Source organism: Acipenser ruthenus, chromosome 57, assembly GCF_902713425.1.
Source record: "Acipenser ruthenus chromosome 57, fAciRut3.2 maternal haplotype, whole genome shotgun sequence".
NCBI lineage: Eukaryota > Metazoa > Chordata > Actinopteri > Acipenseriformes > Acipenseridae > Acipenser > Acipenser ruthenus.
The window spans coordinates 2,398,757-2,470,845 of NC_081245.1; the positions used below are offsets into that span (position 1 = coordinate 2,398,757).

Sequence of the window (72,089 nt, forward strand, 5' to 3'; positions counted from 1 at the left end):
GTCTTTGTGACACAATCCAACAACAATTCAATGATGAAAACAAAGCTTTATTATTTGCTTAAATAATAATACTTGCTATACGCAGCAATGTGTAAAGCCAGTCAAAACTGTGGGGTTCAGACCCGAAACAATAACAGTAATCACACGAACAAGACACAACAAACACAAACACGTCCAGAGTTACAAGTCCAGAGTGAGTGCTATTATTGTAAGTGGTGAATTATAAGTTTAAATGTGCACAATGGTGAAGTGGAGTTCGGGTTTGTTTGCTGGCATTTAGCTACAGATCCTGGAGTTTAGCATTCTATAAATGACAAATGTGACAGTTTAATAGAGAGACAAAACAAAACACAAAAACTCACAGTTTCTTTTTACAACAGTATGGCCTTTACAGGTCTCTCCGTAACCATAACAAAGGAACAGATTGCTTTGCCACATCCCTGATATACCTTCAGAAGGGAGACCACATCAAAACAAGGGCAACAACTCAGGTAAGACAACTATTAAATGTATTTATCTTAATGCTAGAAGTCTCAGAAACAAAATGTTAGAAATTGAAGCTACTGCACTAACAAGTAACTATGATGTGATAGGTGTTACAGAAACTTGGTTGTCTGAGAGTAATGGAGACGAATATAATATTAGAGGGTACACACTGTATAGGAAAGACAGCCAGGACAGGTGGCAGAGGGGTAGCGCTATACATAAGAAATAGTCTTGAAGCCCAGGTGTTAAATCTGGACAAAGAAAACAATGGCGAATCAATAAGGGTCAGAATAATGTACAAAAATTCAAAGGGCATAATAATAGGAGCGTGCCATAGATCGCCAAATTCAGACGCTGAGCAAAATAATCTGTTATACAATAACATTAGAAATGCCTGTAGCAAAGGAGGCCATACTAATGGGGGATTTCAACTTCCCCCGTATAAAATGGGAGAACCCGGTGGGGAGCACGACAGACGAAATTGAAATGGTGGAAATGACAAATGACTGCTTCCTAACGGAATTTGTCAAGGTACCGACTAGAGGGGAGAATTGCCTTGATTTAGTCTTTTCAAATAACAAAGGCAGAATACCTAAAACAGAGGTCAGAGAGACATTGGCAAACCCAGAGCACAACATGATCTCATTTAAAGTGATTTTTAAAACCCCAAAAGTAATGACTAAAGCTAAGGTATACAATTTTAGAAAAGCAAACTATGAAGGTATGAAACAGAGACTAACAGAAGTAGATTGGAGTAAAATAGAGAAAAGATCCACAGAAAAATGATGACTGTTTTTTTTAAAAATGTAATACTAGAGGCGCAAAACAATTACATCCCAAAAGTGAGAAATCTAAATCTAAAACAAAATGGCCAAAATGGTTTAATAGATCAATTAAAAAAAAAAAATTCAGCGAAAAAAGGCACTTTTCAGAGCGTTTAAAAGGGACCAAAAACAAAGTACACAGAAAGAGTACTTGGAACTGTAAACACAAGTCAAAAAGGAAGTTAGGAAGGCCAAGAGAGAGATACAAATTAATATTGCTAAGGGATCTAAAACCAATTCCAAAATGTTTTCCAATATTATAACATCAAGAGAACATTCAAAGAGGAAGCTTAAATGTCTAAGAGACACAAATGGCAAAATCATAGATGAAGAAAAAAATAGCAAATATATTAAATGATTACTTTTCACAGGTTTTTACAAAGGAGGACACGGACAACATGCCCCACATGTCGACCTGTTCCTATCCAGTTTTAAATAACTTTAGCATAACAGAGGCAGAAGTGTTAAGGGACTAGGAGCTCTTAAAATAAACAAATCCCCCCGGCCAGATGAGATCCTCCCAATAGTACTCAAAGAAATGAAAGAAGTTATTAACAAACTGCTAACCAAGATCATGCACAGACTCTTGACGCAGGGGTTGTACCGACAGACTGGAAAATTGCAAACGTAATATCGATCCACAAAAAGGGAGACAAAACCGAACAAGGTAACTACAGACCAATAAGCCTGACTTCTATTGTATGGAAACTTATGGAAACTATAATAAGATCTAAAATTGAAAATTACCTATATGGTAACAATATCCTGGGAGACAGTCAGCATAGTTTTAGGAAAGGGAGATTGTCTCTTTCCAACCTACTTGACTTTTTTTCAGGATGCAACATTGACAATGGATAATTGCAAAGCATACAACATGGTTTATTTAGATTTCCAGAAAGCTTTTGACAAAGTCCCGAATAAAAGATTAATTCTCGAACTGAACGCAGTAGGGATTCAAGGAAATGCATGCACATGGATTAGGGAGTGGTTAACATGTAGAAAACAGAAAGTACTGATTAAAGGAGAAGCCTCAAAATGGAGAGAGGTAACCAGCGGTGTACCACAGGGATCAGTATTAGGTCCTCTGCTATTCCTAATCTATATATATAGTGTACTCTGAAATTAAAGCATAGAATAAATAAACAATTGGAGATAAAAAAAGAAATCATGGAATCGTTTTGTTTAACAAAATTCAATCTAAATTTTTGACTCATCAAAGTAGCCACCTTTTGCAGATATAACAGCCGGACACACTCGTGGCATTCTTTCTACAATGGAAATCAAATATTGTTCGGAAAGTTCTTCCCAACACTGTTGCAGAGGTTCCCACAAATGTGTTGCACTTGCTTTGCTTTCACCCTTCTGTCCAGTTCATCCCAAACCAGCTCGATGGGGTTTAAGTCTGGAGACTGTGCTGGCCATTCCATGATTTGAAGCCTACCGTCTTGTTCTTCTAAGGTAGTTCTGACATAGCCTGGAGGTATGTTTTGGGTCATTATCTTGCTGTAGGATGAACCCCTGACCAACTAGGCGTATACCAGAGGGTATTGCATGGCGCTGCAAAATGCTGTGGTAGCAGTTTTGGTTCAGGGTGCCACTCACTCTGTGCAAGTCGCCGACTCTGGATCCAGCAAAAGAGCCCCAGACCATCACACTTCCTCCTCCATGTTTGACAGTTGGTGTCACACACCGAGGAACCATCCTTTCGCCTACTCGACGGCGTACCAAAACCCTGCGTGATGAACCGAAGATTTCAAATTTTGATTCATCGGTCCATAAAACCTTCTTCCAGTCTTCAGTAGTCCACTGGCGGTGCTTCATGGCCCAGGCAAGCCTCTTTTTCTTATTTTGCCATCTTAGCAATGGCTTTCTTACTGCCACTCGACCTGTCAAACCTGCAGCTCGAAGTCTTCTCTTCACAGTTGAAACTGAGACTTGCTTACTTCAACCAGTGTTAAGCTGTGCTTGAAGCTGTTGTCCTGTGAGCCGCCTATCACGCAAGCTGTTGACTCTCAGAAATTTGTCTTCTGATTCTGTTGTGGCTTTGGGTCTGCCAGACCTCTTCCTGTCAGAGTTTCCTACAGTTTCCAAGTGCCTTTTGATGGTGTAGGAAACTGTACTCACTGACACCTTGGCTTTCTTTGCAATTTCTCTAAAGGAAAGACCTACACTTTTAAGGGTTATAATGGTCTGTCTGTCTTCCTTTGTTAATTGCCTTTTTCTCGCCATTATGAGAGCAATATACTACTTCCTGCAGTACAATACTGTCCAAATAATGCTTAAGAGGGTGTAGTAACACAGTCTGTTCCAACACTGCTTTTATACAGACAGAGGGTTTGTAAGTAATCAACAAAAGTTGGGACACCTGTAGGAATTGTTAGCATCAACTTTCAAGGCTTAATTTACTTCCATTGCTGCAGAACAGCTGTAAGTTGTTAACCCATTACTTGTTCCCTGAAAAAGGCCTTTTTGTATAACTCTGAAATGTTCATTATTTTTCAGTTTTTTGGTAACCTAAACTTTTTTTTTTAACCTCTGGCAGTTTACCGCTTACCTTTGTACCATTTCAGGTTATTCACTGGACTTGAACTGCTTAAATTTCAATAAAAACTGGAAAAATGGGGGTGTTCTAAAACTTTTGACCGGTAGTGTATATATTGTAGCGTGTGCTGGGTGTGACAATTATATCACACCAGAGTTTTATCACAACAATGTTTCCACTGGAGGACGCCAAAACTGGTGAAAACGATGTTATTTAAGTTTCTCAAACCACAGAATTACCAAGTTCAATGCAGGATGCTGGTTTCCCTCAAGTTCTCTCTAAGCTTCGTAAAATGGTCGAAGGAAATCAACCCTAAACTGCAACACATCCAGGGCGATGTTTTCCAGTCTGTAGTTTTCTCCACGCTGGTGTTTTCGGTCTGTACAAATAAAGTTATGTACGACTGACTTGGCCCTGCTGCAGGGCGAGTACGTCCTTTTTCAGTGTGCCGCTGCAAAGATGAATTCCCCGTCTTTCTGCTTCATATTTAAGTAAAAGTTTGCAACATTTGCACTGTACAAATCCACTTAAACTTTTACTATCACGGAAAACAACAACGTCAATGTTTCCAAACAGAAGATTTACCCTTTCCAGCAACAGAACTTTCCACTGCTAAACATTCTCTAGTAGAAAGCTTTCTTTTTATATCAACAGCCTCCATATTTAATAATGCAGAATCACTTTTTGGCTGTATTTTTTACATCATAAACACAAGAATGCCGAGACGCCTCTCACTGCACGCTTCACGTTTTATGCTTTACTCGCGTGGGATCCATGATAAGTCAGAAGTGAGTTTAGGAGGCATTTGCGAGAGAAAATGTAATAATGCATTTATTAATAAAACACTGAGCCGACCCGAGCCTAAGTGCTTCACACAGAATATACACCCGACCCAACCCGAACCCGACACATATAGTCGGGTGCCGTCGGGTTCGGGTTGGGTAGCCAGGCTTTAGTTACAACTTAGTTTCCCTGTACTGCTCCTTCTGCCAATTCATCAGCGCAATTGTTGCCTATAATTGTAACCTCTTTCCCCCTCAGGAGACCTGCTGCATGCTGAACATTGATTCTGTTAACCCTCAGCTTTCAAATCTCTTTTCATATATTTTGCATTGTGCTATAGGTTTGCCCATATGGTCAGAGTAACCATTCTCTTTCCAGGCTAGAGAGTGAATATTGAATGCTTAGGCGCAATAGCCGGAGTCTGTCACTAGTAACCTGGTCTCGCTGAACGTCCCCAGTATTTGAGCCATCTGAAGTCCCTTCAAGAGGGCTTTTGCTTCTGCTATTTGAACAGATCGACCTGACACCACTTCAGAGTGGTGTTGAGTTTCTTCATAAATTCCATTATTATTTTTCCAACTGAGATTCCTATACCGCCTATTGGGTTGCCTTTTATGACAGGAACCATCGGAAAATATCAGCCAGTCAGGTACAAACATCAGTTGTCCTGCTGTTGTGTTGCTGTTGTGTATCTTTCCTCCCATCCTTCAGACGGGGGAAGATTTATTTCTGAGATTAGAGGCTAGCCCAGTGATGGTGGTAAAGACTATTTTTTGGATCAGCTAGCAAAGTGACCTATCTATACCACCTTCGTTGCAGCACTTTCATGTTTACCAGTGATCCCTTTGTTAGGGTAGCTAGTCCTGGGGTATCACTGAAAACTTCAATAGGGTTGTCCTGGGCTAGGTTGAACAGATATGGGATTACTTTTATTTAAGGCAGTGAGTATTCTCTCCTCATAACAAAACTGCTTTTCTGTACTTATGAAATTAAAACATGCATTTTAATAGGCATTTCATCTCCTTTATTCTTCACTAACACACCTGCAGTTTGTTCTCCTATATGGAAGTACGCCACTAAAGTTTCACCACTCACTCAAGTGGCAATGTCCTGCACTTCCTGTATTTACATCTTAAGCTGATTAAATTCATCTTCCTCTATGCAGGAAAATATTTCCTGGGAAATACTCTGATACAATGGAGCTGTTAATACTGAGTACCCTGGTACTGTATTCCTTGTATAGTTAAATAACCCCATTACTGCTTGGAGCTGTTTCACATTTTCAGGTGATGAGATACTGCTATTTTTTCTTTGTAATGCTGTACTGAAATTCATACCCTGGTATTTAATTTAATTAAATTATTTATTTATTTTATTTGACATAATCTTCTACCTCCTCAGTCATAATCTTGACTGCTACTGCTTCTAATGGGTTAAAAATTGGAGGTTTGCTGTATCTTATGTTCTGTATAATCCTAGGTCTGTTCCCTATGCATGTCAGCTCTCTGGGCTCTCCAGGACCCTGCCTCAGATTATACTTGTGAGTTGGTGGAGCCTGTGAGCTCCCTCTCTCCTTGCTGGTTACCGCCCCTCTGGGTGGACTGAACATTCCCTACTTGCAGCTGCTTCAGTTGACTTACTCCTTGCTTGCTTAACTTCTTTTTCTTTCTTTCTTTGGACCTATTAAAAAAGTTAACAGCTCTTTTAAGGGGGCGCTCCCTTTTATTTGTAATCGGTTCCTCTTTTCTCTCCTGACTAACATTTTGCAGGCTTCTGCCAGCCTGTGTTTCTAACTCCTCTCCCTAGGGTCCTGGAAAGCCTCCTCACGTAATGAGTCCTCACTATCACTCATTGTAATATGTCCCATTTAACTATCCTGTCTAATGCTGCAGGATAATCTACCCAAGATGTTAGTAGCCGATTCTTCTAACTTTTTCTTAATGAGCTCATCTATTGTAGGCTCTCTTTCTGCCATAAAGTAGTCCTGTCATTAATATTTACAGTAGCCTGTTCAATGTCCTCTTTATTTTGCTAGACTTTAATTTACGGGAAAGTTTTGTGCACGAGTTAAGGTTACTGCATCATAAGGCGTGGCATAGCCTTGGTTTTCCCAGATTTAAAATAACAATTTAAAATTAAAATTGAATAAAAATTGTGGTTGATTTAATTAATAATGATTTTCTTGATATCTGCAAGCCCCACGGTCAGTGCCAAATGTCAGATTCGCACATACTCTTTTTATTTATATATCCTCTGAGCACACTCTTAAACTCAGGGGAGACGTTCAGGAGGACATAAAGATGTTTCGGACTCCTGTAAGTGGATCGTTCATGCACTGGACTTGCAACGTATCCAGATGACTTTTAATAATCAAGAAGCTCACACAGACTCATTCGATTTGAAGTTTTAACGAATCAGAGTAGTATCTGTACTTCTTCAGTTTATTAAATGCTTAAAAATGGATTGAGTAGTTAAAGACTACGTCGAATCCCAGCTGACAGGCAATCTGGGAAGTCCAGTGCCTTAACAGGTATAATAGCATTAATACTTCAATATGTTTATGGCTTTAAAATGTTTTGCCCTTAAGCTATGCATGCATAAAGCTATAAACACCCACCGCTAAATCCTACCACATCCAATATATATCACTCTCCACAACTAAATCCTATACCTTATAGCAATGCATCAATATAAAAGAGATATAGATTCAGAATAGGTCAGAGGGAACTATACCAGAGGAAAGTGATTTAATTCATAATTGTGTGTATTAATAACACAGAAACATCTTTTAATAATTTGGTAGGGATTGGATCAAGGGCACAAGTAGTAGGTGTCATATGCAGAACTAATGCTGTCAGGGCTTGTAAGGTAATCGGAGAAGAAGCCACCAGCTTCGCTCTATGAGGTCTAATGAGTTAATGTAAGAAAGAATGGTCTATAATAGAAGGAGTCTGTAAAATCTGACCTCGAATGTCAGATAATTTATTTTGGACAAACTTTAAGAAGTCATTGCAGTTAAAAGAGGATCCAATTGCGAGGGCAGAAGTATTAGACGGTGGATTTACTAATTTATCTATCGAACTAAAAAGAAACCTAGGATTATTTTTATTTGTTTCAATCAGATTGGAATAGTATGAAGATCTAGCCTGGGACAGAGCCTTCCTATATTTAGCATGATGGCTTTTCCATGCAGAGTAATGAACATGCAGATTAGAACCCTTCCATCTGCATCCCAGTTTACGACCCTCACATTTCAGCTTACGAGTCGTGTCATTAAACCATGCTGTGCTGCTTAGGTAAAACACCCTCTGAGTTTTAAGTGGTGCTACAGAATCTGAAATGTTAGTCATGGAGGTGATGTATGTGCTAACCAACTCATCTAATGATACAGACTGGCGATAAATTGAATGCCTCACAGAACTTTACAGCGCTTGATTAATTAACTATCCTGGTTTTGATTATACGATCCTGGATCTTTGTAGTGTAAGGTAATTTTACCTCAAAAAGAATTGCAAGATGATCAGAAATAGTAAGGTCTGTAGTTATAATATTTTGAACGATCAGGCCACGAGAAATGACTAAATCTAAAGTATGGCCACGATTATGAGTTGGACCCGGAACATGCTGGACAAAATTCCAATAATCCCAAAAATTCGGAACATTTAGAATCTGATTTAATATCGATATGGATATTAAAATCACCCAATAGAAGAATCCTATCATAGTTGACAGACAATAGTGATAAAAACTCACTAAATTCAATAACAAATGATAAGTTTGACTTAGGCGGCCTATATATAATTACAATAAGAACAGGTCATTCATTATTTAGTGTTAAAGCTAACAGTTCAAAAGATGAATATCCCTCAACAGTTCTCTGTTTAATTATATATTCACTGCAGATGATGGTGGCAAGTCCACCTCCCAGCCCTCCCCGTGCTTTATGAATAAAATAATAATTTGGAGGAGAAGCCTCAATCAAGGAACACTGTCCTCAGCTCCAAGCCACGTTTCAGTTAAAGCTAAAATATCCAGGTTAAAGTCCTTAATAAAATCATTAATTAAAGGCGTTTTATTAGAGAGAGATCTAACATTAAATAAAGCCAGGTGTGACAGGGCTAGGAGCCCTGCACATGAAAAAGGGGGCAGAGCAAAGCCCTGCTGTTTATATGTAATATTTGTTTATTTTAACAGGTGATTGTTATTGTATGATTAAAAATGCCTGAAGCCCCATCCACACAAAAACCTTGTGCAGAAGGTCACCTGTATAAAAGCCTGCAGCTATCTGCGCTCTGTGTGAAGTGTTCAGGAGAGAGAACGAGAACTAAAAAAAAAGAAACAAGGATCAGTGAAGGCAACTGCCCAGCCTGATTTTAGGTCTGCTTTATTTTTTGTGTTTACCTGTTTTATTTGCTCTGTGAACAGTGTTTTTTGTTAAAATATTTAATTTATTTTTGTGTTTGAAAACTAGAAAGAAGAGTTTGGGGGTCTGTAGCAGGCTGGTGGAAAGCCCTGCTGTTTAAATGTATTATTTGTTTGTTTTTAGAACAGGGTTTCCCCCTCCGCCCCTGTGTTATTTTGTATTTTTGCATTATGATTTATGATGTATTTATGTGACGGCGTAGCTGTGCGTTTGTTTTGTTTATTTTAAAACATGTTCTGGCAGAGGCGAGATTGGTTCTTGTCCTCTGCCAGGAATATATAAGCCTGCAGCTCTCTGCACTCCGGGTGGGTGTTTGGAGGAGGAACAGGAGAGCGAGAGGAGAGAAACGAAACTAAAACAAAAATAATCTAGGAACAGTGAAGGCGATTTGCCCAGCCTGACCTGGATCATTTATTTATTGTTTGTGTTTGTGATTATTTTGTTTAAACTTTTATTTTGCTCTGTGAGCAAGTCTGTTTTGTTTAAATATTTATTTTATATTTGTATTTAAAATAAACGGCTCACAGTGTCTTTTTAACTGCGTTATCTTGTGTGTTTTGCTTCCTGACTCTGGCCTGACGTCACCACACCATGTGGTAGCAGTGTGGGATCGCAGCGCCTCCTGGACTCAGGCAGAGTAGGATGCTGCAGTTTTTTTCATTTTTTTTGTTTGTTTTTTGTTATTACTTGTGGAGGAGAAAGGAGGATGGGATGAAGAAAGAGCTGCCAGAAGCAGCAACAACAGTAGGGGAGAGGTGAGATGAGATGGTGGTCACGGGACCCCACCCAACTGGGACCCCCATATTGGGACACGGAACAGGAACAGTGTAGGGCTGAAGGGCCCCCCCTGTGTGTCATCTGCATGGAGTTTGGCCATGACCAGGAGGACTGCCCCTATGAAGACCCCTGCTTCTGGAAGGCCTATTCAATGGGGACGGTGTCCTGTACGTCCGGGTGGTTTTAGCTGCTGGAGCAGCAGACCTCATCACCTCCACAGGCCAAGACATAGGAGAAGGTGAGGAAAAGGAAGCAGGGAGGGGACACAGACCTGGAGTGGGAGGAGCCCGGATGTCCTACGCCCAAGTGGGAGGACCCCGAACGTCCTGCGCCTGAGTGGGAGGAGCCTGAACGTCCACAGCCCAAGAGTGGGGAGTCGGTGCGTCCACAACCCAAGAGGGAAAGGCCAAACATCCACAGCTCAGGTATCTGCCAGCAGAGGGAGAATACCTGCTGGTTCCACCTCCACCGCCCTGGGAGGACTGCTTGTTGCTCCCACCTCCGCCAGCAGAGGGCGAGAACCTGCTGATTCCGCCTCCACCTCCGTGGGAGGACTGTGTGTCCTCCCCCACCTCCGCCAGCAGAGGAAGAGTGACTGCTGGTTCCGCCTCCACTTCCATGGGATGACTATTTGCCGCTCCCAGCTTCAGCAGCAGAGGAAGAGTGCCTGCTGGACCCACCACCACCACCCGAGACAGAGGAGCAGGAGCAGCCTCTCTCCTCACGACAGGTTGGACCGGGACGGGAGGCTGGTAGTCCGCAGCCCCCTTTGCATAGGCTGCTGAGCCGAGCAAGCTGGAAAACCGCCGGGTCGCAGCGGCTGAGAAGAGGGCCAACCTCAGCACCACCACTGGTCCTGGCTCCCCTTCTGCAGTCACCTCCTGAGGGTCTGCTGCTGCCGTCGCCTACTGAGGGTCCGCTGCCGCCATCGCCTCCTGAGGGGCCGCTGCTGCCTGTCATGCATTGCCTGGGGATGCCAGTTCGCCATCGCCTGGGGATGCCAGTTCGCCATCGCCCGGGCATGATTGCCTTGCATCGCCCAAGGATGCCTGCCTTGCACCGCCCAGGGATGCCTGCCTTGCACCGCCCAGGGATGCCTGCCTTGCACCGCCCAAGGATGCCTGCCTTGCTCCGCTCAGGGATGCCACATCTGGATCGCCTGGGGCTGCCTGCTGCTCCGCTACGCCTGGGGCTGCCTGCTGCTCCGCTACGCCTGGGGCTGCCTGTTGCTCCGCTATGCCTGGGGCTGCCTGCTGCTTCGCTTCGTCTGGGGCTGCCTGCTGCTTCGCTTCGCCTGGGGTTGCTGAAGGTCCCGCTTCACCTGGGGTTGCTAAAGGTTCCGCTTCACCTGGGATAGCTGTGTCTTTTGCTTCTCCTATGGTCGCTGAGGGTCTTGCTTTGCCTGGGGTCGCTGAGGGTCCTGCTTCGCCTGTGGTCACTGATGGTCCTGTGAGGCAGCAGCAAGTGTTGTGGCTGGAGCCCCACGGAGGGATGCTGCCGGTCACAAAGAATGTGGGGGGAGGTGAGGAGACCAGCTCCCCCAGCTGCCCCAGCCGCACTTTCGCGGCAGGAGATAGTGTGGCTGAAGCCCCGGAAGAGGGAGCTGCTAGCCACGAAGAAGTGGGGGGTGGAGGACATCTCACCATGGCTACCCCCAGAAACGCCTTGCTTCCCCCTCTTCTGGGACTTTGAGAATAAGGGGGGAGGTGGCCATTGGGGCCAAGGGGGGGATATAAGAACATAAGAAAGTTTACAAACGAGAGGAGGCCGTTCAACCCATCTTGCTCGTTTTGATTGTCAGTACCTTATTGATCCCAGAATCTCATCAAGCAGCTTCTTGAAGGATCCCAGGGTGTCAGCATCAACAACATTACTGGGGAGTTGGTTCCAGACCCTCACAATTCTCTGTGTAAAAAAGTGCCTCCTATTTTCTGTTCTGAATGCCCCTTTATCTAATCTCCATTTGTGACCCCTGGTCCTTGTTTCTTTTTTCAGGTCAAAAAAGTCCCCTGGGTTGACATTGTCTATACCTTTTAGGATTTTGAATGTTTGAATCAGATCGCCACGTAGTCTTCTTTGTTCAAGACTGAATAGATTAAATTCTTTTAGCCTGTCTGCATACGACATGCCTTTTAAACCCGGGATAATTCTGGTTGCTCTTCTTTGCACTCTTTCTAGAACAGCAATGTCCTTTTTGTAACGAGGTGACCAGAACTGAACACAATATTCTAGGTGAGGTCTTACTAATGCATTGTAAAGTTTTAACATTACTTCCCTTTATTTAAATTCAACACTTCTCACAATATATCCGAGCATCTTGTTGGCCTTTCTTTTTTTTTTTTAGCTCCCCCACATTGTCTAGATGAAGACATTTCAACATTAACTCCTAGGTCTTTTTCATAGATCCCTTCTTCAATTTCAGTATCTCCCATATGATATTTATAATGCACATTTTTATTGCCTGCGTGCAATACTTTACACTTTTCTCTGTTAAATGTCATTTGCCATGTGTCTGCCCAGTTCTGAATGCTGTCTATATCATTTTGAATGACCTTTACTGCTGCAACAGTGTTTGCCACTCCTCCTATTTTTGTGTTGTTTGCAAATTTAACAAGTTTGCTTACTATACCAGAATCTAAATCATTAATGTTCCAGTCTGTCGCAGGGCAGTAGAAAGCCCTGCTGTTTCAATGTATTATTTGTTTATTTTTAGAATGGGGTTTTCCCCTCCACCCGTTTTATTTTGTATTTTTGCGTTATGATTTATTATGTAATAATGTGACGGCGTAGCCGTGCGTTTGTTTTGTTTATTTTAAGACGTGTTCTGTTTATTTTAAGACGTGTTCTGGCAGAGGCGAGATTGGTGCTCGTCCTTTGCCAGGAATTATTAATAAACTTGTGCAGATTGTGGCCGAGGGGTAATAGAATAATTACTAGCCATTAAACCCCTTGGCCACGATATATAAGCCTGCAGCTCTCTGCACTTCGGGGAGGAGGAGGATCGGGAGAGCGAGAGGAGAGAAACGAAACTCAAACAAAAATAATCTAGGAACAGTGAAGCTGATTTGCCCAGCCTGACCTGGATCATTTATTTATTGTTTGTGTTTGTGATTATTTTGTTTAAACTTTTATTTTGCTCTGTGAGCAAGTCTGTTTTGTTTAAATATTTATTTTATTTTTGTATTTAAAATAAACGGCGTGCAGCATCTTTTTGAACTGCAGTACCTTGTGTGTTTTGCTTCCTGACTCTGGCCTGACGTCACCACAACGCCATCCCTGTCACAAGATCATATTAGGAAAGTTACTAAAGTATCTTTTTACCATTTGATCAATATAGTCAAAATTAGACTAATTATTTCCGTATCTGATGCGGAGAGACTAATGCATGACTTTGTTTCATCTAGAATTGATTATTGTAATGCACTTTTCTTCTGGTGTCCCAAACGTGTGGCAGAATACCGCCGGTAGAATTCTGACTAAAACCAGAAAAGTTGAACATATTACCTCTTTACACTGGCTCCCTGTGCAGTATATAATTGATTTTAAGATTTTGCTGTTAACTTACAAGGCCCTGAATGGATTAGCACCTAGTAATTTCCAGGAGTTACTGACCCTGTGTCTTCCAAACCGCACTCTGAGATCACAGGATGCAAGGCTGCTGGTTATTGTTAGGATCAACAAAAGCAACACGGGAGGTAAGGCTTTTTCTTGTAGAGCTCCTAAACCACAGCACCGATTTTCAGAAAACTTGCACAAAATAATTCTCAATCACATGGACACGGAGCATTTGAAATGGCATTCCGATCCGTTTTGAAATGGCAGAGAAAACATACCCCTTAAAATCGAGAATAAACAAGGCTCTGCCAGCTGAGTCCCAGAGCTGGTCTATGATTGGAGAAGATGAATCCATAATACAAAGCAAAGACACAATCTCATAATCGGGGTTACGAAACCAAACAAACGAACGCTAAAGGGCGTGGAAAAAAGGGGGAATATATATGGTTTGATAAATAAAACAAGTTTCCAAATAATTTTTTATGTGCAGAATAAAGACTAGCAGACAGAAACACACAAAGCCTTAGAATAGATGCTCACATGCCATTTTATTCACAAAACTACTAGTGTTGGACAATAATTACACTCTGTTATCAATTATCAGCTGTAAATTATCACGATAATCATGACCATCGGTATAATAAATGAAATATATACAATTTCATGTAACAAGTCTTATTATTGCTAACTTGTTTACAAAAAAGCTAAAATATCACATCCAAATTTATGTTTGTCTGGTTGCTTTTCAAACGTCAAAATATAGGATACACAATAAAACAGAAAACAGTGTTTGAAAAAATGCTTTCCAGTTCATACAAGTTCTAAATTGTGGTTAAAAATATCAGCTGTTGAACAGTTTCAGCAGAAAAAAAATAAATAAAAATGGGGATATGTTATAAATAACATATTATAAAAAAGGATAGATTTCCTCAGTCGTTCGAGGGGTGTTATCTTAGCAGCACTGTAGATCAATCTTCCTCTGTTTTCTTGTCTTTTTTCTATCTGTCTTTCTGAAACCTGTTTCTTGGACATTGCAGAGGTGCCTGTGAGGGGCAGTCCTGTAGCATACAATCTGAATGTCTCATTATTATTACTGAGGAAAATATACATACACGGGTTCATTTTGAACACAGTAATAAAAACAGTTATTTGCCATATTGATGTATATTTATATACATCATAATATATTGGTTAAATAATACATTTACACTGGACACCCACAGAGAAATAGGCTGGTGTGAAAGCCTCCTCCACAAGATGTACCGTTTCCTGAAACTTGCTGTGAAAGGACATTTACGCCTCACACAGACAGTTCAGTGATGCTTACTGCTTCAATGCAGAGCTGCTTTTACCCACAACTGTATCCTATTGGGTAACGGATGATAATATGATTATCGATAATAATGTCTCAACGCAATAAAATAATCAATGCAAAAACATGATCGATAACATCACAATAATCAATTACTGTTTCAACACTATAAACTACCAGCGCTATTACAGGAACTAGTTCACTGTGAAATTCATATTTTATGAATCTCTCTACATTTCAGCTTGAGTCTTCTGCTGCTCTTCTACTCTGCTGCTTCTTTAACCTTTTGAAAAATAAATAAATGTATCATTAAATACTGAGGAAAAACACAAACACAGATTTACTGTTGAACTAGTAATTAAAAAACAGAAACATGCTAGAGCATTACACAGGACACACTGCTTGACACAGATATTCCTGTTTATATATAGTTAATCAATGTAATGAAAAACATGAGCTTACATGTTGGATGTGAACATAGCTAACATATCATGTCCTGGTTTACAGTGCCTACAAGTCCGTGCACATGCTCCCAAGGCCAGTCAGCTTTGATTAGACAGTGTAAAGTTCCCAAAATGATAAATGTCTAGTATGTGATTGAGCAGGTCTGTTTTAGTAGCCTTTAGGGGCCTCATTAACATATAAGAACATAAGAAAGTTTACAAACGAGACGAGGCCATTCAGCCCATCTTGCTCGTTTGGTTGTTAGTAGCTTATTGATCCCAGAATCTCATCAAGCAGCTTCTTGAAGGATCCCAGGGTGTCAGCTTCAACAACATTACTGGGGAGTTGGTTCCAGACCCTCACAATTCTCTGTGTAAAAAAGTGCCTCCTATTTTCTGTTCTGAATGCCCCTTTATCTAATCTCCATTTGTGACCCCTGGTCCATGTTTCTTTTTTTAGGTCGAAAAAGTCCCCTGCATACGACATGCCTTTTAAACCCGGGATAATTCTGGTTGCTCTTCTTTGCACTCTTTCTAGAGCACAATATTGTAGATGAGGTCTTACTAATGCATTGTAAATGTTTAACATTACATCCCTTGATTTAAATTCAACACTTTTCACAATATATCTGAGCATCTTGTTGGCTTTTTTTTTTTATAGCTTTCCCACATTGTCTAGATGAAATCTACTTTATATAGTGTGTAACACTACACTCAAGAATATAGTTCTGAGATGTAAACTGTGTTTCAGGTACTCCTTGGAGTAATAAGTAATTGTTTAGATATCTCATATCAAAAAACATGGTGGCATAGTGAGCCTGTAGTCCAGAAACTGTGTGTGTGTGACATCCCTACCACTGAGATTTCATCTTTTAACTTACCTTTCCCATATCACGGCTTTTAGTCCTCAGCTTGTTGACCTGGGATTCAGCGATATCAGCGCGCTCCTCGGTCTCCTCAAGCTCGTGCTGCACCTTCCTGAACCTAGACAGGTGGGTGTTGGCTTGTTCCTCCTGAAAGGCAAATACAATGAACAGGAACATTTGGTTTACTTGTGATGACCAGTGCCTATCAAATACACCAGGGGTTGCATTAAAATGAAAAGTAATGTGTTGCTGTCAGATCTTGCGAATGTGTATATCCACACTGACACTTTTAATTGTGTCAGTTACTTTGCATTTGTTTTCTGTTTATAACACATTCTCAGGAGTGCACTGGAGCATTTGGAAAAATAACTTAATTAGAAGAATATGCACTAGTCAGTAGAAATGAAAACAGAGTGTATCCATTTGAATTCAGTTTCTTAAAATCAAATTAACTAGTAGGTAAAGCTGCCATTTTAAATGTTGAATATGTTTTGACATGCAAATAAATAAAGTGCTAAGAGAAGGGAATCACGCCTATCATAAAACTTTAAAGACTGTTTTGAAACTTTAAGAATGCTTTGTTAAAAAATGCTTTTAAGTTAAACATTATTAAACTAATCAACTTTAAAACAGTTGAAAAGGGTTTCAGAACTGCAAACCTGATTTAGCTAATCAAATAGGAGTTTAATCCTTTGCAAACTGTGAAGATTTCTACACTTTTCATGGTCCGCCTGCCATGACTTAGGGCTTGTATCATTGCAAATATCCACTAAAGTACAATATTATACCTTTCTAAAATGCTAAAGGTCTGAAGAGTATGATGAAGTATACTCTACGATAACTTAGTTTGAATAAAAAAATTTAAAAATATACTGAACAATTTTCCTTGTCCTCATAAATGCAATTAGTGATCTCCTACCTAAAAACTGTAATATTACGAGCGGAAGCCACAACCTTCAGGAACTAGAATCAGAATGAATTGAATAAATACCATGCATGTTTATTTATTTTCATTTAGGTGTCCAATTATTATTTTACCCCCGATTTCCTCCCAATGTGGAACGCCCAATTGCTTTCCCCCTCACTGCAGCAATTCCCCACAAGGTTCAGCAGCATCCTCCAAACCCAAGACAGAGTCAGCTTCCTTTTTCACCCAGGAACTTGAGAGTGGATGTCAACGACCTACCGACCTCTGGAGGACAAAGGCCAGCCATGCAGCTCACTGGGCGCCTGGCAAGCAGGGTTCGCTATGGCGCTATGAGGAGAAACAGTCCCTGACGGTTTTGCCACCCTAATCCATGGACGCTCCAGAGACAATGCGACGCTCCCTTCGGAGTTCCCAGCAAAGACCGTCCTACTTCGCACAGCCAGGAAGTGAAGCTGCACTGTGTGACTCACCCTGCACGCCATGCGGCTGCACTTCTTACAAGGTTAGCCATCTACCATGCATGGTTTTGATTTTACACCAAATTGTTTGATGGATCATTTTCTTTATGAGAATCAGTGTAAAGAAGTGTGTTGTTCGAGGGATTGTCTTCTCCTGTTATCCCATTGACACCTTCAAATCAATAGTACAAAAGTTACTATTGAAATCAGGACTTAAAGGATGTGTTGCAGTACCATTACCTCTGTTAAGAAAGGGGAACAAGACTAAAAGGCTAAAATATGCACAAGAACACAGAAGGGATTGGACGAGGGAACAATGGGCAAAGGTGCTTTGGACTTTGATGGATGGACAATGACACCTGTGCCTTCTGCCAGTTCTGTTGTTAATTCAACACTTGTCTTCTTTCTAGTCCTTAAAGATATTATCTTCAAGTGTTGCTCATCTTTGTTAGACAGCTTTTTGGGTCTTCCAGTCCTGGGTTTGTCAATTACAGATGATGTTTATCTGTACTTGTTGATTATGCTTTGGATACCACACTTTGAAAATCGAATGAAACGAGCTATTTAACTCAATATTTTTCCTTCTTTATGCAAGTCAAGGTTGTTCTAATAGTAGAAAACACTAGTGGAGCCTTTGAGTAAATTGTTGATGCTCATAATACATCAGAGTAGAAAAATGCAACACGTCTAAGACTTTTGCACAGCAGTGTATATATTTTGGGTTAGTAAGCCTTGAGCCTTCTAGGTTATTGTGACAGGGAGACCCTGTCGCTGGTTCTTGAGTGCATATAGGCCTTTTTGGAAGCTCTGAGACACGCAACAGGAGATGCGTCGCTAGGCAACTAATTGAGCAGGTAGGCTCTCCCGGTGCGGAGTTGATCAGGAGGTCTTGATTGGCTGGGGGGGCTACTGCACGGCCATAGCCATACAGATGGGCACTGAGCAAAATCTTGCTGTGTTGGAGAGAACTACTACACAAAACCCTTCCACTGCAAGACACTGCTCGTGAAGGCATTGCCCAGCCGAGGCCTTTTGAAAAAGCCGTTTGAAGAAGCCGGAGTCACCGTGAGGATGCCGGGACTCCGGGAGCTCAGAAATAGGTCAGTTTAAGGGATGTTGATCCCAAACTGTATAGAGAGGGTTTGTGTAGTGTAGTGGGTTCCTGAAGTGGGACGGTTCTTTCAGTGAGGCAAGTGCTCGCCTTGTGTGGCAAACTTTTATTTTTAGCTTTGTTTTCTTTAAATTTATTTTCACTTTTAAAATTTAAATTACTCTGCGTGTGTGAAAGATACGCGGTTGTCTGTTCATGACTTTTCCTAAATGCATGTACTAAATACCCTGACGGCATCTGAAAGTCAGAATCACAAAAATAAAAGTTATAAGCACTTTTACCTAGAACCGCCAAAAGTTGTTATTGTGACGGCTTATTACACTAAATGCTTTTATTGTTAATATAACCTACAATACTATTTTTATATGTATACAAGCCAGTTTGTTACTTCTACCTCCACTGAGTTTACAGCAGTATGTATTTGAATAGAACATTGCTCTTGAAGTCTTGATATGTGTTGTCCTAATATCTATTGTAATCCTATCAATTCCTTGGAGAACTGCCGTCTGGCTGTCTACATGAGCATATATAGTCTGCAGTCTTATAACATTACTATTACAAGAATTTTTTGAGAAATCTTGATATTTTTGCATTTTGATTTGAGAGCAACTACAGATATATTTACCTTGTAATCAGAAATTTGGTACAACTTAATTGAAAACAGCACTGCGTGCTTCAAGCTAAACATAAAACATTACATGGACACGCAGCTGTTTCTGACAAAAGCACGGTGTCACTGGACACAATACATATCAAACAAACCTGTCAAATTTGGGATCAGGTTTTGGCTGGCAGCGGATCCTACCCCTACCTGTGCAAAGATGAAACTCGCCCAGCTGGTCAGAGACTGGGTGACAATGTGGTTTAGGCTGATTTAACCATACTTAGGAAAAGGGATAAATGTTACCAATGACAATTTTTTTTTTATTTCACTGTAATTAGCAAAACAGCCTGGTTGGAACAGTAAACAAAGCGAGAAGACAGTTTCCAACATCTGCGCTAAACTTAATACTCAGTGAAAGCAATCACTGATGTCCAGTTGCTGTATTTTTAATATGTACTGGACATGGCAGCCATCAATTCCTTCATTTTGTACAAGGAATGCACCGGGGAAAATATCAGTAGGAGAGATTTCATCTTGATGCTAGTCATGGAGCTTTGGCAGAAATATTTCAATAAGAAAACTGCAAAGCGGCAGGGAAGTGCAGTTCAACCTGGATACAGTGCGCACCAAGTGACACACACAACAGAATACAAAGCCAGGTAACTAAATGCAATAAAAATACAACTTCTGATATCTATGCCCAAGGTGAAAGAGCAGTATGTGGTAAATGCACACAAGAAGTTGATAAGCGTTACATCTGTGTGGATTGTGCTAATATGGGGGCTACTTTGAAGTATGTTTTTATGTTACTTTTATGTTATTTTTTCATTTAATATGGTGTTTCTGCTATGCAAATATTACATATGATGTTCATGAATACATCTTTTGAGTTGTATCTGATAGTTTATCTTTCATTTTCATATCGAAGTGGTTTAAAATGTACCCGTCAACATGACTGCTGCGGCGGTTCTAGGTAGTAGAATAAACAATGAGGTTCTAGTGTTAAATGTGACACTAGGGCTACCACTGCTGGTACCCTAGTGGCAGCACCTGTGTTGTAATTAAATCTGCACACCTGTGCGGCATGTCAACACCCAATGCTCTGTATCTGTCTCAGTATTATTCGCTGACAACCCACGTATGTAACATTGCCCTGTTACAGTTGTGTAGAGATATTTAGTATGCTTTCAGTAATTTGTGCACTTCGAAGCTATGGAATTCGAAAATCGAAACCATAGCTACTGAAATGCTGCACCTCATAAAAAAAGTCTCTTTTGGCATGGGGTGTATGAAATGCATTTTGATTGGAGAGTTATCCCTGAAGTTTCTCCCATAGACAGTTCACTAGAGTAAATACCTTGTTAATTTATTTTTGGTTTATGAACATTTCGGGCGATTTATTAATTCAGGTAAGCTTTGTAGTTTAGATCAGCGATTCTCCAGCCAGAAAAAAAGAAAAACATTCCATAACAAAACATCACACAGCTTTATAGAGCTAACGCATTGCATTTTGGTGGATTGTCTGAAGTCTGACAAAGTAATTTATGCTAAGTAGGGTTAAGTAGTAATTCAAGAAAACAACAATGTCCTAAATAAGGGGAATAACAAAACCAAAAAAAGTGTCACTTACAGCTTCCTCAGCCTGCCTCTTGTAAGCCTTCACTTTCAGTTGCAGCTTATCAACCAGATCCTGGAGTCTGGCCACATTCTTCTTGTCTTCTTCAGCCTGTAGACAATAAAATAAAGATTTATTTATTTATTTATTTATTTATTAATTTATGTATGTATGTGTTTATTTATTTTCATTTGATTATTATTATTATTATTATTATTATTATTATTATTATTATTATTATTATTATTATCAGGAATAATGTACCCCCAACTGTGCATTATAGTATATTATATATTATATATTATAGTAGGGCTTCTGATTTTTGGTTTTAACCGATAAAAGATGATCAAACATCCCGTATACAGTTGCACTGATAATTTCTGTAACAATGCCCTAACATATGTCACATAGTCAGCAGTCATTACTACAGTTGTTTTGGTTTTAATCACAAAGGGCAGTGACTTTTCAAAACTTGTAAATGATATCTACTGTATTGGGCTGTTTCAGAGAAATTTTGAATCCTCAGCAACCCACTGAACTGCCCAGTGGTGGTGACTACCTATGTTGTCTGAAGTGAACACACCTACTGTACCAGTTAAGCAGCGTGTGCTGGAAAGCCTGGTCAGAACATGGGTGAAGTAAGAGCGCTGTGTTGGTCTTACCTGACAATGTCTTTTTCGGCTTTATCAGCTCTTACTGTCACTTAAAAAGTAGTTTTTTTGTTTGTAATTTCCATTGTTATTTTTTTTACTTCGATTGCAGAGTTAAAATATCTGTATACATATGCAATGGTATTTTCCATTGTAGGTTTCTCTGTGTAAGTTTTAGGTTTGCAAACCATCTTGTATTTGCAGCATCCTCTATTGTTAAAGCAAATATTTCCAAATATGATCACATTTTAAATATATTATACACTTATATAAGTGGAGTAGTGGTTAGGGCTCTGGACTCTTGACCAGAGAGTCGTGGGTTCAATCCCAGGTGGGGGACACTGCTGTTGTACCCTTGAGCAAGGTACTTTACCCAGATTGCTCCAGTAAAAACCCAACTGTATAAATGGGTAATTGTATGTAAAAATAATGTGATATCTTGTAAGTCGCCGTGAATAAGGGCATCTGCTAATAAATAAATAATAATAATAAATAGACTTCTCACTAATTGACAGTGTATTTGAATTTTCTGTTTACTTATGTGCAGTCTGTGCAATGATGTGGAATAATAATAATAAAACACAAAGTTGAAGAGAACAATACTTTACAGATGCATCAAATAACTGCTGTAAAACTTGATTTGCAATGTTAGTATAAAAAATATATAATTGATTGGATTATTCCATTGGTCATGTTAAGCTTTGTATGTAAGATGAACTAAACCACACATACCAGGAAATAAAGTTAACATGCCAAACAGTACACAGTGTAAATAATGGTAGAAGTGGAATAGACGACAAGCTTGCCATAAACATTTTCTTTTCACATTTAATAATGCGCTTATTTTACAGCCACGTGTACTCAACAGGTTTTTTTTATTTTGCATACTGCTGTATAATTGAAATAAGTTGCATTCACATGTGCCTCCGTGCTGTCAATTTCAGTTTCAGCAGTTGTACTACTATGTGGCACTACATAATTTGCATCGCCAGCATTTTATTACCTAATGTTTGATTAAACTTTTTAAAAAAAAATTCTCATGATCGCTGTTTAACTGTAAACAGCAGCTAATGCGTTTGTGACCCGTGGTCTATAGCATGCTCCTATTATTATGCCCTTTGAATTGTTGTCCATTAGTCTTGTAACCTGAGTAGCAGGCATAGCTGTGGTCTATGTGCGACAGAAAGGCCTGCTGAATAAAAGCCCATTTGAAAAGAAAGCATCTGTCATTTTGTGCTCTACTTACACAGTGCTCTACTTATTGTACAGGGCAATCTTACTATACACTTGTGCCACCACCGTGTGTAATAAGACTGTAAAACACTGATGTTTCTAGGAAACCTATCGTTCACCATTAATAATAATAATAATAATAATAATAATAATAATAATAATAATAATAATAATAATAATAATAATAATAATAATAATAAATGTCTAAACCTGATAATGCAATGCTGAGACTTCATTAGAACTTTCAGAAGCTGGTGTATTACCTGGTAGGAGAGCTCCTTGGCCCTTCTTTCATATTTCCGGACTCCTTTAACTGACTCAGCACTACGTCTTTGCTCAGCTTCAAGCTCATTTTCCAGCTCGCGCACCTGGAAATTATTGTAAATATTAAACCCAGTTCAGTTTCTTGTACAAGGGAATTATTAGTCTGCATGTTCAGCTCACCCTGGTCTCCAGTTTCTGGAGCTGTTTCTTTCCACCCTTCATGGCCAGCTGCTCAGCCTCATCCAGACGGTGGGTCAGGTCCTTCACTGTCTGCTCCATGTTCTTCTTCATTCTCTCCAGGTGAGAGCTGGTGTCCTGTTCCTTCTTGAGCTCCTCTGCCATCATGGCAGCCTGATATTTGAATAAAATATATGAATGGAATGAAATGATTTAGAACTGTAGCAGCAGTAGTGGGGGATTGTAAGGGATTCAGCCACTGGAGCTAAACGCAATCGCTTGATGGTGGAGCTCTGACCCTAAACACTATATTAGTTAGTAAAAGTGGCCACAGCCAGAATCAGAAATGTATACCTTACACTGGTGTGTTGAATAGATGGTCATAATCAGTGAGGTAGACAAAGAATTAAGTAAATTCTGGCTAAGCTAGAAGTCAAGCAGGCAGACAGACATACGGACAGACACTGTGACTCACATCAGTAATAGATTTCTTGGCTTTTTCTTCTGCATTTCTTGCTTCTTGGATGGCATCCTCTACCTCACCTTGCAGCTGGGAAATGTCATTCTCAAGCTTCTTCTTGGTGTTGATGAGACTGGTATTCTGTCAAGGTATAGGTTGTAAGTTGAAGAAAACTGATAAATATAAAAAGAACAAGAATTTAGAAACTAGGTGGGAAACAAAATCTTCCAACCTGGGAGTGCAGCAGCTGCACACGCTCACTGGCATCAAGGAGCTCCTGTTCAGCCACTTTGCGGCCTCTCTCTGTCTGTTCCAGGACAGCCCTCATCTCTTCAATTTCAGCCTGCATCAGGGTGTTCCTGCGTTCCACCATGGCGAGCTGTTCCTTCATGTCTTCCTGTCCTCGGAGAGCATCGTCAAGGTGCAGTTGGGCATCCTGGACAAAACACAGAAATCAGTAAAATCATTAGGGACATTTTTAAGACAATGGAAGTGTACTTTAATAGCTGCAATGACAGAAACAGTCCGCACCTTGAGTTGACCTTGGACGTTCCTCAGTTGTTTCTGAGCTTCAGCTGCTTGGCGGTTGGCGTGACTCAGCTGAATTTCCATTTCATTCAGGTCTCCCTCCATCTTCTTTTTCACTCTTAGAGCTTCATTGCGGCTCCTGACTTCAGAGTCAAGAGTGCTCTGCATAGAGTCGATCACTCTCTGACTGTTTCTCTTCAGCTGTTCAAGCTCCTCGTCTTTCTCAGCGATCTTTCTGTCAACCTCAGACTTCACCTGGTTCAGCTCAAGCTGGACGCGAAGAATCTTTGACTCCTCATGCTCCAACGAGGCCTATAAAAAACATGTATTATAAAAGTTGTTAAAAACATACATTGATTCAACTAGTGCTATGCCTGAATTTGCTATGCCTGTTTTGCACTATCGTACCTAAAAACATGACAGCATGCTGAAGTCATCACCAATTATACAAGGTAAACAACATTTAATTTAAAATAATTGTACTTACACGATACTGCTCCTATAGTAATTGATTGCATGGATATCTTTTTTAAATGTTTCTGTCAGTTATTTGAAATATATTTGCTGAGAACAGTAGCACATGCAAACGGATAACGTGATAATAGTGAGCATATATATATATATATATATATATATATATATATATATATATTGAAAATGACAATAATGATAATAATAATAATAATAATAATAATAATAATAATAATAATAATAATAATAATAATAATAATAATAAACCTTTATTTATATAGCGCAATTCATATACAATACAATTCAAAGCGCTTTACATACAGAAAAAAATATATACAAAAATAAACAGTAAGAAAAGAGTACAGTTATTAAATAGCCCCAACGAGCTATTATTTTACACAGCTCTGTAAAATGCATATTGTTGTAGCTGCTAGCTGATCATGCAAGGTATACTGGTAGTGTTTTATTATGGGATACTTGCTTTGTGAGCAGTCTAATATGACCATTCTAATTTAATACTGTTTACTCAGGAAACAACCTATTTGTGTCTGTGCTTTAACGTGTAGTCTTCATGCAGACCTGTGGACCTGTTTATAAAACATGTAGCAAATTGTCCTCCATAAGGAACTAATAGGGGTCAGAGACACATAAGAACATAAGAAAGTTTACAAACGAGAGGAGGCCATTTGACCTATCTTGCTAGTTTGGTTGTTAGTAGCTTATTGATCCCAGAATCTCATCAAGCAGCTTCTTGAAGGATCCCAGGGTGTCAGCTTCAACAACATTACTGGGGAGTTGGTTCCAGACCCTCACAATTCTCTGTGTAAAAAAGTGCCTCCTATTTTCTGTTCAGAATGCCCCTTTATCTAATCTCCATTTGTGACTGATTTGTCATGTAAACATGACCTTTCTGTGGCCCTAACTGAAGAGCTAGAGCTGTGGAAACTGGGATATGTATTTCTTCTTCGAGTTTAATCAGAGATTACATCTTGCCTAGGACTACAACCCCACAATGCAATGCAGGTATGACACATTTCTGAGGAAAAGGTGAAATCAAAATGATTTCATATCAAACGAATAAACAAAGGTAAAACAAATAATAACTTGGAAAATATGAATAGGTTTGATCATGACAGGTTCTATATTAAATCACACTGACTGTTACTGATTTATACCCAATAATTGTAAACGATTGGCAGCCGAGAGACTGCATTGTACTGCACCATGTGATCTATTATTTTATATCTGGGATGACAGCCATTGTTGTTTTGGTTACCAGGTGATCATAAAATACTGGTACAGTTTTGAGTTGGGAGCACTCAAATTGCCATTTTTGGTTACCAGGTGATCATGAAATACCTTTTTGAAGCACTTGAAAATTGCCATTTTTGATAGACAAATCAAAATTGTAGACCTCATGTGGACATGCAGACCCGAATCCCTGCTTATAAAACAGATTGTCTGCCATATGTTTGGAAAGTACAGTAACTCAGAAGTGTCAGAGACACCTTCCTAAATGGCTCTTTTAATGAACACTATTTCAGTTCTTTGACTGAAGTCATACAGCCCATTCCTACATTTGTGTATGTTAAACTCAACACTATTGATCTTGTTCTTTTGCCTTATAAATTATAGAGAGAATGAAAATGAGAGAGATATGCATAAAATGGAGATGAGAAGGTGTGTGTTTCTAAAGAATTACCTCTGCTTCCTCCAAGGCAGTTTGGATTTCTGACTTTTCAGTTTCAATCTGCTTCTTTGACTTCTCCAGCTCATGAATAACCTTCCCACCCTCACCAATCTGTTCAGTCAGATCAGAGATCTCCTCTACAAGATAAAGAAGATGAAGAATGTTGTTAATATCAGAATCCAAGATTTAACTGGGTGGTTTTAATATATAATATCAGATTGATTGCAGGTTCTGAGCACATCAGAGCACTGTAAAACATGTGTCGACTATAACGCTGCTGGCTCCTACAGCCGGGAATGACACACTACAGTTTTTAGTGCAGGATACTGAGTAACAAATTGGTTAAAAATGGTAAATGGTATTCAGATGTCAAAACATGTTATTTGCACTGTTTGATATCAAACTCAGGACTCGTGTGGTTTATAGAGAATTACATGACGTCAAAGCCTATGCAGGTGTTGCTGATATGAAATGTCACGCTATAAACCAAATTCAGTTAACAGTGTTTATAGTTAGGAGCGTATTCAGCATTTCATCAAGCACAAACAAATCCTATTGAATTCAAAGGGAGATTTATTTAATTGACTTGAGGGTTATTGTGTAGAGGGTCATTGTGTTGACATGATAAGAAGTTGTACTATTCTCAAGCTGCTGTTAGGAAACTGCCCTGAAGTTTAAGAAAATAGTGTAGTCTAAAGGTTAGTTTCTTACATCTTCTGTAATTGACAAATATCACAGATTTTACTTAAAACAGCAGCAGTTAATATTGTTGTCTCTACATGTTGTCTCATCATCCAATATTCTCACACAATTAGTACCATACAAGATTCCAGGCTTCTCGAAAGTGTGAAGTTCACCAAACCTCATCGCATCACCAACAAATCTAAAAAAGAACAGCTTCGCATTCAAAATTATCATATTTCTTTACAGTCATTATACAACAAATATTCTTACATAGTTAAATACTTTTCATTTACTGGAAACAAACTAAACAGGCTGCCAGGTTCCTATATGTGACCAATAGCGTGTCAGTAAAGCAAACCTTTGCTGTATCATTGTATGTGTATGTATGTAAGTGCTAAAAAATATTGACATTATTCCTTCAGAAATGGGGATTTTCACAGGGAAGTACGTATTACACAGCATTCGATAAATCCCCCTGGAATCCTATACTGTGCGATGACCACGATAAAATACAGCCTCACACATAATGCCCCCTGCCTCATCTACCTATCCAGGGACCAGTCTGCGAGGCAGTTTGTGCCAAGGCCATTTGTTTCTTCTTTTTCATTGAGGGGTGTCCCTGGTTTTACTTGCTGGGGCAGGTAGATGTAATGCAAGATATGTTTTAGTAAGTAACGTCAAGGTAAATACCCTGCGGCATGCAACGCAAGGGGGCTTACGCTGTAAATTCTTGTTCTCCCGTTTAAGGGTTTCAAGTTGGTCCAAAGCTTCTTCATAGGAGTTCTTCATCTTGAAAAGCTCAGTGCTGAGAGAGCGAGCCTCTTTCTGTGCAGCCTCCAGCTCTGTCTGGCCTTCTTCAAATTTCTGCTTCCAGTCCGCTAGAACCTGAATGAATATGTGTCATAAATATACATCAGTAGATTTCTATTAATATTCCTAGTAGCTGATTGATCTCAGAACTTTCTCAAGTTTGGTCTTAAAGGATCCATGTAATTCTGCCTCAACAACATGACTAGGTAGTCCATGCCATCCCCTCACCACTCTCTGTCTGAAGAAATGTCTCCTTCTCTTTTATGTAGGAATTTCATAATTATATATATATTAGAGAACAATTTAAGAAAATTGAGAAGATGTTTGGAGAGTTTGAGCCAGGAATGCAATAGGGGCCTTTTTATGAAGCAAAGCAATGTGTTTGTGGTGCTTTGGTTGTATTGCCTATACATAAGAACATAAGAACATAAGAAAGTTTACAAACGAGAGGAGGCCATTCAGCCCATCTTGCTCGTTTGGTTGTTAGTAGCTTATTGATCCCAGAATCTCGTCAAGCAGCTTCTTGAAGGATCCCAAGGTGTCAGCTTCAACAACATTACTGGGGAGTTGGTTCCAGACCCTCACAATTCTCTGTGTAAAAAAGTGCCTCCTATTTTCTGTTCTGAATGCCCCTTTATCTAATCTCCATTTGTGACCCCTGGTCCTTGTTTCTTTTTTCAGGTCAAAGAAGTCCCCTGGGTTGACACTGTCTATAGCTTTTAGGATTTTGAATGTTTGAATCAGATCGCAGCGTAGTCTTCTTTGTTAAAGACTGAATATATTCAATTATTTTAGCCTGTCTGCATACGACATGCCTTTTAAACCTGGGATAATTCTGGTTGCTCTTCTTTGCACTCTTTCTAGAGCAGCAATGTCCTTTTTGTAACGAGGTGACCAGAACTGAACACAATATTCTAGGTGAGGTCTTACTAATGCATTGTAGAGTTTTAACATTACTTCCCTTGATTTAAATTCAACACTTCTCACAATATATCCGAGCATCTTGTTGGCCTTTTTTATAGCTTCCCCACATTGTCTAGAAGAAGACATTTCGGAGTCAACATAAACGCCTAGGTCTTTTTCATAGTTCCCTTCTTCAATTTCACTATCTCCCATATGATATTTATAATGCACATTTTTATTGCCAGCATGCAATACTTTACACTTTTCTCTATTAAATGTCATTTGCCATGTGTCTGCCCATTTCTGAATGCTGTCTAGATCATTTTGAATGAACTTTGCTGCTTCAACAGTGTTTGCCACGCCTCCTATTTTTGTGTCATCTGCAAATTTAACAAGTTTGTTTACTATACTAGAATCTATATCATTAATGTAGATTAGGAATAGCAGAGGACCTAATACTGATCCCTGTGGTACACCACTGGTTACCTCACTCCATTTCGAGGTTTCTACTCTAATCAGTACTTTCTGTTTTCTACCTGTTAACCACTCCCTAATCCATGTGCATGCATTTCCTTGAATCCCTACTGCGTTCAGTTTGAGAATTAATCTTTTATGCAGGACTTTGTCAAAAGCTTTCTGGAAATCTAAATAGACCATGTTGTATGCTTTGCAGTTATCCATTTTCAATGTTGCATCCACAAAAAAGTCAAGCAGGTTAGTTAGACACAATCTCCCTTTCCTAAAACCATGCTGGCTGTCTCCCAGGATATTGTTACCATATAAGTAATTTTCCATTTTGGATCTTATTATAGTTTCCATAAGTTTACATATAATAGAAGTCAGGCTTATTGGTCTGTAGTTACCTGGCTCGGTTTTGTCTCCCTTTTTGTGGATCGGTATTACGTTTGCTATTTTCCAGTCTGTCGGTACAACCCCTGTGTCAAGAGACTGTTGCATGATCTTGGTTAGCGGTTTGTAAATAACTTCTTTCATTTCTTTGAGTACTACTGGGAGGATCTCATCTGGCCCAGGGGATTTGTTTATTTTAAGAGCTCTTAGTCCCTTTAACACTTCTGCCTCTGTTATGCTAAAGTTATTTAAAATTGGATAGGAACAGGTTGACATGTCGGGCATGTTGTCCATGTCCTCCTTTGTAAAAACCTGTGAAGAGTAATCATTTAATATATTTGCTATTTTTTTTTTCTTCATCTATGATTTTGCCATTTGTGTCTCTTAGACATTTAACCTCCTCTTTGAATGTTCTCTTGCTGTTATAATATTGGAAAAACATTTTGGAATTGTTTTTAGCCCCCTTAGCAATTTTAATTTCTCTGTCTCTCTTGGCTTTCCTAACTTCCTTTTTGACTTGTGTTTGCAGTTCCAAGTACTCTTTCTGTGTACTTTGTTTTTGGTCCCTTTTAAATGCTCTGTAAAGTGCCTTTTTTCGTTGAATATTTTTTAAATTGATCTATTAAACCATTTTGGCCATTTTGTTTTAGATTTAGATTTGTCTACTTTTGGGATGTAATTGTTTTGCGCCTCTAGTACTACATTTTTAAAAAACAGCCATCCTTTTTCTGTGGATGTTTTCTCTATTTTACTCCAATCTACTTCTGTTAGTCTCTGTTTCATACCTTCGTAGTTTGCTTTTCTAAAATTGTAAACCTTAGCTTTAGTCATTACTTTTGGGGTTTTAAAAAATATTTCAAATGAGACCATGTTGTGGTCTGAGTTTGCCAATGGCTCTCTGGTTGCGGTTCTCCAGGTACACAGCTTTTTTTTTTTTTTTAGTTTGTCATCATTCTTAACAACCTAAAACAATCAAGAAGTTCATGCTCCTTCTAAAACAGCATGTTAGCCAGTGAAACAAACAGGTACACAATTATACTAAATGGAAAACTATTCAATCACACCTGCAGATTGAAGTGATTAGTGTGAGAGTCTTTTTTAATACATGTACAAGGGGATCATTTCTGGAATTAAGAGAGAACCCATTGTCTGTTTTACTGGGCATTAATGATCATTCGTGCCTGTAAAACACATTGATCTACTCATCAACGTATGTTTGAGACCAATCTGTCTTTGTAATAAACATCTTTTGGGTACCTTGTCGAAGTTTCTCTGCTTCTTGTCGAGAGCAGAGGCTTGTGCATTTGCTCTTTCTACATCAACCATGAGATCTTCAACTTCACCCTGGAGTCTCAGTTTTGTTTTTTCCAGAGAGGCACACTTTGAGTTCACAGCCTCAATGTGTTCCTCAGCATCTTGAAGACGTTGTGCTAGCTTTTTCCTGGGAAAAGTTTTCAAGTAAAGAAAGGGTTAAAAGAATGAAAGAATTTAAATGAATATAAAGTTGTAAGTTAACTATGATTATTTACTTTGCTTCTTCAAGCTCCTCTGTGCGCTGGATAGCATCAGTTTCGTATTTTGATCTCCACTGAGCCACCTCACTGTTAGCCTTTGACATTGCACGCTGCAGCTCAGCCTTGGCTTCCTGCTCCTCCTCATATTGCTCACGAAGCAGGTCACAGTCATGGCGGGCAGATTGCACACCATGAGCCAGGGCAGTCTTGGCCTAGAATGACAAAAATGTTACAAATGCAATTTAAAAACAGTGCAAGACAAACACACTATATATATATAAAGGAAGGAGACATGTATTACTTTTGTTTCTTCCTCCATGTGCCTCTTGAGCTCCTCAATTTGCTGAGTGAAAGCCTGTTTTCCTCTTGTGAGCTGAGAAATTAAAGATTCTTTCTCATCCAGTTGGCGAGAGAATTCACCTGAAGTAAAAATATTCATAGCTATTTAAAAACAGTCCTTCCTTTACAACATGTAGAATAACATCATGCAGTAACTGCAGTAAAAGCATACCATTCTCTGTCAGGAGACGGGCTCTTTGAGCACTGATGTCATTGATCTGACGGATATTCTCATCATTCTTCGTCTTAATTTCACTATATTGGTCCTCCAGAGAACGACACATCTTTTCCAGGTTTGCCTTTAATTAAAAGTTGAAAAAGATTAGTGTACAATAACTCAATTTTTTATTGTATATTAGAGCACAAACTTGTGCTGTTTACCTTGGATTTGGCTACAGATTCCATGTTGCTGGAGAGGTCATCAAGTTCCATTTTATATTCACTTTTTTCTTTCTCAAGCTTCTGTTTCACACGCTGGAGGTTGTCAATCTGTTCTCCCAGTTCCGCCACGCTGTCGGCTTGCTTTTTGCGAAGAGCAGCGGCAGTAGCTTCATGCTGCAGAGTGGACTCCTCTAGGTCTCGTCTGAGCTTCTGAAACTCAGCTTCACGTTTCTTGTTCATTTCAATCTGAGCTGCAGTTGCACCACCAGCTTCCTCAAGCCTTTCACTGATCTCTTCAAGTTCCCTGGAAAGATCAGCTCTCTGCTTTTCAATCTTTGCCCGAGACGCTCGTTCGGCCTCGATTTCTTCTTCAAGTTCTTCAATGCGTGCCTAGAACATGGAATATTGAGCAGATGGATTAAACATTTCTAATAATTTCTCATCTGTTAATTAAAAGATTTTGATCTTCACACAATACCTGAAGCTCCTTAATCTTCTTTTGAAGTTGAGCACCCAAAGCTTGTTCATCTTCAATTTTGCTCAGCAGTTGACTTGTTTCAAAGTCCTTCCTTTAAAGTAAAATATATATATATATATATATAAGAACAAAAGAACATAAGAACATAAGAAAGTTTACAAACGAGAGGAAGCCATTCGGCCCATCTTGCTCGTTTGGTTGTTAGTAGCTTATTGATCCCAGAATCTCATCAAGCAGCTTCTTGAAGGATCCCAGGGTGTCAGCTTCAACAACATTACTGGGGAGTTGGTTCCAGACCCTCACAATTCTCTGTGTAAAAAAGAGCCTCCTTTTTTCTGTTCTGAATGCTCCTTTATCAATTTACATTTATGATCCCTGTTCCTTGTTTCTTTTTCAGGTTGAAAAAGTCCCCTGGGTCAACATTGTCAATACCTTTTAGAATTTGGAATGCTTGAACCAGATCACCACGTAGTCTTCTTTGTTCAAGACTGAATTGATTCAATTATTTCAGACTGTCTGCATGTGACAAGCAATATCCTTTTTGTAACAAGGTGACCAGAACATTACTTTCCTTGATTTAAATTCAACACTTTTCACTATATATAATTGTTTTTTATTTATATTTTTTTACATGGTTGTTCTTTTGTTGAAATGTCCAAAGTTTCTTTAGGATATACATTTTACAGAATACAATCTTACTTTTTTATCTTCTCATCTGATTGTTGCTTGTCGTTTTCCAGATCCATTATGGATTCCTGGGCTAGTTTCAGATCACCCTCAAGCTTTCTCTTGGCTCTCTCAAGGTCCATACGGAGTTTCTTTTCTTGCTCCAATGAACCTTCAAGCTAAATAAAAGGAACAGCAAATTATATTATATTAATATATTTGATTAAGTGAAACCCCTTGAGAGTCTGCATCGTCGGCTTCACTCACATCATCCACTTGTTGTTCCAGCTTAGACTTTGCTTTGGTCAGAGTGTTGACTTTGTCCTCCTCTGCTTGCAGGTCATCAAGGGTCTGTTGGTGTGCCTCTTGGAGGGCTTTTTTCTCCTTGGTTAATTTTGCAATGCTTTCATCCTGAGCAGCCATTTCTTCAGTAAGGTTTTTAACCTATATGAAAGGTTTAGAAACCAAACAAATGGATGTATTTGCTGTCCAGTTTTTTCAATAAATAATTACATGTCATGTGTTAAAATCCTAACCTTATTTTCCGTGGCATGCTTCTCCTTCTCAACTTTGGCCAATGTAAGCTCTAGGTCATCAATGTCTTTCTTGAGCTCACTGCACTCATCTTCCAGTTTTCTTTTCTTGGCAGTCAGCTCAGAATTCATTTCCTCCTCATCTTCCAATCTCTCAGTAATCTCTTTAACTTTAGCCTCAAGCTGGATTTTGCTTTTGATAAGCCCTTCACATCTTTCTTCAGCATCAGAGCGACTGTCACTTTCCTATTAAGACATTATAAAAGTATTGTTATCAACAAATGTAGATTTGAATGCATAACCTATTTTGTGCAGCACATGTGCACGATACTGACAATACCTGAAAGGATAAGTACCAGTGAATGTATTTGTGGTGCTCTCATCCCCAGCAATCTCGTGAGATACCATAGTTAAAATGGGACCATTCCCGACTTCCAAAAATGAATCTCCAGTTCTGTGCTTTAAATTACGAACCACTACATGGCACTAATAATGGGATCATGTTGATGCAAACACTGCCACCCATATAATAGTAGGCAACTGTAACATAAGACACTTTATTAAATCCACAGAGAGCATCTTTGATAGAGATCGAGATTCACTGTCTTAACAGTTGAATTTTGTTTTCTAATTTATGTTTTCTCACCCCTTCACTGGCTTTGTTCCTGTCAATAACCAATGGCTGCTGCCCCTACTGACTTTCATGCATTCAGCCAGTAACTTGCTTTCAGTCAGGACAATCTTGGGTTAAATAACCACCTTTATTATACTACAAAATGTTATAGATTTCCAAAAACATTGAAACCAAGCAATGGGTGAATAAAATACAAATAAAAATAATTGGAGCACAGCCTCATCCCTTGGATCATCCCGGTGCTGCCTGCTAAAAAAACAAACAATAAAATAATAAATCTATGAGATGTGTTCATCCCAGTGAACAAAAATGTTTAGGCAGAGGAGCATTGTAAACTTCCCCCCTCAGGACGAGGCTGGGAGTGAGGTGGTGGTGGTTGGGCAGGAGGTGGTAATTCGAAAGCACGGCAAGACTGAGTTTGTGTAATAGGTATATACCCAGCAGTGTGGAGTAGTGGTTAGGGCTCTGGACTCTTGACTGGAGGGTCGTGGGTTCAATCCCAGTTGGGGGACACTGCTGCTGTACCCTTGAGCAATGTACTCCAGTAAAAACCCAACTGTATAAATGGGTAACTGTATGTAAAAATAATGTATATCTTGTAACAATTGTAAGTCTCCCTGGATAAGGGCGTCTGCTAAGAAATAAATAATTTATAGGTTAATTGGAACTTGCTGGTAATAGGCTTGTAGATTAACCAATGAATGCACCAGGCACTTGTACTATAGATTTCCTGCCTGAAACCTTGCAAGCTTTCTTTGACTCAGGAAGTGCAAACAGATAACCTGAGAATAAGGCTTAGAAACGGAGAGCTTCCAGTTTCATGTTTTAAATAGAAAATACCTGTGTGCTAATACCTGTGTTCCTTTCAAAACTGCACATTTGCGGCCTATGTTGCTAATGGAAGTGCTTGAATTACTTTAAGAGAAAGTATATAAAATAGTTAATAAAGTTCAATTATAACCTGACTTAATACTTTTTATGGGTCTCCACAATCTTCAAATAGCAGACTCCTGTCCATAAATTGTACTTATTTAATCCGTAAGAAGACACTTTAAATCTGGTACATCATTCATTTCTCTAGGCTGTGACTAAATTAAACATTGAAAGTAACATCATGTATGTGGACTAAAAAGCCATAGTACAAAACAGACTCGTACCGACTGGACTTGAAGCAGCAGGTCATTCTTTTCCTGCATCACAGAATTCATTTTCTCCTCAAGCTCCTTTCGCTTTGCTTCTGCTTTGGTCAGATTTTCTTTGCACTTTTCAAATTCTTGCTTCATGTTGGCCATTTCCTTTTCAGATTCGGCACTCTTCAGGAGTGGCTTGATCTTGAAGTAGAGCTTCATCCACGGCCAGTGTTTCACATTCATGAATGAACGAATGTTGTACTGGATGGTGAAAATGGACTCCCTATAATACAAGAACAAGGTAATAACTTCAGTTCTAGACTACTTCTATAATTATTTTATGTAAGTGCACATGCTGACTAAATACTACATGCAATATGAATAATACAATGCACCATATGGCTACTTCATAAGCTGGGCTGTTGTGAACAAGACCATTACCAAATTAAAAAAAGAAACTAGTGTGGGGGACCGTTAGTTAATCTGATTTTTGATTCTATTAAGAACAAGGGGTGCTGTAGTCATGACTATATATTAATACCTGGTAAGCTCTGCTTCCAGTCATATTACATAGTTACATTGATCTGGGGGGTTATTTTTTATTATCTCTTGAAGTAGTGTGGGATTCAGAACTGTTCTAAATGTTTACAATTTGCTCATAACTCAAATATATCAAGTAGTTCAGATGTTTTTGCAGTTCCTCTGTATTTCTTCATTCACCTCCTTTCCATCATCTTTTGGAATTCCGTTCTCATTAGAAACCCACGACAGAGAGCCTGAGTACTAGTGATGAGTTTGGCCAATTTTTCATCTCGCATCTCCTCAAGTACACCCAGCAGACCAGCTTTAAAGAACACCTGTATTCAAGAGATTCACAGTAAAATATGGTTTTGTCTTAGCACGGCACCACATTCAATGGTAAGTTAACTTGATCATATAATAAACAAAGACTGTCTAAATGATTGACTTTCATAAGTGTAATGTGGCTTACATTGGCCTTTAAATGAATTGTTGCTATATGTGACAGGGCGGAAGTCCTGCACATGTAAATAGCAAGGATACATTTCATTGAAGGCACAGCCCAGCCTGCAAAGTAGGGATTTGTTTTGTTTAAACCTTTTATTTTGGTCCTTGTTCATGTGTTTTTGTTTGTTTTATTAATAACGTGCACATCAGTGATTTCACTGCAGCTTCCTGAGTCTGAGTCTCAGAGGGCGCTATCCCATTCTGACACCAAGTGTGACTGGACAGCATCACGGCCAAGCCTGTTAAAAGACAGCAAGCAGACTCAGAGGCAGAGACTTGCACTTCAAAGTGCTAGTGCACACTTTAATTAACAAAACAAACAAAAACTTTGTACCCTCCTGCAAACACAGGATTTGGAATCCCTTTGGTACCATGTGGCTGGGACATGATTGATGATCAATTATCAAATCAAGACACTGCCAAATTCCACATCTGTATTTGGCAGGGATGGAATTAACCCTGTCCCTGCCAACCTTAAATACAAAATACACACTCTTTATTTATAGACACAAACACACGCTTCAACCCTGTCACACTGTACATTAACATTTTCAAGGTGATGCTATATGTAAAGACATTATGTGTACTAACCTTAGTGTGCCCAAATTTATACTCCTCGTGATTTACATCAATTGATCCCAAAAGCTTCTCTGATGCTTTCTTGTTGTCCATGAACTGACCCTCAGGTATAACACTTGCATTTAACACTTTGTATCTATGTCAAAAATAGAACATGTCATTATACACTTTTAATAGCTGCACAGAGAAATGTAAAAGAGGGAACACTCAATGGTGTTTATACCTTTGCTTGAAGTCACCATACAAGATTCTGCTTGGGAATCCCTTTCTGCAAATTCTGATACCTTCTAGCACACCATTGCATCTCAGCTGGTGGATGACCAAGAAGTTTTCCATTAAACCTAAAATTACAATAAAGGGGCATTCAGAACAGAAAATAGGAGGCACTTTTTTACACAGAGAATTGTGAGGGCCTGGAACCAACTCCCCAGTAATGTTGTTGAAGCTGACACCCTGGGATCCTTCAAGAAGCTGCTTGATGTGATTCTGGGATTAATAAGCTACCAACAACCAAACGAGCAGGATGGGCCGAATGGCTTCCTCTCGTTTGTAAACTTTCTTATGTTCTACTTATGTTCTTATGATCATAGTATAATTACCTGGAGTCTTTGACTCATTGGGAATTAGGCAACGCACAAAGTGTGGATGGGTACTTCTTAAGTTGGACATCAGTTTGTTCAAGTTCTCCTGTAGAGTGACATATATATAATACATTTAGCATTTCTTATTGACAAACTAGCAGACTTTTTTTAAATGGCGGGAGGAACAGACATAAACTGACAAGACTGCAGAAGAGAAAGCAAAAACACATACCCTGAAAAGAGCTGACACTGTTTGAAAGGAGCCTCCCTTCTTCTTCTTTCCACCCCCCTTTGCAGCAGCCTCATCTTTAAATACAAAGAATAAACTTCAGACTGATATGATACAATTGATTCTAAAATCATCTTTAATACTCCAAAATTGAGTCCCTGTATCTGTTCCTATTTTTTTTGGGGGGGGGGTGCTTGAACTGAACAAGTGTCTACCTGAAAAGTTAGTTTTTTTCCAAGATGTGTTGAAACAAGTTTAGATATTAAGAAAAACAATATTTTCTGTTTGTAGCATTCAGCCACTGTCAAAAAGGAAAACCACTCAAAGCCCTAAAAATGAACATTGAGTATAATAAGTGTTACTGTAATGAAATTAGTCACACATAATGTGATTTCAAAAGTGAATGAAGGTATGGCATTTTTCCAGCACCTGCAGCTGCAAAAGTGGCATAAAGGTGGGCCAGGAGTTTCACGGATGATTTCTGGTACAGCCCCACTACAGTGTCGTTCAGTGGGTCCTTGTTCTTCTCCAGCCAGCCGTTGATGTTGTAGTCTACAATTCCAGCATAGTGCACCAGGGAGAAGTGGGCCTCAGGTTTGCCTTTGACTGGTTTAGGTTTCTGGAAGGCGTTGCTCTTGCCAAGGTGCTGGTCATACAGCTTGTTCTTGAAAGAAGTGTCTGAGGCCTTGGGGAACATGCACTCCTCTTCAAGGATGGAGAATATTCCCATAGGCTAGTGGAAATTAAGATTCAAGTGTTAGAAGGAGAATAGCGAGAGACCAAGGATGGTGCAAAGATGATTATTTTTTATATACCTTTTCAATAAGCTCAATGCAAGCAGCCAAGTCCATACCAAAGTCAATGAACTCCCAAATAATTCCTTCTTTCTTGTACTCTTCTTGTTCCAGTACAAACATGGTATGATTGAAAAACTGTTGCAGTTTTTCATTGGTGAAGTTGATGCACAGCTGCTCCAAGCTATTGAACTAAATACATGTATAAAATATATGAATAGCATCAGTAACAATAATAAAACATGTGATAGGTAGTAAAGAATATATAAGCAGTATGATAAATTAAACTTACATCAAAGATCTCAAACCCTGCAATATCTAGGACTCCAATGTAGAATTGTCTTGTCTGCTTTGTAGCCAGCATCTCGTTGATACGGATAACCATCCACAAGAACAATTTCTCATAGACAGATTTAGACAGAGCGCCAACAGCATTATTGACCTAATAAAAGATAAAAGATTAATTGTTAAATGAAAATACTATGAAGTTGAATTCTGTGCAATGTGCATGGAGGTTGAGAGCAAACACATTACCTGGGGGACAGTCTGCCCCTTGGTCACATACTCATTCCCCACTTTCACTCTCGGGAAGCACAAGGCTTTCAGCAAGTCTGCTGAGTTCAGTCCCAACAGATAACTGACTTTATCAGCCACTGAAACAAAACACAAAATCATATTAATGGCATCTGGTAATCTTAGATGTTTAAATAGGATATCTACATCTGTGTTTCGTAACTGTTAGCCCATGTGTTTCTCAAACTATTTTTAACTGTAAGCTGAACGTTTTGTGGTGTATTATTAATAATAATTAGTCATAGAGTGTGTGAACTATGCATCAGCTGCAGAGTCACTACAACAACATCTCACCTGAAAGACAGAGCACAAGGAGGTTAAGTGACTTGCTCATGGTCACAGTGAAGTACACGAATAAAGCAATTGCGATATCTTTAACTCTCGGGAAGCACAAGGCTTTCAGCAAGTCTGCTGAGTTCAGTCCCATTAGATAACTGACTTCATCAGCCACTGAAACCAAACACAAGGGGTCTGATTTTCGAAAGGGTTTCATTTTCGGTGGAAACGGCAAAATCTGCTGAATTTTTCCACAGGTTAATCCGTAAAATAATATCTGCCTATTTTCTAACATGTTCATCTGTTTTATCCGCCGGAAGATCACATTTCCTGCATAATTTGAACATTTAAGTTGATATGAATTATTTTCAGATATTTCAGGATTTTTTCTGTCTACACAGATGAAGACAGGCTTTAGTCTAATACGCCCTGAAATAAATAATTTCTTTAATCATGTAAACCTTTTGTGTACATCCAATTATATATATACAGACGTGCTCAAATTTGTTGGTACCCTTACAGCTCATTGAAATAATGCTTCATTCCTCCTGAAAAGTGATGAAATTAAAAGCAATTTTATCATGTATACTTGCATGCCTTTGGTATGTCATAGAATAAAGCAAAGAAGCTGTGAAAAGAGATGAATTATTGCTTATTCTACAAAGATATTCTAAAATGGCCTGGACACATTTGTTGGTACCCCTTAGAAAAGAGAATAAATAATTGGATTATAGTGATATTTCAAACTAATTAGTTTCTTTAATTAGTATCACACATGTCTCCAATCTTATAATCAGTCGTTCAGCCTATTTAAATGGAGAAAAGTAGTCACTGTGGTGTTTAGTATCATTGTGTGCACCACACTGAACATGGACCAGAGAAAGCAAAGGAGAGAGTTGTCTGAGGAGATCAGAAAGAAAATAATAGACAAGCATGGTAAAGGTAAAGGCTACAAGACCATCTCCAAGCAGCTTGATGTTCCTGTGACAACAGTTGCAAATATTATTAAGAAGTTTAAGGTCCATGGAACTGTAGTCAACCTCCCTGGGCGCGGCCGCAAGAGGAAAATTGACCCCAGATTGAACAGAAGGATAGTGCGAATGGTAGAAAAAGAACCAAGGATAACTGCCAAAGAGATACAAGCTGAACTCCAAGGTGAAGGTACGTCAGTTTCTGAACTCACCATCCGTCGCTTTTTGAGCAAAAGTGGGCTCCATGGAAGAAGACCCAGGAGGACTCCACTTTTGAAAGAAAAACATAAAAAAGCCAGACTGGAATTTGCTAAAATGCATATTGACAAGCCACAATCCTTCTGGGATAATGTCCTTTGGACAGATGAGTCAAAACTTGAGCTTTTTGGCAAGTCACATCAGCTGTATGTTCACAGACGAAAAAATGAAGCTTTCAAAGAAAAGAACACCATACCTACAGTGAAACATGGAGGAGGCTCGGTTATGTTTTGGGGCTGCTTTGCTGCGCCTGGCACAGGGTGCCTTGAATCTGTGCAGGGCACAATGAAATCTCAAGACTATCAAGGCATTCTGGAGCGAAACGTACTGCCCAGTGTCAGAAAGCTCTATCTCAGTCGCAGGTCATGGGTCCTCCAACAGGATAATGACCCAAAACACACAGCTAAAAGCACCCAAGAATGGATAAGAACAAAACATTGGACTATTCTGAAGTGGCCTTCTATGAGTCCTGATCTGAATCCTATCAATCATCTATGGAAAGAGCTGAAACTTGCAGTCTGGAGAAGGCACCCATCAAACCTGAGACAGCTGGAGCAGTTTGCTCAGGAAGAGTGGGCCAAACTACCTGTTAACAGGTGCAGAAGTCTCATTGAGAGCTACAGAAAACGTTTGATTGCAGTGATTGCCTCTAAAGGTTGTGCAACAAAATATTAGGTTAGCGGTCCCATCATTTTTGTCCATGCCATTTTCATTTGTTTTATTATTTACAATATTATGTTGAATAAAAAATCAAAAGCAAAGTCTGATTTCTATTAAATATGGAATAAACAATGGTGGATGCCAATTACTTTTGTCAGTTTCAAGTTATTTCAGAGAAAATTGTGCATTCTTCGTTTTTTGTGGAGGGGTACCAACAAATTTGAGCACGTCTGTATATATATATATATATACAGTGCCTTGCAAAAGTATTCAGACCCCTGACCAATTCTCTCATATTACTGAATTACAAATGGTACATTGAAATTTTGTTATGTTTGATATTTTATTTTAAAACACTGAAACTCAAAATCAATTATTGTAAGGTGACATTGGTTTTATGTTGGGAAATATTTTTAAGAAAAATAAAAAACTGAAATATCTTGCTTGCATAAGTATTCAACCCCTGTGCTGTGGAAGCTCCCAGTTTACACCAATGAAAGAAATTGCCCTAACGAGGACACAATTACCTTACCATTGGCCTCCACCTGTGAACCATTAAAGTTGCTGTCATATTTTCTGGATAAAAACCCCACTGTTGAAGGATCATTGGTCAGGCTGTGAATCTGAAGGAATAAATGAAGACCAAAGAGCATTCTACAGAAGTTAGAGATAAAGTAATACAAATGCATAGATTAGGGAAATCGTACAAAATAATATCCAAGTGTTTGGATATCCCAGTGAGCACAGTTGGATCAGTAATCAGGAAGTGGAAGCTGCATCACACCACCCAGGCACTGCCAAGAAAAGGCCGTCCCTCAAAACTCAACGCTCAAACAAGAAGGAGACTTGTGAGAGAAGCCACAGAGAGGCTAACAATCACTTTGAAGGAGCTACAGAGTTCAGTGGCTGGGAGTGGAGTAATGGTGCACCAGTCAACCATATCAACAGCTCTGCATAACACTGGCCTGTATGGGAGGGTGGCAAGAAAGAAGCTGTTACTCAAAAAGTACCATCTGAAAGCACGTCTGGAGTTTGCCAGAAAGCATGAGAGTGACCCAGCTGCGATGCGGGAAAAGGTTTTGTGGTCAGATGAGACCAAGATAGAGCTTTTTGGCCAAAACTCAATGCGCTATGTGTGGCGCAAACCTAACACTGCCCATGCCTCAAGACACACCATCCCTACAGTGAAGTATGGTGGTGGCAGCAACATGCTGTGGGGATGCTTCTCATCAGCAGAGACTGGGCATCTTGTTAAAATTGAAGGAAGAATGAATGGAGCAAAATACAGGGAAATACTGCAAGAAAACCTGCTTCAGTCCGCTAAAAAGCTGAAGCTTGGGAGGAAATTCACCTTTCAGCAGGACAAGGATTCCAAGCACAAGGCCAAAGCAACATTGGAGTGGCTCAAGAACAAAAAGGTGAATGTCCTACAGTGGCCCAGTCAAAGTCCTGATCTCAATCCCATTGAGAATCTGTGGCACTACTTGAAAATTGCGGTCCACAAGCGTCGTCCAACCAACCTGAACAACCTGGAGCAAATCTGCCAAGAAGAATGGGCCAAAATCACTCCGACACTGTGTGCAAAGCTGGTACATACTTACCCCAAAAGACTTAAAGCTGTTATTGCAGCGAAAGGTGGCTCTACCAAATATTAATGTGTGGGGGTTGAATACTTATGCAAGCAAGATATTTCAGTTTTTTATTTTTCTTAAAAATATTTCCCAACATAAAACCAATGTCAACTTACAATAATTGATTTGGAGTTTCAGTGTTTTAAAATAAAATATCAAACAAAACGAAATTTCAATGTACCATTTGTAATTCAGTAATATGAGAGAATTGGTCAGGGGTCTGAATACTTTTGCAAGGCACTGTATATATATAAAGCAACATTGGAGTGGCTCAAGAACAAAAAGGTGAATGTCCTACAGTGGCCCAGTCAAAGTCCTGATCTCAATCCCATTGAGAATCTGTGGCAGCTGGCTCTTTGAGCATATATATATATATATATATATATATATATATATATATATATATATATATATATATATATATATTTATTTTTTTTTAAGTTATCCCAAGCCGAAATATGAACCCATTGGGTTCAGGCCAACCCCATCGCCTTGAGGACCGTTCACTGACAATTTTAGAAAACCGAAATCTTATTCGGCTTGTGCAGACAATTTACTTTACCCAAAGCCGACCTGAATAAGAACACATACCAAAACAACATCTGACCACCCCTTTGTGTCAAAGTGAGACTAGTTTGAATTATTTTCCAGGGTAGCCCCAAATGTGTCAAACTATACTTTGGAAAAAAAATTAAAAAGACATACACTTTTAAATAAAATCATCAAACCATCTGATTTATTTATATATTTCAGAAGTACTAAAGTGTGCTAAATAATTTTTAATTGTTAAGTCAATATTGCACAGGCATACTATAAGAACATTCCAAAATCGTAACTGTGCACTAAAAAAAAGGAACAGTGCTAAAAAAATGGTACAGCAAGTAGCGCATATGCATCAAAATACTGAATACTGTATTAAACTGAAGACGCGGTCCCTGAAGAGAAATGAAAGCTAACTTATTTTAATTTAAGGCTTGTATTGTAGTTATTGTATGTTCATTCACAACTTTAAACACTCAATTATAAATCATACTTAAACTAAAAACACCTGTTTACAATTCTACTCAAATACCATGTTTATATTAGGTGGATGGTTTGGTCACTTTATTAAAAAGCATATGTCTGCAACCTATTTATTACTGCATTAACACAATGCTGAAGTTGGCTTGCATCCCAGATTCTTATAACATTCCAGTTTCTTATTCGAATCCCAGCTTCTTATTTGCTAATTTGCACAAATGTAACTAAAATTGAATAAGTAACAGAGGTATTTCAGTAGATAAATCACCTTGGGCTGCTCACACAGGGCAACCCCTCGATGTCTCCCATAACTATTTATCTGGGCCCAACACGGAATTGTGGTACAAGAACAGCGGGCAGACATGGCATGCACAGCAACATTGACATCGGGTTTAGAGCAACATTGCAAAGTATGTATCCAGAACTGGAAACCCTGTGCGTGATCCGTACATATTCTTCCCTGTCTAACATGGAATCTGCTTTCCTTTGTTATCTTGTCTAATAATCCACTTTTAAGTTTTGTGCTTTACCATTTTTATTGCAGCACACACAGACCTGAACAGGGAAAAGTAAATTTAACAAACCATTCTGTTGTAACGTCACCTGTCCATGTTTACTACTTTATTCTGCACCGTACAGAAAGCACGTTTTCCTTGTTGAAGTTTTTATTTGTACTTTTCAAAGACAAACCCAATGTATATCTGAAGTGCAGAGCAATGTGTGCACTGTATCATTGTTGAACCTCAGTCTCTACCCCTAAATAACATTTTAGTTCTGTAGTATATTTATAGACCTTATAGTTTCCTCCAGAATGGTTTGTTAAATTGACTTGTTCTTGTTTAGGTTTTATTTCAGCTTGGGATCGTAATACACACACACACACACACACACAAACAAACACACACACACACACACACTCTCTCTCTCTCACACACACACACACACACACACACACACTCTCTCTCTCTCTCACACACACACACACACACACACACACACACACACACACACACACACTCACTCACAGCTGCTTCTAACATAGGATCCATGTTGAATGTCAGGGAGACTCGGTCTGACTTGTCTCTGTTTTTTACTGGCAGATAGTCCTATTGACTGTACTGAAGTAGGTGGAAAGTTAACTAGTGGAAGTTTACGTTGTCTGCCACTTTGGTCTTTAGAAAATAGAACATATACATATATTACATATACCGCCAAAAGAACCTGTTAGAATAAATTATGAACCAAACTAGCAGATAAAGTCCTGTCGTGTTTTCTGCAGCTTTAGAAAATACTGAATCAGTGGAAAAAACAGAAGTGCAGAATAAAAACGGCCAAAATAATGCGATCCTCCAGTGGATCTCCTTTGAAAATAACCCCCATTATCTACACCAAATATGGTACATTGTATGACTTATATTGTAACACTTGAATGTATTTGTATTTGCTTGCGATTGTAAGTCGCCCTGGATAAGGGCGTCTGCTAAGAAATAAATAATAATAATAATAATAATACATGTATAAAGCAAAAACAAGTCGTGCTTTCTTTAATATTGTGATCACAATATTAAAGATATTAAATTCTATTGACTACAATGTGAACAACAACATAATGCAGTTCAGTTTACTGCTATATGAAAATTAAAAGGAATTAAGATAGATGTGATAAGAATAGCAAATGCTTTTAAGTATGATTTAAAGCACACATATTGTCTCTACTTGTACATCAAAGTTACCTTCAGTGCCATCTGGTTCAGCCTGCTCCTCACGCTGCTTCTGCTTGAACTTCATGTTACCGTAGTGCATCACCGCACCAGTTAGTTTGTAGATGCCCATTTTCTCTTCATTGGTGAACCCAAGAATGTCAATGGCAGACTGGATAATAAAAACAACATTATGCATAAAAGGGTAACAAAATCATTAAACAAAGCTAATCGATGGAACTTACATCTGTGGCATCCAACTCCTCTTTGTCGTCAATGCTGGCGACGGTGATCTGCCCTTGACTGATCATAGGGAAATCATAGGGGTTGGTGGTAATGAGAAGCATGTCTGGAAGGAAGAAAAGCAACAAACACATAGTAGAATATTTCAGCACAGACAGATCAATCAGCCAGTTAACAGAATGATTTAGTTTCACTTACCAATAAGCTCTGGCTTGTGGTTGGTCATGATCTGATAGAAGATATGGTAGCTCCTTTCAGCTGACAACTGAAATGTTACTCTGGATTTTTCCAGCAAGTCTGTGATGAATAAGTATTACAGTCAGAGTTTGAAATGTCTAAAAATAAGACACAAATGTAAAGAGATACTTCAGTAGAAGAAATAAACGTACATGTCTCAATATCAGCGGAAGCCAGTTTTCCTGTTGCTCCGAAGTGAATTCTGATAAATTTACCCTTAAGGGAAATAAAATTAAATCACATAAATATGCTAATACTCGGTTAATGGTTTAAGAAAGTCCTAACGTAGTAATATAATGGAAACAAAAGGGCTGGCACTTACAAAGCGAGACGAGTTGTCATTTCTCACAGTTTTGGCATTACCAAAAGCTTCCAGCAGAGGGTTAGCTGAAATGATCTGATCCTCCAGGGTTCCCTGTATAAGACACAATCCTAGAGTTAGATAATGGAACTGGAACCCGTTGAATGTTCTGTACTATTTGATGTCAACGACAATAGTTTCCAACCTGGATTTTTCCAGGAGCCGGCTCTTTCTTCTTCTCACCACCAGCCACTGCGATTGTCGCAAAGTACTGGATGACACGTTTGGTGTTCACAGTCTTTCCTGCACCAGATTCTCCACTGAATACAAGAGAAAAAAACATGTTAAGATGATATTTCTTGAGAGATTTATTTTTTAATAAAGTTTGTAATTTTACTCATACTTACGTGATCAGGACTGACTGGTTTTCACGATCTGTAAAGGTAATTATTTTAAGAATTTGATTAAAGATTGTTTCTAAGTTAGTACCTAGTTTTACCTGATAATAATGTGTAATAGAGCAAATGTGGGGTCAATGTTTTTCTTTCCTCTGTCATGTTATTGTCATTTACAAAAACAATGCTCTTCATAAATCATTCTGTTTATGATATACGAAATCCATTACTTCACCAAAAGGCATGAGATATAGAAACAGGTGGAATGAATTTAATGTACTTAACCCAGATAAAATCAGCTTGTTTTTTAAATACTTACCAGTAAGCATGAACTGATAGGCATTGTCAGAGACAGAGAAGATGTGTGGTGGAGCCTCCATACGCTTCTTGCCTCTGTATGCATTAACACAAGACTGGTCGTACACTGGAAGCCACTTGTATGGATTCACAGTAGCACAAAACAGCCCTGAGTAAGTCTGAAATTGTACAATGGAATATTACATACAGTTCATTCATAAGAAAATAGTCTTTTGATTGTATTTATTTATTTTTTAATGAACACTCTTACGTAGATCATCCATGCGGCATAACGCTCTTTGAGGTTATACAGCACAGTTGGTTCACTGAGGTGGGTCATCATGGCCATGTCCTCAATTTTATCATACTTGGGAGGGTTCATAGGGAAGACTTGATCATCCTTAACAGTGACGGTCTGAAATGCAAAAAAAGGACAAACTTAAATCCTGAGAAACAAAAACCTGAGTTTTTGAAAGGCAATGGTTTAATATATCATACATATTTACAACACAATTGGTGTAACTGTCTATGTAAGTTTAAGCATTTTTATGTGTTTCGTATCAGGATATTATACTTGCTGGTACTCAGAATATTGGGCTATATCCTCATTAATATGCAATTTTCATGTTTTTTTAAAACATATAGTTAGAAAACTAGTTAAAAATATAAAAGGAAAGTGCATGCTCCCCAAGTAATGGGAAAGAGCAGGTTACCATTTTTTATATAATGCAGTAGTAAATAACAGAAATCTAAGCCAATAAGAAGATGCTGTTTTTACTCTAATGTGACTTACTTGTCCTTCCAGAGTTTTTACAGTGACTTTGCCACCTTCTTTACTCTGGATAACACCTTTTAAGTACATCTCTTTGGCATCTGCTACGTAGCAGGCAGTTTTTGCATCAAAGGGTTTGCTTTGCGCCTCAATTCTTTCCCTCTCGGGTTTCCGGAGGTAGATGGCCGCCTCCCCGTATATCTCCATCTCTGCGTCCGTACTCATGATGACGGTTTACTGTGGGAATGCATAATGAAGACAGCAAACTGAACATGTTGGTCATTATTATATTATATCTGGAGTACAGTAATGTAAAACCCAGTGATCAGTGGTAAGCTGGTGTAACAAGTTAATTCAATTGTTTTGGTTTAAACAATGTGGTTCCATTCTTGGTGTAACATTGACACCCTCCTGCCAAGTCCAATAGATCTGATCTCAAACATGGAAAACGTTAACCAAAACCAAGCAGTGCAGTACAGAAGCCAGGACCAGAGGACAGAGTTGAAAATCACAGTTGGAGATTGACATAAGACAAAGAAAATGAAACACAAAGAGTGGTGTGTGTGTGTGGAAAGGGCTACCTAGTCATGTTGTTGAGGCAGAATCATTTGGATCCTTAAGACCCAACTTGACAAAGTTCTGTGATCTGCTACTAGGATCCCAATGAGCCTAGATGGGCCAAATGGCCTCCACTCATTCGTACATTTTATTATGTTCTTTTGTTAAAAAATAGCAACACTATTCAGCAACATATTGCACTTGAGAACTCTGCAGATGAAAAGGAGATGTTTCTGTTCCAATCACTGAATACAAAATGAAGTATTGCCTTTAACATATGGATTTTGCCATGGGAATGCAAGTAAGTACTTGCAAGTGGATGAATGGTTGATAGTGGATAGTAAGCAAAGAGTACCTTTAAGAGGTGAAACCTCTCTCTGGGCAGTATATAAAGTGGGGTGCCGTTTGGCTCTGTCCTTGGACCACTGATGTTTCTTATCTACATCAACGACTTAGATTGGGGGATAATTAGCAAGTTTGTCAAATTTGTAGATAACATAAAGGTTTAGGGAGTGGTTGACACACCTTCAGCCACCCAAGGAATCCAAAAACATTAAGACTGCATACAGAGAGAATTGACAACAAATATAAAGCGTTGAATGCCAATCACAAAAATGGGGGTTATTTAACTGGAACAGGCTCACCAAGACAAGACCATGGTGTTATAATAGACTCATCACAAATTATCTTTTAATGTTATCATTCAGATTTTACAAATATTCCTTACCTTCCTTCACAACAAGCGCAGGAAGATTGTGATTTTAATAGTCCACAGCACTGCAAATAATAAGAGAAAAGCAATTTATTCTTCCTGTTGTGATTTTTTTTTATCTTGTTCTGGACTCCCCTAAGCATTTATTCAGTGCATTAATACTGACTCCCGGTCACTGTAGATAACACTCAATAGCATAAATGCCAACAGTCCCTATATGTTTGGGACAGTCCTAATTTCCTAACAAATGTCCCGCATCCCAATGTCTAGTAACGAAATTGATAACACAAGTCTAATCCACAATGAGCTGACATATCCTTACAAAGAACAATAAAGTAAATCATAACAAAAAATATGGTTGTCGAATTAGCAATTATGCAATGTTGTGGGATTATATTAGCAGTAATATCTAGAGATTAAAACACAATACCAAACCATTTAAAGAAATTATGGAATTTGATGTAAAGAAATTCATATATGAAAATAATATAGATTTAAAAAAGAAAACATAATAATACATATTTTTTCTAGCTTAGCATTTTCTGGTACAGATGAATCCCCAAATATAGCGGCAAAGTGATCAATATGCCTTTGAAATATTTATTTAAATTCAGTTATAGTGAATCAAACACAGTTTCAGACTTAGAACTGCATTTTGAACACTTTAGGCTGCATATGAGCAGAGAACAGCAAGTCTATTTGCTAAACTTAATTACTAACTTCTTCTTCTGGATGTCAACCTGCACCTTTACTCCACAAATTCAATAAATGTTCAATTTGCTAATTATCCCACCACCATGGTAGTATTTGTGTGTGTGTGTGTGTGTGTGTAAATATATATATATATATATATATATATATATATATATATATATAGGCTCTTTGAGCTAATATAATATATATATATATATATATATATATATATATATATATATATATATATATATATATATTCTTTTCTTGAAAGAGTTTTCATTATTTTATCATTTCAAAAGAGCATCCTCATAATAACCTAATGTGTTTAAAGCACTGAATTATAAAACTGTGAGGTATATCTATGTGTTTATCTACTTTGATTTAAGCTAAATAAGTTCAGTTCTTTCAGCGTGTTCTACTATTTAACAAATGGGTAATCTGAACAACTTGTTTATGTTTGCAAATTCTTCTTACAAACATGTAAACAGTGTTTCTAATCATGTTAATGCTAAATCCATATATGTTTCTAATATTAACATATTCACTCTGTATTATTAGCTGTGCTGCTTATTCTAAGACTGCCATCAAAGTACAACAACTTAATACAGACTCTTAAACCTAAAGCAACTTACCACTACTTGACACGCCTATCAGTGAGGGTGAAGGCTCTGTGCTTCTGATTTTATTAAGAACATTTTGCCAGCCCAGCAAAACTGGCTTCTGTATAAGGTCATGAAACTTTACTCACTAAAGATACCCACAAACCCTTATGAAACTTTATTCCATTTACTAATTGCGTGTGTCCATAAGATTTGGCTAAAGGTTATGATGATAACGCAATATTTATTGAAACTGATCCAGTTAAGTTTGTTATTTCATATGATCTTCTATTTATGCCTCATAGGCAGGTCATATTGGGAGTTAGATGTTGTGCAATTAATGACTGAGGGCCCTATCGGATTTATCAGGTTGAACTAAATGCATCCAGTAAAAATAGCTTATAAAGCAACATTTATCAAAATGAACAGAACAGACACCATTCAAATTTTCACTTCTTTCTTGTTTTCAGTTAAATATTAAACACATGCACACAGGCACACACAATTACTTAGATCATGCACAGGAGGGAATTACTACTCATGAAGCTATCGTTTTATTCTATAGATATTAGGGTTGCCACCTTTCCATGGGTCAAAACGGGTTTGAGGAAGGTGTCCCGGGATTTCAATATGCCATCCCAGGACACTAAAATGTCAGGTTTTATAAGCTTCCACATCCATGTAGATTACTAAAGCAGTGGTTCCCAACAACAACCAAAATTCGGTTACATAGTTCCTGCAAAAACCCATTTCTACACAATCACACGTTGTGCTAGTAATATTACTAAGCAAGACAACAAATAGCTTTAACCATGTGATATATAATTATAAGATATCTGCATTTTTCCCCTTTATCTGTTTTCTTTTATAAGGAGTGTGTTTTTAAATTAATTATGTCAGGATGGTAGTCCTGCCGTAGTTAAGGTTGCAATGTTCTTTAAGAACATAAGAAATTTTACAAACGAGAGGAGGCCATTCAGCCCATCTTGCTCGTTTGGTTGTTAGTAGCTTATTGATCCCAGAATCTCATCAAGCAGCTTCTTGAAGGATCCCAGGGTGTCAGCTTCAACAACATTACTGGGCAGTTGGTTCCAGACCCTCACAATTCTTTGTGTAAAAAAGTGCCTCCTATCTTCTGTTCTGAATGCCCTTTTATCTAATCTCCATTAGTGACCCCTGGCCCTTGTTTCTTTTTTTCAGGTCAAAAAAGACCCCTGGGTCTACATTGTCTATACCTTTTAGGATTTTGAATGTTTGAATCAGATCGCCGTGTAGTCTTCTTTGTTCAAGACTGAATAGATACAATTCTTTTAGCATGTCTGCATACAACATGCCTTTTAAGACTGGGATAATTCTGGTTGCTCTTCTTTGCACTCTTTCTAGAGCAGCAATATCCTTCTCCTTCTCACAATATATCCGATCATCTTGTTGGCCTTTTTATAGCTTCCCCACATTGTCTAGGTGAAGACATTTCTGAGTCAACATAAACTCCTAGGTCTTTTTCATAGTTCCCTTCTTCAATTTCTGTATCTCCCATATGATATTTATAATGCACATTTTTATTGCCTGCATGCAATACTTTACACTTTTCTCTATTAAATGTCATTTACCATGTGTCTGCCCAGGTCTGAATGCTGTCTAGATCATTGCTGCTGCAACAGTGTTTGCCACTCCTCCTATTTTTGTGTCGTCTGCAAATTTAACAAGTTTGCTTACTATACCAGAATCTAAATCATTAATGTAGATTAGGAATAGCAGAGGACCTAATACTGATCCCTGTGGTACACCACTGGTTACCTCGCTCCATTTTGAGGTTTCTCCTCTAAAACCATGCTGACTGTCTACCAGGATATTGTTACCATATAGGTAATTTTCCATTTTAGATCTTATTATAGTTTCCATAAGTTTACATTAAATAGAAGTCAGGCTTATTGGTCTGTAGTTACCTGGTTCGGTTTTGTCTCCCTTTTTGTAGATCGGTATTACGTTTGCAATTTTCCAGTCTGTCGGTACAACCCCTGTGTCAAGAGGCTGTTGCATGATCTTGGTCAGCGGTTTGTAAATAACTTCTTTCATTTCTTTGAGTACTATTGAGAGGATCTCATCTGGCCCAGGGGATTTGTTTATTTTAAAAGCTCCTTTATTTTAACAGCTGTACATAGTAAGACTGTAGTGATGTTATATATATATATATATATATATATATATATATATATAATTTTCCTACAGTAAGCTGTAATTGTAAGCTGTGCTGTGTCCACAGTTAATTGAAATATCAGCAGCATGTTTTATAGTTTGTGTGATCTGATTATAGTTGGCAGTAAAAGTACATTTCAAAGGCCTTGACTTTCCACTGCCATACATGGCTGTAACAAGGGCATATTGCCCAGAGTAGCAAATATTGGCATAACGTGTTCACTTGACACAGATCTACAATTGGATGTGTGACAAAATCTTAGAATATTTGTGTCACATAGTCTGCTCGGGATTAGCAGAAAGCAAAATGTTTTTTTTTTAACTCCGTCAGCCAAACTTTTATAGAATGAACACATCCCAGATACAAAGTTACAACCATCTGGCGCATCAAAGCTTGCCTAGTTCCAAGCATTTGATTAATCTTTCCTACGCTCTGTCTCCTACACTCCTGTCCCTACCCTTATAAATGTTTCCCATAATAACATGATAGCAAAGAGTAATAAAGCATAGTGAATGCATGTTAAAGCATAGGTAAGTTATTGTAAATCCCATAGAGCACTGTTCTTCAATCTGCGGCCCTCGGGCCAAATCCAGCCCACAAAAGCCTTCCATCTGGCCCATCAGATCCAGCGGCACTGCTGCCAACTGGGTGGTGTTTCTGCAAAATTGGTCTGTTTTTAATTACGTTTTGCTGGAGAAAATGATGCTAAGCGCGTTGTCTATTTTTGGGCGGTTTTAGCGAATGCTGTGGGTTTTAAACTTTTTTTTTTTACATGAAATCTCTGCCATGATTGAGACAACATGAGTAATAACACATCCAATCAGAATCGGAGTAGCACACACACACACACACACACACACACAACAGTAACACAACTTCTATCTTTCTTAAGGTTTTTTTAAATGCCTGCTGTTCACCCTGGTCCACTTCTGTTATTGAAAATGATTTGAATGGATTTATGCGTTCCCACACGAAGTGGGGTGTAGCCCCCCTCAAATTTGCCATGCCACTGCCACTGCCACTGATTGATGTGTTTTCATTACTTCACTTGCATGCTTGTTGCACAGTCGTTTTTCAGAAACAAAGATGGTGCAAGAAGGTGTCAAAATTTTAGACAAAAAGAAAGTAAATTAGATATCCATTTTAATCCATTGTAATTTAATAGTTTTAAATTCAAGATTATAAACGTTTGCTTTGTATTTGTATTATTAAATGGCAATCAGAAATCATATCATTGTACGTGGTTACCCAATTCCCCTGATACACACATCATGAATGCCCTGTGGCCCCCCACGATTTGGACTTATCTGGCCTGCTAGTGAATCTAATTGAATACCCTTGCCATTCAGGTATGGTGAGCATATTAAAAAACATGGCAAACCATGTTAAATTATGTTAAATGCATAGTATAACCATGGGAAAACTGTAACATTTTTCAGAAGCATGACACTACTATGATTTCACCACCAGCAAAATGGATGTCAGTTTGAGAGGGCAGCACCAATAACATGGACCAGCCAAGTTCTCAAGAGTCATACTGGCAGAATGCAGAAAGATATGTTTAATGGGAAGGATGGCCTCACCATCACAGTTGGGCTACATACGTTGTGCTGTCATACTAGTGTTCTGTGTTCACCATTTCTCCAGTGTCTTCAGACTATATTGGCAGATAGGACATAAATGCATTCTGTGAATTGCCATCCTTATGCAGTGCACCTTCCCCCACGACCCAGTCAGCCTTCCAGTCGGTCTCTAGGAGCACTTTGGGGTGCAGTACAGGCCCATGTTCTTATGTTCTTATAATAATAATAATAATAATAATAATAATAATAATAATAATAATGATAATAATAATAATAATAATAATACTACTACTACTACTACTAATAATAATCTTTATTATTATTTTTTTTTAATTTAGTTGTTGCCAATGGTTTTTACCCCAGTTGTCTCCCCAATTTGGAAGCCCAATTATTATTTTTATCTCGGTTCACTGCTGCAACCCCATGGCGACTCGGGAAACAGAGGCTGAAACACATTACTTTAGTCATAGCGACAGCTCCCAGATTTAAGAATATAAAAACATAAGAAAGTTTACAAACGAGAGGAGGCCATTCAGCCCATCTTGCTCGTTTGGTTGTTAGTAGCTTATTGATCCCAGAATCTCATCAAGCAGCTTCTTGAAGGATCCCAGGGTGTCAGCTTCAACAACATTACTGGGGAGTTATTTCCAGACCTTCACAATTCTCTGTGTAAAAAAGTGCCTCCTATTTTCTGTTCTGAATGCCCCTTTATATGATCTCCATTTGTGACCCCTGGTCCTTGTTTATTTTTTCAGGTCGAAAAAGTCCCCTGGGTCGACATTGTCTATGCCTTTTAGAATGCTTGAATCAGATCGCCGCGTAGTCTTCTTTGTTCAAGACTGAATAGATACAATTCTTTCAGCCTGTCTGCATACAACATGCCTTTTAAACCCGGGATAATTCTGGTCACTCTTCTTTGCACTCTTTCTAAGCAGCAATAGCCTTTTTGTAACGGGGTGACCAGACCTGAACACAATATTCTAGGTGAGGTCTTACTAATGCATTGTAAAGTTTTAACATTACTTCCCTTGATTTAAATTCAACACTTCTCACAATATATCCGAGCATCTTGTTGGCCTTTTTTATAGCTTCCCCACATTGTCTAGAAGAAGACATTTCGGAGTCAACATAAACGCCTAGATCTTTTTCATAGTTCCCTTCTTCAATTTCTGTATCTCCCATATGATATTTATAATGCACATTTTTATTGCCTGCGTGCAGTACTTTACACTTTTCTCTATTAAATGTCATTTGCTGTGTGTCTGCCCAGTTCTGAGTGCTGTCTAGATCATTTTGAATGACCTTTGCTGCTGCAACAGTGTTTTCCACTCCTCCTATTTTTGTGTCGTCTGCAAATTTAACAAGTTTGCTTACTATACCGGAATCTAAATCATTAATGTAGATTAGGAATAGCAGAGGACCTAATACTGATCCCTGTGGTACACCACTGGTTACCTCGCTCCATTTTGAGGTTTCTCCTCTAATCAGTACTTTCTGTTTTCTACATGTTAACCACTCCCTAATCCATGTGCATGCATTTCCATGAATCCCTACTGTGTTCAGTTTGAGAATTAATCTTTTGGGGGCTCCCGAGTGGCGCATCCAGTAAAGGCGCTCCTCGCAGGATGTGCCCTATAGCCTGGAGATCGCTGGTTAGAATCCAGGCTATGTCACAGCTGACCGTGACCGAGAGTTCCTAGGGGGCGGCGCACAATTGGCTGAGCGCTGCCCGGGTAGGGAGGGCTTAGGTCGGCAGGGGAATCCACGGCTCACCGCGCATCAGCGACCCCTGTGGCTCTGCAGCGGAGCCGCCAGATCTGTGTTGTCCTCCGGCACTATAGGTCTGGTGGCGTTGCTGTGGATCTGCAGTGCGAAAAATGACGGCTTGGAAGGAGCACGTTTCGGAGGACGCGTGGTCCAGCCTCCGTTTCCCGAGTCGGCGGGGGGGTTAGGAGCGGTGAGCCGGGGATACAGATAATAATTGGGCATGCTAAATTGGGGTGAAAACCGGGGTAAAAATAATTGGCGACGACTAAATTAAAAAAAAATAAATAAAAAAATAAATAAATAATTAAAAAGAGAATTAATCTTTTAAGCAGGACTTTGTCAAAAGCTTTCTGGAAATCTAAATAAACCATGTCGTATGCTTTGCAATTATCCATTGTCGATGTTGTATCCTCAAAAAAAAATCAAGCAGGTTAGTTAGACATGATCTCCCTTTCCTAAAACCATGCTGATAGTGCATGTAAAGTGTCTTTTTTCGCTGAATATTTTTTTTAATTGATCTATTAAACCATTTTGGCCATTTTGTTTTAGATTTAGATTTGTCTACTTTTGGGATGTAATTGTTTTGCGCCTCTAGTACTACATTTTTAAAAAACAGCCATCCTTTTTCTGTGGATGTTTTCTCTATTTTACTCCAATCTACTTCTGTTAGTCTCTGTTTCATACCTTCATAGTTTGCTTTTCTAAAATTGTAAACCTTAGCTTTAGTCATTACTTTTTGGGTTTTAAAAATCACTTCAAATGAGACCATGTTGTGGTCTGAGTTTGCCAATGGCACTCTGACCTGTGTTTTAGTTATTCTGTCTTTGTTATTTGAAAATTCTAAATTGAGACATGCCTCCCCTCTAGTCGGTGCCTTGACAAATTGCGTTAGGAAGCAGTCATTTGTCATTTCCACCATTTCAATTTCATCCATCGTGCTCCCTACCAGGTTTACCCATTTTATATGGGGTAAGCTGAAAGCCCCCATTAGTATGGTTTCTCCTTTACTACACTCATTTCTAATGTCATTGTTAAACAATTACATCCCAAAAGTAGACTAAATCTAAATCTAAAACAAATTGGCCAAAATGGTTTAATAAATCAATTAAAAAAAATATTCAGAGAAAAAAGGCACTTTACAGAGCATTTAAAAGGGACCAAAAACAAAGTACACAAGTCAAAAAGGAAGTTAGAAAGGCCAAGAAAGAGATAGAAATCAATATTGCTAAGGGGGCTAAAAACAATTCCAAAATGTTTTTCCAATATTATAACAGTAAGAGAACATTCAAAGAGGAGGTTAAATGTCTAAGAGACACAAATGGCAAAATCATAGACAAAGAAAAAAAATAGCAAATATATTAGATGATTACTTTTCACAAGGGACCTCACCTAGAATATTGTGTTCAGGTCTGGTCACCTCGTTACAAAAAGGATATTGCTGCTCTAGAAAGAGTGCAAAGTATAGCAACCAGAATCATCCTGGATTTAAAAGGCATGTTGTATGCAGACAGGCTAAAAGAATTGAATCTATTCAGTCTTGAACAAAGAAGACTACGCAGTGATCTGATTCAAGCATTCAAAGTCTAAAAGGTATAGACAATGTCGACCCAGGGGACTTTTTCGACCTGAAAAAAAGAAATAAGGACCAGGGGTCACAAATGGAGATTAGATAAAGGGGCATTCAGAATAGAAAATAGGAGGCACTTTTTTACACAGAGAATTGTGAGGGTCTGGAACCAATTCCCCAGTAATGTTGTTGAAGCTTATACCCTGGGATCCTTCAAGAAGCTGCTTGATAAGATTCTGGGATCAATAAGCTACTAACAACCAAACGAGCAAGATGGGCTGAATGGCCTCCTCTCGTTTGTAAACTTTCTTATGTTCTTATGTTCTTATGTATACCTCTGGCTGTGACTCACATCTCAGCGTAAGGGGGACTGGTACTGATGTAGCATGTACCACAAAACTCCTCCCTGCAATCAACCTGGTGCCATGGTTTCTCCAATTGCTGTCTGCCCCGTAGCTGATTGCAAGGGAGTCCTTCCACATACATGCAACTCTGTTCCTTTTCCTATCTCCACCCAATCCTAATGAGCCTGGAGCTGGGCTTATATAGCAGGTGGCTAGGAGTTAATTGCCCAATTGACAATCAGTAAACTCCTAACCACCTGCACCTGAACAATCGTCCCTGGATGGGAATTAACCCTATCCTAGCCAAACACTAATACAACTATATTTTAACTAATACATAGCCGGTTTTCAAACAGCAGAAATACAAAATACAATAATACAAACAAGAGGGGCAGGCACCCCATCACAGTAACATACAGAGTCCCAACCCCTTCCCCAGTCCATAACACAGTCTATGTTCATGTGTTTGCCCCTCTGCTATAGTATTGTAGTGTAGTGTGTTGTAGTGTAGTGTAATGTAGTGTTAGGAAAGCTCTCAAATAATTTTTCATGAGAAAATTAATTTTTTCACACTTACAAAAAATGATTGCAAAAAATAAATTGGCCCAATAAAAAAGTCCCAAATCCTTTTTTATCAATTTCAATTCTTCTTTCGCAATCGTGAAAAAAGACACTATGTAACACAATTTTTGTTCCTGGGTAGTAAGTGTTATTTCCTAATTGCTTATGCCTCAAAAGTATAGAAAATGGCTATTATTCCCCACAAACTTTGCTTTTGTAACCAGGACAGTGATATTTTGAAATTTACCTATTTCCAATGAGAAAACGGGCGAATTTGTGTCTTTTCGTCAGAAAAAACAACATATGAATCCAAATTAACATGCATTTATACTAAAGTAATACAAAAATGACTACAGAAGATTTAGAAGTGAGTAGTTTTTCAAGATTTACGATTATACTGTAAATCACTTTCACGAATCAGCCCCCAAATGTAGTCTCCCATCATGTTCTCGTTATACTGTCCTTGGTAGCGGTGTTCAAAGTCCAGTATATCCTGGTGGAAGCGCTCGCCTTTCTCCTCCGAGTACGCTCCCATGTTCTGCTTGAATTTATCAAGATGAGCATCAAGGATATGGACTTTGAGGGACATCCTACAGCCCATTGTGCCGTAGTTCTTCACCAGAGTCTCAACCAGCTCCACATAGTTTTCGGCCTTGTGATTGCCCAGGAAGCCCCGAACCACTGCGACAAAGCTGTTCCAAGCCGCTTTCTCCTTACTAGTGAGATTCTTAGGGAATTCATTGCACTCCAGGATCTTCTTTATCTGTGGTCCGACGAAGACACCGGCTTTGACCTTTGCCTCAGACAGCTTAGGGAAGAAGTCTTGAAGGTACTTGAAGGCTGCCGACTCCTTATCTAGAGCTCTGACAAATTGTTTCATAAGGCCCAATTTGATGTGCAGTGGTGGCATCAGCACCTTCCGGGGGTCCACCAGTGGCTCCCACTTGACGTTGTTCCTCCCCACAGAGAACTCAGTCCGCTGTGGCCAGTCCCGCCTGTGGTAGTGCGCCTTGGTGTCCCTGCTGTCCCAAAGGCAAAAATAGCAGGGAAACTTGGTAAAACCGCCTTGGAGACCCATCAGGAACACCACCATTTTGAAGTCTCCTATGACCTTGATGCCATCTCAGAAAAATGCAGATATGTATCCACTTAGGCAGCTGGAACTAAACTGAACTGGTGGGCTTAAGGCCCCTGTATTTATACTACTATTTATATTACTAGAAAGTTCTAGAAGTTACTCCAAGTTTACTCAGCACTGAATCTATCTGGAATGTTCTGGAAAATAGGTAAATTTCAAAATATCGCTGTCCTGGTCACAAAAGCAACGTTTGTGGGGAATAATAGCCATTTTCTATACTTTTGAGGCATAAGCAATTAGGAAATAACACTTATATAACTACCCAGGAACAAAAAATAAATAAAAAATTGTTACACAGTGAGATCACAAAAATAGAATTGGCCTGGCGAAAAAATAATTTAAAATCTATATTTCTTAACATGTTATAATATTTTTTGTTTTAAAAAGACACATGGCATACATTGAGTGCCCAAATGAGTGCAACCAACCCACTGATGTGTCAGTCTGCAGCCCAGCTGCTGACTTATAACATTAAAAAACGGAAAACAAGATGGCGGTCTCGTGAAAAAGAATTTTCTCTGACGACAAAAGAATAGGGTCTGACAAAAAAAAATATTTTTTTATGATGGCCACATTCTTTTTTTGTATCAGACATCTATGAAAAAAGTGGAAATCCCACTGAAAACAATGGGGGATGGAAATGTGAATAACCTTTGAACAGGTTAATATTTCTACACAAAACCAACCCTAGCGTGTTCTACCACAAAACATTCAGTTTAAAATCTCAAAACGTCTTTGCGCAGGGCGAGGGACAAAAATTGCAAAAAAAATAAATAAATTTGCACCAGCGTCTGGAAAGCTAGTGTCCACATCAAGAGCTCTACGGCAGGGGACAGTGCATACTGAATTTCAGCAAATCCGTCAAACGAATCAAAAGTTATTAAAGGGCAAAAATTTGAGTTTAACATAGAATCCACTGTGAAACCCTAACTATAGGGGCGCTAATCCGCCCCTATAATATATAATCTCAATTCAAATCTTACTGCTTACACCTCCTGGCATGTCAAAGTTTCTAGATGGTGCTGTGCATCTGACTGGTGCTTTGTAAGCTTGCATATTATTGGACAATGTCCACGGCCAGCTGGTGATATCCATTTATCGGCTTGCTCCATGGTGTGCACATTAGTAAGGGTTGGACACAATCTGTAAACTATTATAGTTAAGTTTGCAGTCAGGGAACTTGATTTTTTTGAGTAATAATATGTGCTACATTTCTCACAGACAACTGTAAAGTATGCAAACACAATTCATTGGCTTTGGTTTATAAGCAGGCTCAGCACCTGCTAAAATCGTATTAAGTTCTGGCAGTAGACATCAGCTGACACGCATTACCCAATGTCATCGCAAACAAGGAATCCTGTCGGCCTCCACAAACAGAATTGTTTTCATACTTAGTGTTTTGTTTGTTCCAACTCAGAACTAAGTCATATAAAAGCCAAGGTGGGACTGGTTTACTGGTCTGTTTGAATTGGGTTATGTTTCCATCACTTTTTTTTGGACAACCAAAATGTTAAAACTGAGTTTGTTTCAGTGCAATCAAGATAAAGGGATGACATCATAATTTTGATTTGTCCAATAAAATTCCCTTACCGCAGAAATTCCACACACAGCGCAGGAGAACTGAAGATACTGTAAAATGGTGTCCTCTGATCCTACAACCAAGCCAATTTCCTCTTTCAAACCCAGCAACTTGAGTGCAGATGACTGAGTTACTGGCCTCCGGAGGACAAAGGCCAGCACTGTAGGTGTCAATTTGAGCTTACCGTGATGCGAACCTGCGCTCCTCTGACTGTATGACTCCCCCTACACACCATGCAGTTGTGCCTTTACCAGGGAAGACCCTCGGGGTCCCATGCACTCCATTGACTGTATGACTCGCCCTCCAAACCACGAGGCTGTGCATTTCCCAGGGGAGACTGTGTGAGGGGAGATACTGGGGAGCTTGAGAACAGACTTTTCTGAAGATTTTCTACTGAAGAAATGGTCACATATCCAACCAATATAAATAAGATAACTTGCAGACTGGCTGCCAATGGTGGCTCTCTACCCAGCTGATGTTTTTTTCTTTCTTTATTAATGACTGTGGCAGGGTGCCCCGCCCCTGTGCATATTTTGTATTTTATGTTGCGTGTGGTGTGTTAATGTTGGTGTATATGCATTGGGTCTGTGTAGCACGAGTGATTTCAAATCTATAGTTGTATTTAGGCACGGTATTGCACAATCACTTCACGTGCAGATAAAGTATGTAATAGTATCTGAGCACGGGGAGTGCACAAATTAGTTCATGTTCTGGGATTCAAGTGAATAATTAATTAGTAATTGAATCCCAGCACAGCTGTATATATAGAGTCAGTTTTCATGCACATAGGGTTGGATGTTCAGGGCTAAAGGACGTGAGAGAGGAGAGAAAGAGAAAAATAGAAAACAATTGCTATTTGTTCTGAAACAGTTCAGCACGATACTTGTTTTAGTTTGTCCTGTGTTTGTTTGTCTGTGTGGCAGAGCAGGGCTCTGCCCTTGTAAATATTGGCAGGGATGGGGTTAAATTCTCCTCCCTGCCCAGGTTTATTGTGTCAGGTGGCAGTAATCAGTAATCAATTAGCACCCAGCCACCTGACATAAAAGGAGGCCTCAGCTGCTCAGTAGAGAGAGGAATCTGAGGAAGTAATGGTGGTTTTTCTTTGTGTGCTGGTTTTGTTAATTTTGCAATCCAGTGAAGGCAAAGCTCAGCCTGCAAGCCTTATTTTTGTAAGTTTTACTTTGTGTTTATTGTTTGTGTTTTAAAAACCTTTTGTTTGGCCCTTGTGCCTGTTTATTTTGAGTTTTTTATTTAATAAAAGTCTTTTGTTTGAACTGCAGTCTGTCTCTGGGCCTCATCCCTTGTGCCATCCTGTCAAAGTCTGTCTGTTTGTTTTGACCCTTGTGCCCTTTTGTTTGTGTTTAAAGTCTGTTTGTTTGTTTCACCGTCCATTTATTCTGTAATAAATACTGAGCACAGCCATTGCGACTCGGCTTCACCCCATATTCACACTGTGTGTTTCTGTTCCAGGTCTGATGTCACCACTACAACCATCCTGGTCACAATGACCATATAATCAGTTAATCTAATTCATTCTGCTATTTGTTTCTATTTATTTTGTTGATTTCTACATGCACTCCACAGTAACAGAGGCTGACAACCTGATTTACATGTGGGTGTCTGTGGAATCTCTACTGCAAGTAGAATGCATCCCTGTTAACATTGTTGTTCTTTAGCCAATCTACCCAGGCCAGATTGTGTCTGGGCTGTGAGACAAGAATCTTAATGTTTAAACATTTAATTACATTTTATTGCATGCTGTTTGGAGGAACAATATTTTAAATACATGATGTCAGTGCTGATGGATACCACTGTAGTTATACAAATAATTAGCTGCATTTTTTTATTTTCCTTTTCCAGTCTGATGTCTGATAATAAGATCCAAAATTGAAAATGACCTATATGGTAACAATATCCTGGGAGACAGTCCGCATGGTTTTAGGAAAGAGGGATCTTGTCTAACTAACCTGCTTGATTTTTTTGAGGATGCAACATTGACAATGGATAATTACAAAGCATACAACATGGTTTATTTAGATTTCCAGAAAGCTTTTGACAAAGTCCTGCATAAAACATTAATTCTCAAACTGAACGCAGTAGGGATTCAAGGAAATGCATGCACATGGATTATGGAGTGGTCAACATATAGAAAACAGAAAGTACTGATTAGAGGAGAAACCTCAAAATGGAGCGAGGTAACCAGTGGTGTTAAAACTTTACAATGCATTAGTAAGACCTCACCTAGAATATTGTGTTCAGTTCTGGTCACCTCGTTACAAAAAGGATTTTGCTGCTCTAGAAAGAGGGCAAAGAAGAGCAACCAGAATTATCCCAGGTTTAAAAGGCATGCCGTATGCAGACAAGCTAAAAGAATTGAATCTTTTCAGTCTTGAACAAAGAAGACTACGCGGTGATCTGATTCAAGCATTCAAAATCCTAAAAGGTATAGACAATGTCAACCCAGAGGACTTCTTTGACCTGAAAAAAGAAACAAGGACCAGGGGTCACAAATGGAGATTAGATAAAGGGGCATTCAGAACAGAAAATAGGCACTTTTTTACACAGAGAATTGTGAGGGTCTGGAACCAACTCCCCAGTAATGTTGTTGAAGGTGACACCCTGTGATCCTTCAAGAAGCTGCTTAATGAGATTCTGGGATCAATAAGCTACTAACAACCAAACGAGCAAGATGGGCTTAATGGTTGTCATGGAGGCATCCCCGGGCGATGACGTGCAGGCATCCCCGGGCGGTGACGTGCAGGCATCCCCGGGCAGTGATGTGCAGGCATCCCCGGGCAATGACGTGCAGGCATCCCCGGGCAGTGACGTGCAGGCATCCCCGGGCAGTGACGTGCAGGCATCCCTGGGCAGTGACGTGCAGACATCCCCGGGCAGTGACGTGCAGGCATCCCCGGGCAGTGACGTGCAGGCATCCCCGGGCAGTGACGTGCAGGCATCCCTGGGCAGTGACATGCAGGCATCCCCAGGCGATGACGTGCAGGTCTCCCCAGGAGATAGCAAACTGGCATCCCCAGGCAATGACGATCGTGGCTCGGCAGTCCTAGCTGGTGTATGAGTAGCAGCCCTAGGCATTGCAGGCTCGGCAGCCCTAGGTGTTGCAGACTTGGTAGCCCTAGGCATTGCAGGTGAGGCAGCCCTAGGTGTTGCAGGCTTGGTAGCCCTAGGCATTGCAGATGAGGCAGCCCTAGGCACTGCAGGCATGGCAGCCCTGAAAGCCCTAGGTGTTGTGGAACAAGCAACTCCAGGCGGTGCGGGACAGGCAACCCCAGACGGTGCAGTTGGGAACGGCAGGTAGTCCTCCCATGGCGGTGGAGATGGGAATGGCAGGTAGTCCTCCCATGGTGGTGGAGGTGGGAGCTGCAGGTAATCTTCCTCTGCTGGTAGAGGTGGGAACAGCAGGCAGTCTTCCTCTGCTGGAGGAGGTGAAAACAGCTCCTTCTTGGGTTTCGGATGCCCCCCCCCCCCCTCCTGGGCGCTGGACGCTTGTGCTCCCCCCATCTGGGTGCTGGACGCTCGTGCCTCCCCCGTCTGGGCACTGGATGCTTGGGCTCCCACAGACTGGGCTCTGGTTCCTGCTCCTGGTACTGGTAGGGGCAGATAGCCAGGGTGTGGCCATACTCCCCACAGCCGGGGCATAATTCCACCAGGTGCTTCATAAATGCCTCCCAGCCATCATCCCAGACCTTCTCCTGCTGTTGCTGTGTTGCTGTTGTTGTTTCTGCTGCAGCCTTCTTCTGCCCATGTTTTATTTTTTATTTTATTTTTTTCAAACAAACAAAACAAAAAACACTTTTCGAAAAATAAATTTAAAAAAAAAACACACTTCACTCCTTCCTGGTCTGGCTCCTGGAGGCGTTTATCTCACGCAGGACACCATATGTGGCAGGGTGGTTACAATGCGCTGGTAGGGAGCACGATGGACAAAATTGAAATGGTGGAAATGACAAATGACTGCTTCCTAACGCAATTTGTCAAGGCACCGACTAGAGGGGAGGCATGTCTCGATTTAGAATTTTCAAATAACAAAGACAGAATAACTAAAACAGAGGTCAGAGTGCCATTGGCAAACTCAGACCACAACATGGTCTCATTTGAAGTGATTTTTAAAACCCAAAAAGTAATGACTAAAGCTAAGGTTTACAATTTTAGAAAAGCAAACTATGAAGGTATGAAACAGAGACTAACAGAAGTAGATTGGAGTAAAATAGAGAAAACATCCACAGAAAAAGGATGGCTGTTTTTTTAAAAATGTAGTACTAGAGGCGCAAAACAATTACATCCCAAAAGTAGACAAATCTAAATCTAAAACAAAATGGCAAAAATGGTTTAACAGATCAATTAAAAAAAATATTCAGCGAAAAAGGCACTTTTCAGAGTGTTAAAAGGGACCAAAAACCAAGTACACAGAAAAAGTACTTGGAACTGCAAACACAAGTCAAAAGGAAGTTAGAAAGGCCAAGAGAGAGATAGAAATCAATATTGCTAAGGGGGCTAAAACCAATTCCAAAATGTTTTTCCAATATTATAACAGCAAGAGAACATTCAAAGAGGAGGTTAAATGTCTAAGAGACACAAATGGCAAAATCATAGCTGAAGAAAAAAAATAGCAAATATATTAAATTGTTACTTTTCACACGTTTTTACAAAGCAGGACACGGACAACATGCCTCACATGTCGACCTGTTCCTATCCAATTTTAAATAACTTTAGCATAACAGAGGCAGAAGTGTTAAAGGGACTAGGAGCTCTTAAAATAAAAAAAAATCACCTGGGCCGGATGAGATCCTCCCAATAGTACTCAAAGAAAAGTTATTTACAAACCGCTAACCAAGATCATGCAACAGTCTCTTGACACAGGGGTTATACCGACAGACTGGAAAATAGCAAACCACAAAAAGAGAGACAAAACCGAACCAGGTAACTACAGACCAATAAGCCTGACTTCTATTATATGTAAACCTATGGAAACTATAATAAGATCTAAAATGGAAAATTATCTATATGGTAACAATATCCTGGGAGACAGTCAGCATGGTTTTAGGAAAGGGAGATCATGTCTAACTAACCTGCTTGATTTTATTTGAGGATGCAACATCGACAATGGATAATTGCAAAGCATACAACATGGTTTATTTAGATCTCCAGAAAGCTTTTGACAAAGTCCTGCATAAAAGATTAATCCTCAAACTGAATTCAGATTAGGGAGTGGTTAACATGTAGAAAACAGAAAGTACTGATAAGAGGAGAAACCTCAAAATGTAGAGAGGTAACCAGTGGTGTACCACAGGGATCAGTATTAGGTCCTCTGCTATTCCTAATCTACATTAATGATTTAGGTTCTGGTATAGTAAACAAACTTGTTAAATTTGTGGACAACACAAAAATAGGAGGAGTGGCAAACACTGTTGCAGCAGTAAAGTCATTCAAAATGATCTAGACAGCATTCAGAACTGGGGAGACACATGGCAAATGACATTTAATAGAGAAAAGTGTAAGGTACTGCACGCAGGCAATAAAAATGTGCATTATAAATATCACATGGGAGATACTGAAATTGAAGAAGGAATCTATGAAAAAGACCTAGGAGTTTATGTTGACTCAGAAATGTCTTCATCTAACAACGTGGGGAAGCTATAAAAAAGGCCAACAAGATGCTCGGATATATTGTGAGAAGTGTTGAATTAAAATCAAGGGAAGTAATGTTAAAACTCTACAATGCATTAGTAAGACCTCACCTAGAATATTGTGTTCAGTTCTGGTCAACTCGCTATAAAAAAGATATTGGTGCTCTAGAAAGAGTGCAATGAAGAGCAACCAGAATTATCCCCGGTTTAAAAGGCATGTCGTATGCAGACAGGCTAAAAGAACTGAATCTATTCAGTCTTGAACAAAGAAGACTATGGGGCGATCTGATTCAAACATTCAAAATCCTAAAAGGTATAGACAATGTCAACCCGGGGGACTTTTTTGACCTGAAAAAAGAAACAAGGACCAGGGGTCACAAATGGAGATTAGATAAAGGGGCATTCAGAACAGAAAATAGGAGGCACTTTTTTACACAGAGAAATGTGAGGGTCTGGAACCAACTCCCCAGTAATGTTGTTGAAGTTGACACCCTGGGATCCTTCAAGAAGCTGCTTGATGAGATTCTGGGATCAATAAGCTACTAACAACCAAACGAGCAAGATGGGCTGAATGGCCTCCTCTTGTTTGTAAACTTTCTTATGTTCTTATGTTCTTATGTTCATTCTGATTACCATAGTGTGGCATAATAAAATCATAATATGCCCACTGTTTCGCGCAATAATGAATACAATTGCAATAGTAAATACGGAAATCGTGAACATACACACTAATTGCAATTATGGTACACCATAATGTTTTGTTCCCTTTTGTAAATGAGGCCCAATTGGTATAACATTTTCACATAAGTGCTTATGTTTCTATATCACTGATTCCTGACCGGAAATTGAAATTCTCACACCCAGAGGTTTTCCTACAGATAGATACATAAGGACATGAATTACATATCTTAAGGGGTTCTAATACATTTGCTCACTACTGTACATTCCCCATTTTGTCATGAGAACTGTTACCATATGCTTGCTGCTTATCACACAGTGATTTTCTCACAGAATACAGTATACACATTTAAAGAGTCAATAGACTGAGTTAGAGACAGTATCATTTTAATTTGCAACTGCAGCATATTTGTTATTTGAATAAAAAAGCAAAATCTTGGCTCGGTTCCTGTGTTTTTGCCTCTTTGAGAAAAGCTTGAGGCTCAGTCTTGGAAATGTCAGGCCCACCTGTGCTCAGCTGCTGCATGCCTTCCTTCTCACATGATCTGAGTTTGTATCACTCAAAGTGGAATTGGCAGTAAAAATACATTTCAAGGGGATCTGCTTTCCATTGACCTCCATTTGCTGCGAGAAGGGCAATTCTCTCAGTTATGAAGATTAACCACAACGTGTTTACTTGACACTGATCTGCAACTGGACATGTGACAAACTCTTAGACAATGTTTTTAATATTCCCTCTGGCCATTTTAGGGTGCACAGTAAAATCTGTATTTAGCTTTTAAATGTGTCAGCAGAAAGTGACCCGTTATTTGGGTACGTGTTGATAGGCACAGTGTGTAAGGTATTTAGACCTTTTCAGCCAGAGTCTGTGCTGTTCTTCAGATAAGTGTCTGTCCCTTTAATTACACATGGTACACTGGAAGGACTCTTTAAACGCTGTGGCGTAACTTTATTAACAAACTGAGTTCACAAACAAACAAAACACAAACACAACCTAGCCCTTCTTTGCACACTAACTAAACAGGTTAATGGTACTCCTATCTAACGCAGGGCAGGGTAAGCCTGGTCCCGTTTAAACCAATTCCACAAATAACCTAATCCAAATCACCATCCAGGACTTTCGTTGTCAAAACCCGTACCTTTGTTTCCTTATCAGAAACTCCTTGTTTGTCCAACACACTTTTCCACTGTTCAGTTTTATCCCCTCTCCACTTCAACCCACCTCCTTGAACACACAAACTGTGACCTTTTTATTCCCCAACTTGATCAGTTGCATCTGATCAGCATTTACCCATTAATGATTCAATTAAGCAATTGTTACCTTTGCTATGATAACAACAACAAAAAACAACAACTGTATCTGTATCAAGCTGGGGTCAGAAATAAGGTAGGCTGCTGATCAAATGTGTGACTTATTCATAGGAAATGCCTTAAAATGTATTTTGAAGTGTATCTCAGATTTCTTTATATGGAATCGTAAACAGATACAATGCTAAACGTGTTACTTCTGATAGAACCGGAGCAGTTAGCACAACTGGACAAATCAAAAACTTGCGAGTGTGATCTTTAAATAAGAAAAGTTTAGGAACGGGGAAAGGTAATTTCGGATCACGATGGCGTGTTCCTTATTAGCACACAATTTTCCCCTACTGGGGGGAACTAATTTAAAAGTACAGAATCTACACTTTTATTAAATGTTCGCAGTGTTTTAGATCCTACTACTTCACCTGGTAGGCTATTTATTGCATTCATAAGTATGTAAAAATGCTTCCTACCTTCTGTTTTAAACTTTCTTTTACTCAGCTTCCTTGTATGCCCCCTTGTTCTTCTCTCTGTGCTCAACTATATGTGCTAAACTGTAAGACATATACTTTAACTCCTTTTATTATATAGGGTAAAACACACAATCACTTTACAAAAAAAACCCAAACAGCTAAGTTATACATTCAAAGTTCTCTTAAGCATTCTCAAGGTGTTTTGTTTTTCATTTTGTAATATTAACATGGTTTTTTCTCCTTTAAAAGCATAGGAGTTAATAAACAATGGAGGAAACACTTTGAAAATGTGATCCAGGAAGACAAGTCCATGGAGAGTGGAGATCTAATCAGTGGTCTAGTGGAGCCAGAACACCGTGCCGGTGTCCTAGGAAATAAGTTGATAGGGAAATAAGTTGATCAAGCTCTAGAATTTAAAGGGGAGGTTTCTAATGTCTACGAGCTTACGCTGGGAAATAAATGGATCAAGCCCAGAAAATAAGTTGATCGGATATATTAACAAACAATAAATAATTCGAAATGAATTCTGTAAGTATAATTTATATAAATGAGTAGATCGGATGTCTTTGACAGTATGTACATAAGGGAATGTGAATATCGCTGTAATATATATTAGCAACAAATGCATAATTTAAAATGAAATTTGTATGTAGCCTGTGATATTAATGTGTATTTCTGTTTGTATAACAAACGTTAACTAGTAAAATGTGTTACATATTTAACGTTATTTTGCATTTCTGGAGGTGTTCTTGTTTTGGGAGGCACTACTGTATGGACAGGTATGCGAGCGAAGTTAAAGCATGAGTTTCAGTCATGGAAAAAAATTGAGCTCCATGCTGTGATTACTAACTAGGCCACCATGCACATCAATCACATGATGTACTTGAAAAATGTTGCTTATACAGTATTATTATTATTTTGTATTATCTGCTTTGTTGTTTCATTTATTTTTACATACAGTACTTTGTATCATTAGGACAGAAAACGAACAGGAGACTGGTTATTATCATGCATGTATTTCAATTACAAGTTTGGCAAGAAACAATACATTAATTAGTTAAAAACTAAAGAGTTAACGTCTTTGCTAAACCATGGTAAATATCTGTAGTTAAATACCAACCAAGATAGCTGTTGTAAGAAAGAGAGATCATACAGTATAGGTAGGCTACTGTATATCAGCTTAAAAAATGGTAAATTCCTGTAGTGCAACAAACATGTAAGACATATAACGAGCAATTACATCTACCTAGGCATACATGTTTCATTTCTGTATTTGTCCTGTCTACAGAGGATTTGACAGGGTCTTTTTTTTAACATAGTACAAATCTTATCCCTTAGTAATACTGTATATTACTGCAAGGAATACAACTGTTCATTTACGAAGAATATGGCATTTATGTTAATGTATTGTGTGCAAACAACACAAGAGATTTTTTTTTAATTCTCAAGCTGAGTACACGACACAATTAAAAAAAAAAAAAAACTTTCGTCTGGCTATTTGTGGTTAATTTTCTTCACCCTATCCTAATTTAAAAACCACAACCCTAAACCTAGAACCTTTTTTTAAATAAACATAATTGTATGTGTAACAATAAATGTTAATGCTTAAGACAATGTACTGTATATACTTTTTTTAAATTTTTTTAAAACTGGCAGTGGTATGTCTAAGTTTAGCCACGTCTAAACTGTAATAAAGTTACAGCTATACTAATATTAAAATGTAAAAATACGACTTTGTCATACTAATATTATAGATGCAGCATGTCAATAGATTATATTACTGAAACATTTTAATTTTGATTAAAGATTGACAACGTTTTGACGTGTAAAATCATTTAATATATAAATAAATCTCCGCGATCACACATAAACTACATCTGATTGACAACGATGTTATAGAAACATAAAAAGACAGGTTTTTAAAATAATTTACCATACATAAAGTCGTCGATCACACATTTTAAAGTTCATATGAAAACATAGTGGCATGAACACGCACCAACATACACAGTCTTGCAAATAAAACGGTCAGATAAAAATAAAAAGCCATGCAGTAAACCTCCCCTTTAATCAAACTGTTGCCCGCCTTACTTTTGCCTACTTTTGCATTACTGCACTTGCGCGATCAACTTATTTTCCGGTCAACTTATTTCCTACAACACCAGTACCATTTTCCATAGGCAGCAGTGATGTAGTTGAGCCGGAGCTCACATGATATGCCTCTTTTCCACTGCAGAACCGAGCCGTGCCAGGACCATACCGAGCCCTCACAGTGCCGTTAAAGAGAGCCTGGGTTGTTTTCCACTGCAGAGCCGAGCCGTGCCAGGACCATACCGAGCCCTCACAGTGCCGTTAAAGAGAGCCTGGGTTGTTTTCCACTGCAGAGCCGAGCCGTGCCAGGACCATACCGAGCCCTCACAGTGCCGTTAAAGAGAGCCTGGGTTGTTTTCCACTGCAGAGCCGAGCCGTGCTACTGACATCACATGCAAAGAAAGACAGTTGTTATTAATTATTGTTATTAATAAATTCAGTTTGTCAGAAGATGCGCAAACAAATGGTGTTCAAAAATGAATAGACCATCGGCACAGCTGTATCTTGTATTGCTATATTTTGTAAATATATTTAGGAATTTCTTTATAATCCACACTTTTTACTGATTATATCAACTTACTAAAGTTCAATTAGTTCTATTGAAGAGGAAAGAAGGTTTTAAAAATGTGTTTTGCCAAAGACATCCTGTTTAAGTATAGTTGTTGTTTTTTCTCGTTGTGGGTGCTTAAAAACAAAAAAAAAAGAAGCTGGCCGATCGCAATGAGAATCTTATGGTGCAGCTCTACAGTATTTTGTTTGACTATATTTTTGTAAATACATTTAGAATTGTTTTATTTTCCACATTTTTTCCTTTATATTAATATATAAAGATCAAGGATGAGAAATTTGTTAGAATTCAGTGGTGTGGATTAGTGGTTAGGGCTCTGGACTCTTGACCGGAGGGTCATGGGTTCAATCTCAGGTGTGGGACACTG

The 72,089-nt window shown here is 39.0% G+C and overlaps 1 protein-coding gene and 1 long non-coding RNA gene across 2 annotated transcripts; both read right to left on the reverse strand.

Annotated features, from left to right (window-relative positions):
* Positions 1 to 26: 26 nt before the first annotated feature.
* Positions 27 to 1,224, reverse strand: LOC131724801 (uncharacterized). The gene is made up of 2 exons (XR_009320319.1): positions 657 to 1,224; positions 27 to 304 (listed from the first exon to the last, which is right to left on the reverse strand). It is a non-coding gene; the product is annotated as an uncharacterized LOC131724801 (long non-coding RNA).
* A 12,695-nt stretch (positions 1,225 to 13,919) lies between these two features.
* Positions 13,920 to 48,999, reverse strand: LOC117971076 (myosin heavy chain, fast skeletal muscle-like). The gene is made up of 40 exons (XM_059017578.1): positions 48,950 to 48,999; positions 47,686 to 47,901; positions 47,164 to 47,307; positions 46,915 to 47,071; positions 46,608 to 46,635; positions 46,406 to 46,520; positions 46,222 to 46,314; positions 46,052 to 46,115; positions 45,861 to 45,959; positions 45,665 to 45,768; positions 45,453 to 45,591; positions 38,865 to 38,983; positions 38,623 to 38,772; positions 38,352 to 38,522; positions 37,966 to 38,269; positions 37,540 to 37,613; positions 37,326 to 37,413; positions 36,950 to 37,067; positions 36,739 to 36,862; positions 35,842 to 35,978; positions 35,149 to 35,404; positions 33,361 to 33,603; positions 33,092 to 33,268; positions 32,858 to 33,003; positions 32,159 to 32,249; positions 31,681 to 32,070; positions 31,472 to 31,598; positions 31,262 to 31,380; positions 30,976 to 31,172; positions 30,704 to 30,887; positions 27,604 to 27,769; positions 26,213 to 26,337; positions 24,043 to 24,351; positions 23,744 to 23,947; positions 23,527 to 23,652; positions 23,055 to 23,225; positions 22,874 to 22,978; positions 20,743 to 20,838; positions 16,027 to 16,158; positions 13,920 to 14,985 (listed from the first exon to the last, which is right to left on the reverse strand). The coding sequence occupies exons 2-40, from the start codon at positions 47,887 to 47,889 to the stop codon at positions 14,965 to 14,967; spliced, it is 5,817 nt and encodes a 1,938-aa protein (XP_058873561.1). The 5' UTR covers positions 47,890 to 47,901; positions 48,950 to 48,999; the 3' UTR covers positions 13,920 to 14,964.
* Positions 49,000 to 72,089: the final 23,090 nt, after the last annotated feature.

Coding starts and splice junctions, on each gene's coding strand:
- LOC117971076 (XM_059017578.1), bottom strand. CDS start 47,889: ATGAGTACGGACGCAGAGATGGAGATATACGGGGAGGCGGCCATCTAC. Junction 23,226..23,526: donor CCAAGAAATCTATTACTGAT/GTGAGTCACAGT, acceptor TTCAAATATCAG/GCTGCCATGATGGCAGAGGA. Junction 20,839..22,873: donor CCAAGGAGCTCTCCTACCAG/GTAATACACCAG, acceptor TATTGTCTACAG/GCTGAAGAAGACAAGAAGAA.